Source organism: Petromyzon marinus, chromosome 46, assembly GCF_048934315.1.
Source record: "Petromyzon marinus isolate PM22_M1 ecotype Great Lakes invasive population chromosome 46, UKy_Petmar_22M1.pri1.0, whole genome shotgun sequence".
Classification (NCBI taxonomy): domain Eukaryota; kingdom Metazoa; phylum Chordata; class Hyperoartia; order Petromyzontiformes; family Petromyzontidae; genus Petromyzon; species Petromyzon marinus.
In genome coordinates, this window is record NC_133712.1 from 12,260,550 (window position 1) to 12,332,638 (window position 72,089).

Here is a 72,089-nt window from a genome sequence, read left to right on the forward strand (position 1 = left end):
CAGATAGACAGACAGACAGACACAGAGACAGATAGACACAGAGACAGACAGACACAGAGACAGATAGACACAGAGACAGACGCAGAGACAGACAGACACAGAGACAGATAGACACAGAGACAGATAGACAGACAGATAGACACAGAGACAGATAGACACAGAGACAGATAGACACAGAGACAGATAGACATAGAGACAGACAGACACAGAGACAGACACAGATAGACACAGAAACAGATAGACAGACAGATAGACACAGAGACAGATAGACACAGATAGACACAGAAACAGATAGACACAGAGACAGATAGACAGACAGATAGACACAGAGACAGATAGACACAGAGACAGATAGACATAGAGACAGACACAGAGACAGATAGACACAGAGACAGACAGACAAAGACACAGAGACAGACAGACACAGAGACAGACAGACACAGAGACAGACAGACAAAGACACAGAGACAGATAGACACAGAGACAGACAGACAAAGACACAGATGGTCACAGCCGGGTTCGTAGCGCAGCGTTCTAACCTCTACGCCACCGCTCCCCGTACACACACAAAAGACAAAGATCCCCCGTGTAGCCTTAACAGACTGTAGGAACAAGTGCTGTTAGCGAGCACCTATAAAGGCCGGCACGGCACACGAAGGGGTGGGTAGCCAGCACTACGCCCGACCGCCTTTGTCTCTCCAGTGGCGATGTTTACGCACCGCACCAGGTACTCATTTGAGGCTGAGTCGACCTAGGGGAGGCCCGGGACCAGTTCAGACAATCGTCACTGATGTTGGCCGTGAGCGGGAATCGATCCCGGGTTGCTGGGTTCATAGCGCAGCGCGCTAACCGCTGCACCACCGCTCCCCACACACACGCACGCACAGACACAGATAGACACAGATCCCTTCCCTTTCTCCTGCTCCCATCCTCGACTCTCTTCCGTCTCCTCCTCTCCCCTTCACAAACAAAGGCCGCTCTGTGCAGCCGTGGCTGTCTGGCCAGTGGGCGTGTGGGGTCTGCACGACTGACACACACACAGACAAAGACAAAGGTCCCCCGTGTAGCCTTCACAGACTTTCGTTGCAAGCGCTGTTCGTGAGTAGCAGCGCCTATGAAGGCCGGCACGGCACACCGAGCGGTGGGCGGCCAGCACCACGCCCGGCCGCCTTTGTCTCCCCAGGGCCGATGTTGTTTGCGTATCACACCAGGTACTCATTTGAGGCTGAGCCGACCTAGGGGAGGCGCAGGTCCGGTTCAGATGATCGTCACTGGTGGTCGTGTTGGCCGTGAGTGGGAATCGAGCTCCGTGTCACAGCCGGGTTCGTAGCGCAGCGTAGCGCTAACCGCTGCGCCACCGCTCCCCCACACAGACACTGAGACCGCACGATGCAGGGTGACTGCAGGGGCTCTGTCTGTGCCCCCCCCACCACTCCCCACCCCCACCCCCCCCGTTATCTCCCCGGCCGTGGCCGTGACAGAGAGCAGGTTTCCTCCCTGCCGCTCGCCCTGCCCGGACGCCTCGGGGCAGACAGACAGCGCTTGACTGCATCATCATCACCATCATCACCACACACCTCACGTCGCTGTGTCTCTCTCTCTGTCTGTGCGCGTGGTGGTGGTGGTGGTGCTGCTGGTGGTTTGGGAATGATTGGAGGGCATGGGCCAGATCAGCTCAATAACAACGGCAAGAGGCTGCTAGATTTTTGTGCAGCCCATGGGCTTGTAATTACCAACACGCTGTTCCGGCATCGGCGCATCCACACAACATCATGGATGCATGCTGGGTCAACGCAAGAACATCTGCTGGACTACATAGTGACGGACCAGCGGATACGAGCCCATGTCCTTGACACCAGGACCTACCGTGGAGCTGATCTGCCCACTGACCATCGACTAGTCATCTGTAAGATGCGCCTGCCATTCTTCCACTCCGGTGGTGGGTGTACACCCAGGACCCCATTCCAACCTAAAGTGGCCTGGTCTCAGTTATCTGATGAAAGTTGCAAGCGAGAATTTAATCATCGCTTGCGGCTGGGGTTGGCATCGTTCCCGACTCCTCCTGATGTCAAGGATAAATGGGCGAGGTTTAGGACTGTGACTCATGCAGCTGCAATGGCTGCTTTAGGTACGCGGTCCAGACCTCCCCAGAGACCCTGGCTGACAGAGGAGGTGTTCAGGCTGGCTGGCCCACTGTCATCGGCTACAGCATCCCACGTTGGAGAATGAGGAGGCTTACCGCAGCCTTCGCTCGGAGGTTCGGAGAGCCGTGAGGCACTTGCAAGGATGGGTGGTGAGGAGATGGAGTCTGCCTCAATGGCCCGCGATCACAAATCTCTATTTAACTCTTTCAAAAAAGTAACCTGCAGCGCCACACCTATTACCATCATTAGGGGAAAGAACTGTGATCCAATCTCCGACCCCCAGAAACAAGTTTGCAGATTTGCTGAGCATTTTGTGAAGTCCTGGGGGAGGGGAAATCCCTCAATCTGGAAAACATCGTGGGACAAAGAGGGGATGACCCTGCTGAGGCTGCGGTGCCTCAAATATCAGAAGAAGAAGTCACCCCCTGTGAGTGGCTGGCTGAGGTGCCATTTTTTGAGGAATTACTGAAGGCGATCCGGAGTCTGAGACCAGGAAAGGCACCGGGCAGAGATGATCTCCCAAGCGAAATGCTGAGGGAGGGTGGCGTTTGTGCACAGACTGCCCTACATGACATCATAACAACAATCTGGATCAGTGGACGGGTTCCGCAGGATTGAAAGGATGCCCTGGTGGTTCCCCTCTTTAAGAAAGGGGACCGCACAGACTGTAACAACTACAGGGGCATCTCACTCCTCAGTGTGCCGGGAAAGGTCCTGGCAAGGATTATTCAACATCGCCTTGCCAGGCACGCTGAGGAGAGGCTTGCAGAGTCCCAATGCGGTTTCAGGAAAGAGCGGTCCTGCATAGATGCCATATTTTCTGTCCGTCTGCTACAGCAGGGGTGTAGGGAATTCCAACAAGACCTACATCTCTGCTTTATTGACCTGATCAAGGCCTATGATACCATCAGTAGGCCTGGGATCTGGATTGTTCTTCGTGCTTTCAGTGTCCCTGACCCTCTGCTCACGATCATTAAGGACCTTCATGATGGTGAGCGGGCCCGGGTAAACCTACGTGGCTGGGAGTCGGAGCAATTCCCTGTTCACCTTGGGGTGCGACAGGGATGTCCTCTGGCTCGCACATTATTTAACATCTATTTCGATCACGTAGTTCGTGAAGCCTTCAGCAGCTGTACCGGAGGAATTTCCATCTGGTACCGATATAATCGGAGGCTGATCGATGCCCGGGTGCGGTCAAGGGATTGCTGATGCACCACCTGTGCCCAACCATGTCACAGTGTGTATGCCGATGATCTGGTAATTGCTGATCACTCAGAGGAGGAGTTGGGGGGGCTTTTGCTGAACCTGGAGCTTGCCACTAAGAGATGCGGCCTTACCATCAGCCCCACCAAAACTAAACACCTGCCTGGGTATGCTGTACCATCGGACACTCCACCCCCACAACTCCCAATTGGTGATAGGGCAGTTGTGGAGAGAGTGGAGAGTTTCCCCTACCTGGGCAGTGTGTTCATGACCACCTCCGGTTTGACAGCAGAGGACTCACTCCGAATCAGTCGAGCGGCATTATCTTTTCATCGGTTGCGTAATGCTGTGTGGAAGCTACCTGGTCTGTCGCTCCGCACGAAGCTTCAGATCTTCTCGGCCACAGTCAATCCATCCCTTCTCTGTGCTTGCGAAACGTGGACCCCCTAATGGAACATCTTCACCGGTTAGAAACATTTTCGCTGGCCTGCCTACAATCCATCCTGGGTTTAACTAGGCTGGATTGTGTGAGCTCACAAATCCTTGCAAGATCTGGACTAAGTCCCATCGGTGAGCTCTTTTCGGCAGGCAATGCTGCTTTGGCTGGGTCATGTAGCCTGCATGCCCAGCCACCGCATGCCTAAACAGCTTTTGTTCGGCCGGATCGAGGGGGCGAAACGGGCGCGGCACGGGCTAGAGAAGAGATGGAGTGATGTGGTACAGGAGGACGTGGAGCTGAGTGGACTTGCCGATAACTGGTGCCAGCGCTGTCAAGATCGGCCTGTGTGGATGAGGCTCGTGAAGGACGCTACTGGGCAGTTGGAGGCAGTCGCCCTCCAACAACAACGGAGGGCGGACGAGCGACGCTCACAACAACGACCAGAGCGCCGGGTGGATAAAGCACAGCAGGTTGGCACAGTAATGGGCACAGGTGGTGCATCAGCCAGTCATTTCAGTCAGTCGACCCGTGGCACCTGGGTCTGCCCCGTGACCTCCTGCCGGCGGGCGTTCGACACTTCACGTGGCCTCAACGTGTACCTAGCCTGGCACAAGCGTCGTGGTGACGTCACTGCCACTTCGTGGCGCTACACACACACAGACACGCGCACGCACACACGCACGCACACACGCGCACAAAGACAAAGACAAAGATCCCCCGTATAGCCTTAACAGACTGTAGGGGCAAGTGCTGTTAGCGAGCACCTATGAAGGCCGGAACGGTACACGAGGGGGTGGGTGGCCAGCACCACGCCCGACCGCCTTTGTCTCCCTAGTGACGATGTTTACACACCGCACCAGGTACTCATTTGAGGCTGAGTCGACCTAGGGGAGGCCCGGGACCGGTTCAGATAATCGTCACTGGTGTTGGCCGTGAGCAGGAATCGAACCCGGGTCGCCAGGTTCATAGCGCAGCGCGCTAACCGCTACACTACCGCTCCCGCGCACGCACACACACACACGCGCACACACACACGAACACACACACAGACAGACGCACGCGAGTTTGTGATGTTTATTCCATACATTTATCACCGCCGAACGGACGGGGCGAGTCTGACGCCGTGGATGGGTGGGGGGGAAACAACACAGCGGTCCTCTCGAGAGCCGAATGGTCACTCCAAATTAATCAACAACAACAAACAAACATCAATAAGCCACCTTCTCCTCGACGAGCAAAACCGTAACGTCTCTCGCCCGTCGCGTTTGCTGCGATTCCTTTAATCGTAAGAATATTTATCCTGGAGAAATCCGAGGAGCTGTGAAGCTCTTTGTCACAAATGTCCAGTATCGCAGATCGATTGGGACAGACATCGATCCCTACAGGGGCTGATGTCCAAACACGTGCGAGAAGAACTCACCGCAATCAGAGCAATCCCCTCGCCACGGTGGCTAGATGTTAACTACCTCGCCTGGTATACAGGAGGTCGTGGGTTCGATCCCGACCCTGACGCCTGCTGCTGTATATTTGGAGTTTGTGTCTCTCATTATCATCACGGTGGCTAGGAGATGTTAACTACCTCGCCTGGTATACAGGAGGTCGTGGGTTCGATCCCGACCCTGACGCCTGCTGCTGTATATTTGGAGTTTGCGTGTCTCGCTCTAATCATCATCACGGTGGCTAGGAGATGTTAACTACCTCGCCTGGTATACAGGAGGTCGTGGGTTCGATCCCGACCCTGACGTCTGCTGTTGTATATTTGGAGTTTGCGTGTCTCTCTCTCCCCGTGGTCGCGTGGATTTGTCTCCGGGTCCTTCGGTTTTTTCTCCCTCCACATTTAGAATGAACGTCACGCGTTTAGCGTTTTTCGCTGTTGCTATAAATGTCCACGCGATTAAGCCACTTTCGTTGAGCGATCATTTGTGGTGGCGAGGTCGCTTCTGAAAAACAGCTGCATAGCTCAGTGAGCCTTACCTGGTCAAATAAAACATCGGGTTTCTTTTAGTAATAGTTTAACGTAGTCTCGTAACCGAGAACGTATAACCGGCTGTCAGTAGTTCACATTTCCCAACTTTTTCTCTCCTAACCCTCCCGCGTCCAGTTTTATAGTGTTTTTGTATAACAACAAAAATAACAACAACAACAACAACGATGATGATGACGATGATGAAAAAACTTTGTAAAATAATTTATAAAGCGGAGAGAATGAGAGAGTGCGGCGATCCGATCTCAACCGATCCGCTCGGCTGCGCGATGGTGTCGGGGGCGAAACCCCAACAGCGGCAGCAGCAGCGATGTTTATTGTTGTTGTTGACGATGTTGTTGTTGTTGTTGTTCAGGAGCTCGATGCCAATGTCGAGGTCTGCTGCTGCTGCTGCTGCTCGCCAAGACGAGAGGGCTTCAGCCCAGGGAGAGAGCTCACGTGGTGACGCTCGCTGCTGCTCCTCCTCCTCCTCCTGCTGCTGCGGTGATGGAGCGCAGACAGCGGCGGTGTTTGCCATACGGCCTCTGTGGGTCTCTATGAATCTCTATGGGTCTCTATGTATCTCTATGGGTCTCTATGTATCTCTACGGATCTCTATGGGTCTCTATGAATCTCTATGGGTCTCTATGGGTATCTATGAATCTCTATGGGTCTCTATTGGTCTCTATGTATCTCTATGGGTCTCTATGTATCTCTATGGGTCTCTGGGTCTCTATGTATCTCTATGGGTCTCTATGTATCTGTACGGGTTTCTATGGGTCTCTATGTATCTCTATGGGTCTCTATGTATCTCTATGGGTCTATATGTATCTCTATGGGTCTCTATGTATCTCTACGGGTCTCTATGGGTCTCTATGTATCTCTATGGGTCTCCATGGGTCTCTACGGGTCTCTATGTATCTCTATGGGTCTCTATGTATCTCTATAGGTCTCTATGGGTCTCTATGAATCTCTATGGGTCTCTATGGGTATCTATGAATCTATGTGTATCTCTATGGGTCGCTATCTATCTCTACAGGTCTCTATGCATCTCTATGGGTCTCTATGTATCTCTATGCGTCTCTATGTATCATTATAGGTCTCTATGGGTGTCTATGTATCTCTATGGGTCTGTATGGCTATATTCCTCTATGTGTCTCTATGGGTTTACGATCGGGTGCATATTTTGTTGCATTGCCACCATCACACTCCTGTGGCTGGTCTTTGATTGAAGTGGCGGTGACGCTAGTACAGCGCTTCTTGTGCCAGGCTAGGTGCGCCTTGTGGGAGGCTCGCGGCTGCTGGCAGGAGGCCCAGGGGTTGACTCACTGAGATGGTCGGAAGACGGCAACTCGCCCACACATAGCGCCACCACCACCGCAACCACCACCACCACCACAACCACCACCATAATCACAACCACCACCACCACCGCCACGACCACATCCACCACAACCACCACAACCATCGCCACCACCGTCACCACAACTACCACCACCACCGCCACCACCACCACAACCACCGCAACCACCACCACCGCCACCACAACCACCACCGCCACCACCACCGCCACCACAACCACCGCAACCACCACCACCGCCACCACAACCACCGCAACCACCGCCACCACCCCAAACACACACAACGACAAACACACAAAGACAAACACACAAAGACATACACACAAAGACAAACACACACAACGACACACACACAGACAGACACACACTTGAAGCAAGGCACCGATGGGCAATGGAGCATTCGCTAGGAGTCATTGTCACCATGGAGACAGCCAGATGTCATTGTCACTATGGAGACAGGCAGATGTCCTCATCACTATGGAGACAGCTAGGTGTCATTGTCGCTATAGAGACAGCTAGGTGTCATTGTCGCTATGGAGACAGCTAGGTGTCATTGTCACTATGGAGACAGGCAGATGTCCTCATCACTATGGAGACAGCTAGGTGTCATTGTTACTATGAAGACAGCCAGATGTCCTCATCACTATGGAGACAGCCAGATGTCATTGTCACTATGGAGACAGGCAGATGTCATTGTTACTATGGAGACAGGCAGATGTCCTCGTCTCTATGGAGACAGGCAGATGTCCTCATCACTATGGAGACAGCTAGGTGTCATTGTCGCTATGGAGACAGCTAGGTGTCATTATCACTATGGAGACAGGCAGATGTCATTGTCACTATGGAGACAGGCAGATGTCCTCGTCTCTATGGAGACAGCCAGATGTCATTGTCACCATGGAGACAGCCAGATGTCATTGTCACCATGGAGACAGGCAGATGTCATTGTCACCATGGAGACAGCCAGATGTCATTGTCTCTATGAAGACAGCCAGATGTCATTGTCGCTATGGAGACAGGCAGATGTCATTGTTACTATGGAGACAGGCAGGTGTCATTGTCACCATGGAGACAGCCAGATGTCATTGTCGCTATGGAGACAGCCAGATGTCCTCGTCTCTATGGAGACAGCCAGATGTCATTGTCGCTATGAAGACAGCCAGATGTCATTGTCGCTATGGAGACAGCCAGATGTCCTCGTCACTCGGAGGCAGTGCGATGCCGTCTAGGAGGCCAGGCAGATGCCGCAGCACTCGAAGCAGATCTCGAGGCAGTCGGACGAGTCGCAGCAGCCCTCGAGCAATCCGCAGTCGCAGTCGCACTCCTCCCCACACTCCTCCCCCCCTCCTCCCCCCGCTCCTCCCCCCCCTCCTCCTGCTGCTCCCCCTGCTGCTGCTGCTGCCGTTGCAGCCGTGCAGCAGCAGCAGCAGGCGGCTCCGGCTCCTCTGGCGGCAGCGTCTGTGCGACCGCCACCGCCACCACCACCGCCACCACCACCGCCACCTCCACCACACTCGCAGACGAGTCGGCAGAGAGTGAGGAACTCGCAGAAGAGGCACGCGAGGATGCAGCGAGCGCAGCAGTCTGCGTGCGCGTAGGGGGGAGGGGGAGGGGAGACGGCGGCGTGGTTAGCGGGGTCAGCGGGTCAGTGGGTCAGTGGGTCAGTGGGTCAACAGGCGGGTCGGTGAGTGGGGCAGTGAGTGGTGGGTCGGTGAGTGGGGCAGTGAGTGGTGGGTCGGTGAGTGGGGCAGTGAGTGGTGGGTCGGTGAGTGGGGCAGTGAGTGGTGGGTCGGTGAGTGGGGCAGTGAGTGGTGGGTCGGTGAGTGGGGCAGTGAGTGGTGGGTCGGTGAGTGGGGCAGTGAGTGGTGGGTCGGTGAGTGGGGCAGTGAGTGGTGGGTCGGTGAGTGGGGCAGTGAGTGGTGGGTCGGTGAGTGGGGCAGTGAGTGGTGGGTCGGTGAGTGGGGCAGTGAGTGGTGGGTCGGTGAGTGGGGCAGTGAGTGGTGGGTCGGTGAGTGGGGCAGTGAGTGGTGGGTCGGTGAGTGGGTCAGTGAGTGGTGGGTCGGTGAGTGGGGCAGTGAGTGGTGGGTCGGTGAGTGGGGCAGTGAGTGGTGGGTCGGTGAGTGGGGCAGTGAGTGGTGGGTCGGTGAGTGGGGCAGTGAGTGGTGGGTCGGTGAGTGGGTCAGTGAGTGGTGGGTCGGTGAGTGGAGCAGTGAGTGGTGGGTCGGTGAGTGGGGCAGTGAGTGGTGGGTCAGTGAGCGGGGCAGTGAGTGGTGGGTCGGTGAGCGGGGCCAGCAGTTTAAGTCGGTGGATCAGTCGGTCAGTGAGTGGATGAGTCGATGGACGAGTGAGTCGGCGGATCAGTGAATGGGTGAGGCAGTGGATGGGTGAGCGAGTGAGCCACTGGGACGAATGGATTGTTCCGCGGGTGAGTGGCTGAGTGAGTGAATTGGTGGTGGGTCGATGGGTGGTGAGTGGGTGGGTGGGTCAGTGGGTGGGCTGGGTTTTGGGTCAATTGGTGAGTCAGCGGATCAATTGACACATCACTTTGGCCAGTGGGTTACAGAGAGAGGGAGGGAGGGGGGCGAGGGAGCCGGTGTTTGGTGTCGAGTCAGTGAAGCTCACTTCACGAATGCTGGCCCCAATCCCAGCTCCAACTCCCAGCAAAAACAAACACGGGCGCATGTGGCCACATGCGGTGGCATGGGAACACAGACGCACACAGACACATACAGACACACAGAACCACACACAGACACACACAGACACACACACAGACACACACAGACACACAGACACACACAGACACACACCACCAACACCACCAACACCAACACCACCACCAACACCACCAACACCACCACAAATACCACCACCAACACCACCAACACCACCAACACCAACACCCCCAACACCACCACCAACACCACCACCAACACCACCACCAACACCACACCCACCACCAACACCACCACCAACACCACCATCACCAACACCAACACCACCACCAACACCACTACCACCACCAACAACACCACGACCACCAACACCACCACCAACACCACCACCAACACCACCACCAACACCACACCCACCACCAACACCACCACCAACACCACCACCAACACCACCAACACGAACACCACCACCCCCAACACCACCACCAACACCACCACCACCACCACCAACACCACCACACCCACCACCAACACCACCACCAACACCACCACCAACACCACCACCAATACCACCACCACGACCACCACCACCACCAACACCACCAACACCACCACCACCAACACCACCAACAACAGCACCAACACCACCAACCCCACCAACAACACCAACACCACCAACAACACCAACACCAACACCACCAACACCACGACCACCACCAACACCACCACCAACACCACCACCAACACCACCACACCCACCACCAACACCACCACACCCACCACCAACACCACCACACCCACCACCACCACCACCACCAACACCACCAAAACCACCACCACCACCAACACCACCACCACCAACACCACCACCACCAACACCACCACCAACACCACCAACATCACCACCAACACCACCACCAACACCACTACCACCACCAACACCACCACCAACACGACCACCAACACCACCAACACCACCACCAACACCACCACACCCACCACCAACACCACCACCACCAACACCACCACCACCAACACCACCACCAACACCACCACCACAACACCACCACCAACACCACTACCAACACCACCACACCCACCATCAACACCACTACCACCAACACCATCACCACCAACACCACCACCACCAACACCACCACCACCAACACCACCAACACCACCAACACCACCACCAACACCACCAACACCACCACCAACACCACCACACCCACCACCAACACCACCACCACCAACACCACCAACACCACCACCAACACCACCAACACCACCACACCCACCACCAACACCACCAACACCACCACCACCACCAATACCACCACCAACACCACCACCACCACCAACACCACCACCAACACCACCACCAACACCACCAACACCACCACACCCACCACCAACACCACCACCAACACCACCAACACCACCACCACCAACACCACCAACACCACCACCACCAACACCAACACCACCACCAACCCCACCACATCCACCACCAACCCCACCACCACCAACACCACACCCACCACCAACACCACCACCAACACTACCATCACCAACACCACCACCACCAACACCAACACAACCACCAACACCACTACCACCACCAAAAACACCACGACCACCAACACCACCACCAACACCACCAACACCACCACCAACACCACACCCACCACCAACACCAACACCACCACCAACACCACCAACACGAACACCACCACCCCCAACACCACCACCAACACCACCACCACCACCAACACCACCACACCCACCACCAACACCACCACCACCACCAACACCACCACCAACACCACCACCAACACCACCACCAATACCACCACCACCACCAACACCACCACCAACACCACCAACACCACCACCACCACCAACAGCACCAACACTACCAACACCACCAACACCACCACCAACACCACCGACACCACCACCAACACCACCACACCCACCACCACCACCAACACCACCACCAATACCACCACCACGACCACCACCAACACCACCACCAACACCACCAACACCACCACCACCACCAACAGCACCAACACCACCAACACCACCAACACCACCACCAACAACAGCAACAACACCACCACACCCACCACCAACACCACCACCACCAACACCACCAACACCACCACCAACACCACCACCAATACCACCACCACGACCACCACCAACACCACCACCAACACCACCAACACCACCACCACCACCAACACCACCACCACCAACAGCACCAACACCACCAACACCACCAACAACACCAACACCACCAACAACACCAACACCACCAACACCACGACCACCACCAACACCACCACCAACACCACCACCAACACCACCGACACCACCACCAACACCACCACACCCACCACCAACACCACCACCAACACCACCAACACCACCACCACCAACATCACCACCAACACCACCACCAACACCACTACCACCACCAACACCACCACCAACACCACCACCAACACCACCACACCCACCACCAACACCACCACCAACACCACCACCACCAACACCACCAACACCAACACCACTACCAACACCACCACACCCACCATCAACACCACTACCACCAACACCATCACCACCAACACCACCACCACCAACACCACCAACACCACCAACACCACCACCAACACCACCAACACCACCACCAACACCACCACACCCACCACCAACACCACCAACACCACCAACACCACCACCAACACCACCAACACCACCACACCCACCACCAACACCAACACCACCACACCCACCACCAACACCACCACCAACACCACCAACACCACCACCACCAACACCACCACAACACCACCACCAACCCCACCACATCCACCACCAACCCCACCACCAACCCCACCAACACCACCACCACCAACACCACCACCACCACCACCAACACCATCACCAACACCACCACCAACACCACCACCACCAACACCACGACCAACACCACCAACACTACCACCAACACTAACACGACCACCAACACCACCACCACCAACACCACCACCAACACCACCACCAACACCAACACCACCACCAACACCACCAACACCACCAACACCACCACCAACACCACCACCAACACCACCAACACCACCAACACCACCACCAACACCACCAACACCACCAACACCACCAACACCACCACCAACACCACCACCAACACCACCACCTACACCACCACCAACACCACCACCACCACCAACACCACCACCAACACCACCAAGACCACCACCACCAACACCACCAACACCACCAATACCACCAACACCACCAACACCACCACCAACACCACACCCACCACCAACACCACCACCACCAACCCCACCACCACCACCACCAACCCCACCACCAACACCACCACCAACACCACCACCAACCCCACCACACCCACCAACACCAACACCACCACAAACACCAACACCACCACCAACACCATCACCACCAACACCACCACCAACACCAACACCACCACACCCACCACCAACACCACCACCAACCCCACCATCACCACACCCACCACCAACACCACCACCAACACCAACCCCACCACACCCACCACCAACCCCACCAACACCACCACCAACAGCACCAACACCACCAACACCACCAACAACACCAACACCACCAACAACACCAACACCACCACCACCAACACCACGACCACCACCAACACCACCACCAACACCACCACCAACACCACCGACACCACCACCAACACCACCACACCCACCACCAACACCACCACCAACACCACCAACACCACCACCACCAACATCACCACCAACACCACCACCAACACCACTACCACCACCAACACCACCACCAACACCACCACCAACACCACCACCAACACCACCACACCCACCACCAACACCACCACCAACACCACCACCACCAACACCACCAACACCAACACCACTACCAACACCACCACACCCACCATCAACACCACTACCACCAACACCATCACCACCAACACCACCAACACCACCAACACCACCACCACCAACACCACCAACACCACCACCAACACCACCAACACCACCACCAACACCACCACACCCACCACCAACACCACCAACACCACCAACACCACCACCAACACCACCACACCCACCACCAACACCAACACCACCACACCCACCACCAACACCACCACACCCACCACCAACACCACCACCAACACCACCAACACCACCACCACCAACACCACCACAACACCACCACCAACCCCACCACATCCACCACCAACCCCACCACCAACCCCACCAACACCACCACCACCAACACCACCACCACCAACACCATCACCAACACCACCACCACCAACACCACCACCACCACCAACACCACCACCACCAACACCACCACCAACACCACCAACACCACCACCAACACTAACACGACCACCAACACCACCACCACCAACACCACCACCAACACCACCACCAACACCAACACCACCACCAACACCACCAACACCACCAACACCACCACCAACACCACCACCAACACCACCAACACCACCACCAACACCACCAACACCACCAACACCACCAACACCACCACCAACACCACCACCAACACCACCACCTACACCACCACCAACACCACCACCACCAACACCACCACCAACACCACCAACACCACCACCACCAACACCACCAACACCACCAATACCACCAACACCACCAACACCACCACCAACACCACACCCACCACCAACACCACCACCACCAACCCCACCACCACCACCACCAACCCCACCACCAACACCACCACCAACACCACCACCAACCCCACCACACCCACCAACACCAACACCACCACAAACACCAACACCACCACCAACACCATCACCACCAACACCACCACCAACACCAACACCACCACACCCACCACCAACACCACCACCAACCCCACCATCACCACACCCACCACCAACACCACCACCAACCCCACCACACCCACCACCAACACCACCAACACCACCAACACCACCACCAACACCACCACCAATACCACCACCACCACACCCACCACCAACACCACCACCACCACCACCAACACCACCATCACCACACCCACCACCAACACCACCACCAACACCAACCCCACCACACCCACCACCAACACCACCAACACCAACAACACCACCAATACCACCACTAACACCACCACCAACACCACCACCAACACCAACCCCACCACACCCACCACCAACACCACCACCAACACCACCACCAACACCATCACCAACACCACCAACACCACCAACTACGACCACACCCACCACCACCACAAACACCACCAACACCACCAACCCCACCACCAACCCCACCAACACCACCAACACCACCACTAACACCACCAACACCAACACCACCAACACCACCAACTCCACCAACACCACCACCAACCACTACCACACCCACCACCAACACCACCACCAACACCACCACGAACACCACCACCAACACCACCACCACCACCAAGCCCCACCAACCCCACCACACCCACCAACACCAACACCACCACACTTTCCTCCCACCTTCTCCGTCTTTCTGTTGTTTGTTGGGGAGCGCCCCCCCAACTCGCCCATCGCTCATCGACCTCCGCCCTCTCTGGTGCTGTCCAGCGGTGGTGGTGGCGGTGGTGGCGGTGGTGGCGGTGGTGGCCGTGGTGCTGCTGGTGGTGGTGACCCCGCGTTGACCCGCGCCGATTCGCGTGGCCGCAGGCGGCACCAGCACCACGGCCGTGGCGGTGACCGCCGCTGCACTGGCGGCGACAGCGGCTGTGGTCGACGTTGTGGTTGTTGTGGTGGTTGTGGTGGTTGTGGTGGTTGTTGTCGAGGTGGTGGTGGTTGAGCGGGAGCCTCGTTCGTGGTTGGCCCTGGCCACGTCCCCGTTGCTCAGCAGAGGGTTGCCGTCCGGAACGTCGTACCTCGTGGTGCCCGAGCAGGTTCCCAGAGGCGGAGACGAGACGTGGCCTGCACGGAAGATGGCATACGCATCGTCGTCATTGTTTTCATCATCATTGTGATCATCATTGTGATCATCATTGTGATCAGCATCAGTGTCATTGCCATTGTCAACTTCATCATTAGCATCAGTGTCATTATCAGTGTGATCATCAGTGTCATCAACATCAGTGGCATCATCATCAGTGCCATCATCATCATCAGTTCATCATCATCATCAGTGTCATCATGTTCAGTGTCATCATCAACATCAGTGTCATCATCATCAATGTCATCATCACCATCAGTGTCATCATCATCAGTGTCATCATCATCAGTGTCATCATCATCGTCAGTGTCATCAGTGTCATCATCACCATCACTGTCATCATCAGTGTCATCATCATCAGTGTCATCATCATCATCAGTGTTATCATCACCATCAGTGTCATCATCATCAGTGTAATCACCATCATCATCAGTGTCATCATCACCATCAGGGTAATCATCATCAGTGTCATCATCACCATCAGTGTCCTCATCATCTTCATTATCAGTGTAATCATCATCAGTGTCATCATCACCATCAGTGTCCTCATCATCAGTGTAATCATCATCATCAGTGTCATCATCACCATCAGTGCCATCATCATCAGTGTCATCATCACCATCAGTGTCATCATCATCATCAGTGTCATCATCATCAGTGTCATCATCACCATCAGTGTCATCATCAGTGTAATCATCATTGCCACCAGCATCATTGTGATCATCGTCATCATTGTCATCATCTTCATATTCACCATCAGTGTCATGATCATCATCATTGTCATCATCAGTCATCATCAATACGTGTTTTGTGCAGTCATTCGTGGCCGGGCTGAGACCATCAACTCACCACCCTTGATAAACCGGTTCACTCCCAACTCGAACGCCGTGACTGTGTGGGTCTCTCTGTGCTCCTCTCGTCTCTATGTTAACCTTATTGGTCTCTGTGTGAGTCTATGGATATCTGTGTGAGTGTATTGGTCTCTATATGTAAGTCTATGGGTATCTGTGAATCTATGGGTCTCTGTGTTAGTCATTGGTCTCTGTGTGAATCTATGTGTCTCTGTGTGAGTCTATGGGTCTCTATGTGAGTCTATGAGTCTCTATGTGAGTCTATGTGTCTCTGTGTGAGTCTATGTGTCTCTGTAAGTCTATGGGTCTCTGTGTGAGTCTCTGTGTCTCTGTGTGAGTCTATGGGTTTCTGTGTGAGTCTATGAGTCTCTATGTGAGTCTATGTGTCTCTGTGTGAGTCTATGTGTCTCTGTGTGAGTCTATGGGTCTCTGTGTGAGTCTATGGGTATCTGTGAGTCTATGGGTCTCTGTGTTAGTCATTGGTCTCTGTGTGAGTCTATGGGTCTATGTGTGAGTCTATGGGTCTCTGTGTGAGTCTATGGGTCTCTGTGTGAGTCTATGGATATCTGTGTGAGTCTATGTGTCTTTATGTGAGTCTATGGGTCTCTGCGTGAGTCTATGGGTATCTGTGTTAGTCATTCGTCTCTATGTGAATCTATGGGTCTTTGTGTGAGTATATGGGTATTTGTGTGAGTCTATGGGTCTCTGTGTGTGAATCTATGGGTCTCTGTGTGAGTCTATGTGACTCTGTGTGAGTCTATGGATCTCTGTGTGAGTCTATGTGTCTCTGTGTGAGTCTATGTGTCTCTGTGTGAGTCTATGGGCCTCTGTGTGAGTCTATGGATCTCTGTGTGAGTCTATGTGTCTCTGTGTGAGTCTATGTGTCTCTGTGTGAGTCTATGGGTCTCTGTGTGTGAGTCTATGTGTCTCTGTGTGAGTCTATGGGTCTCTCTGTGTAAGTCTATGGGTCTCTGTGTGTCTATGTGTCTCTGTGTGTGAGTCTATGGGTCTCTCTGTGTGAGTCTATGTGTCTATGTGTGAGTCTATGTGTCTCTGTGCGAGTCTATGGGTCTCTGTGTGTGAGTCTATGTGTCTTGTGTGAATCTATGGGTCTCTGTGTGTGAGTCTATAGGTCTCTGTGTGAGTCTATGGGTCTCTGTGTGTCTATGTGTCTCTGTGTGTGAGTCTATGGGTCTTTGTGTGAGTCTATGTGTCTCTGTGTGAGTCTATGGGTCTCTGTGTGAGTCTATGTGTCTCTGTGTGAGTCTATGGGTCTCTGTGTGTCTATGTTTCTCTGTGTGAGTCTATGTGTCTCTGTATGAGTCTATGGGTCTCTGTGTGAGTCTATGGGTCTCTCTGTATGAGTCTATGGGTCTCTGTGTGAGTCTATGGGTCTCTGTGTGTCTATGTGTCTCTGTGTGTGAGTCTATGGGTCTCTGTGTGAGTCTATGTGTCTCTGTGTGAGTCTATGTGTCTCTGTGTGAGTCTATGGGTCTCTGTGTAAGTCTATGGGTCTCTGTGTGAGTCTATGGGTATCTGTGTGAGTCTATGGGTATCTGTGAGTCTATGGATCTCTGTGTTAGTCATTGGTCTCTGTGTGAATCTATGGGTCTCTGTGTGAGTCTGTGTGTCTCTGTGTGAGTCTATGTGTCTCTGTGTGAATCTATGGGGCTCTGTGTGAGTCTATGGGTCTTTGTGTGAGTCTATGTGTCTCTGTGTGTAAGTCTATGTGTCTCTGTGTGAGTCTATGTGTCTATGTGTGTCTATGTGTCTCTGTGTGAGTCTACGTGTCTCTGTGTGTGTCTATGTGTCTCTGTGTGAGTCTATGTGTCTCTGTGTGTGAGTCTGTGTCTCTGTGTGAGTCTACGTGTCTCTGTGTGAGTCTATGTGTATCTGTGTAAGTCTATGTGTCTCTGTGTGTGTGTCTATGTGTCTCTGTGTGTGTATCTATGTGTCTCTGTGTGAGTCTACGTGTCTCTGTGTGAGTCTGTGTCTCTGTGTGAGTCTATGTGTCTCTGTGTGAGTCTATGGGTCTCTATGTGAGTCTATGTGTCTCTGTGTGAGTCTGTGTCTCTGTGTGAGTCTATGGGTCTCTATGTGAGTCTATGGGTCTCTGTGTAAGTCTATGTGTCTCTGTGTGAGTCTATGGGTCTCTGTGTGAGTCTATGAGTCTCTGGGATTGGAACCCCCGGGCTAGGCAGCCTCTCTGCCCTCCGAGCGAGCCGTCTGGCCTCCCGGCGAGTGCTACCCGATTTCAGGCCTAGTCTACCTAGGTGAAGTCCAGTGCAGAGGGTAGCATAATACACCCACCATGTGGAAATGCCGGTTGTCTTTTTTTTGGTAGTTTGACTGCAGGAGAGAGACAGAGTAAGGGATAGTTGTGGCCGGTGTTGTATGTGACCGCTCGGATGGATTCGGGGTTCCGCTGCTGCTGGGAAAGCCAAGCAAAGATCAGAAAAGCGACGAGGGAATATGTCAATACACACAGAGAGAGAGTGAGTGTGTGTGAGAGAGAGAGCGTCAAGGGAGACACGGGGTTGGGCGCCTCCTCCAGCGGAGGACATCTGGAAGTCATTGCTCCCGCCGTGCTCACAACGACCGCCCACGTGTGAACAAGTGCTTCATAGCTCATCGGATTTCTCCTAGGGGAAATATATAAATTCTGAATGTGACTGCTGCTGCTGCTGCTGTTGAGACCCGCTCTGCCACTCTCTCTTGTTCTCCACCACCACCACCACCAAACACCACCTCAACGTCAACTGTCACACCACAACATCGTTCCACGTCACGCATTGATTGTTGTTCTTGTTTCCATCATGATTCGTGTACCGTAAGTACTCGCTGAACGCGCGGTGCCCGCGCTATAACGGGATCTCGCTTAGAACGCGGCGCTTCCATTCGGGAACACTTTTCACACAACGCGGAAGGCGTGCACCGTTAATAACGCGGTTCCTGAGCGGTCAGTGACGAACTACTTTCTTGAGCTGCGCTGGCTGAGCGGAGTGATTTGGTGACTGCATCGTATCTCGCCGAATTGTGTCGTTATCACATTGTGTACGCACGGGGAAACTGTGTTAGCTCATCGCGTGGTTTCGCTTAGCGCGGCACTCTGTCAGGAACGCATCTACCGCGTTAAACGAGGACCGCCCGTGCACGTGCGAGGAGAGACCGCAACCATCAGAGCAATCACCTCGCCACGTTGGCTAAGAGATGTTAAGAGCCTCGCCTGGTATGCAGGAGGTCGTGGGTCCGATCCCGACCCTGACGCCTGCTGCTGTATATTTGGAGTTTGGGGGTCTCTCTCTCATCATCACGGTGGCTAGGAGATGTTAACTATCTCGCCTGGTGTACAGGAAGTCGTGGTTAGATCCTGACCCTGACGCCTGCTGCTGTATATTTGGAGTTTTCGTGTCTCTCTCTCTCATCATCATCACCACAGTGGATAGGAGATGTTAACTACCTCGCCTGGTATACAGGAGGTCGTGGGTTCGATCCCGACCCTGACGCCTGCTGCTGTATATTTGGAGTTCGCGTGTCTCTCTCTCATCATCATCATCATCACGGTGGCTAGGAGATGTTAACTACCTCGCCTGGTGTACAGGAGGTCGTGGGTTCGATCCCGACCCTGACGCCTGCTGCTGTCTATTTGGAGTCTGCGTCTCTCTCTCTCTCATCATCATCACGGTGGCTAGGAGATGTTCACTACCTCGCCTGGTATACAGGAGGTCGTGGGTTCGATCCCGACCCTGACGCATGCTGCCCTGCACGGCGTAGTGTGTTACCAATTGTTATCTTGGTGACTATGGTCCCAGCTGCCGAGAGATCATTGACCAGATCATCCCGTGTAGTTCTTGGCTGATTCCTCACCGTTCTCATGATCATTGCAACTCCACGAGGTGAGATCTTGCATGGAGGCCCAGGCCGAGGGAGATTTACAGTTCTTTTGTGTTTCTTCCATTTGCGAATAATCGCACTAACTGTTGTCACCTTCTCACCAAACTGCTTGGCAATGGTCTTGTAGCCCATTCCAGCCTTGTGTAGGTCTACAATCTTGTCCCTGACATCCTTGGAGAGCTCTTTGGTCTTGGCCATGGTGGAGAGTTTGGAATCTGATTGATTGATTGCTTCTGTGGACAGGTGTCTTTTATACAGGTAACAAGCTGAGATTAGGAGCACTCCCTTTAAGTGTGCTCCTAATCTCAGCTCGTTACCTGTATAAAAGACACCTGTGAGCCAGAAATCTTTCTGATTGAGCGGGGGTCAAATACTTATTTCCCTCATTAAAATGCAAATCAATTTATAACATTTTTGACATGCGTTTTTCTGGATTTTTTTGTTGTTATTCTGTCTCTCACTGTTCAAATAAACCTACCATTCAAATTATAGGCTGATCATTTATTTGTCAGTGGGCAAATGTACAAAATCAGCAGGGGATCAAATACTTTTTCCCTCACTATACATGGTAGCTCTGTGGGCCTGACCTTACAAAATGAAAATAAAATACTTTACTATTCAGTTTCAAAATATACACAAAGACAAAGATCCCCCGTGTAGACTTAACAGACAGTAGGGGCAAGTGCTGTTAGCGAGCAGCAGCTATGAAGGCCGGCACGGCACACGAGGGGGTGGGTGGCCAGCACCACGCCCGGCCGCCTTTGTCTCCCTAGCATCGATGTTTACACGTCGCACCAGGTACTCATTTGAGGCTGAGTCGACCTAGGGGAGCCCCAGGACTGGTTCAGATGATTGTCACTGGGTGTTGGTCGTGAGCGAGAATCGAACCCTTGAACAGGCTGTTTGGGGGCAAGTGCTGTTAGCAGTAGGCGCAGCGTAGCGCTAACCACGACACCACCACTCCCCACAATATACACACAGTCCACACAACAACAACAACCGCCATTCGCCACTAAGAGGCGGTGACGTCACCACGGCGCTTGTGCCAGGCTATGTGCACCTTGAGGCCACGTGAAGTATCGAACGCCCGCTGGCAGGAGGCAGACCCAGGTGCCACGGGTCGATTGAGACGACTGGCTGATGCATCACCTGTGCCCCATACTATGCCAACTCGCTGTGCTTTAGCCACCCGGCGTTCCGCTCGTTGTTGTGAGCGTCGCTCCTCCACCCTCTGTTGTTGTTGGAGGGTGACTGCCTCCAACTGCCCAGTAGCGTCCTTCACGAGCCTCCTCCACAGAGGCCGATCTTGACACCGCTGGTACCAGTCATCGGCAAGTCCACTCAGCTCCACATCCTCCTGTACCACATCACTCCATATCTTCTCTAGCCCGTGCCGCGTCCGTTTAGCCCCTTCGATCCAGCCGAACAAAAGCTGTTTAGGCATGCGGTGACTGGGCATGTGGGCTATATGGCCCAGCCAACGCAGCTTTGTCTGCCGTAGGAGCTCACCGATGGGACTTTGTCCAGATCTTTCAAAGATTTGTGAGCTCCTCACACAATCCAGCCTGGTTAAATCCAGGATGGATCGTAGGCAGGCCAGCCTAAATGTTTCTAACCGGCGAAAATGTTCCATTAGGGGGTCCACGTTTCGCAAGCGTAGAGAAGGGTGACTGTAGCCGAGAAGACCTGAAGCTTCGTGTGGAGCGACAGACCAGGTAGCTTCCACACAGCGTTACGCAATCGATGAAAAGATAATACCGCTCGACTGATTCGGAGTGAGACCTCTGCTGTTAAACTGGAACCGGTCACAGAGCACACTGCCCAGGTAGGGGAAACTCTCCACTCTCTCCACAACTGCCCCATCACCAATTGGGAGTTGTGGGGGTGGAGTGTTCTAAGGTACAAAATACCCAGGCAGGTGCTTAGTTTTGGTGGGGCTGATGGTAAGGCCCCATCTCTTAGTGGCACGCTCCAGTCTCAGTAGCAGCGTCTCCAACTCCTCTGAGTGAGCAGCAATTACCAGATCATCGGCACATAACGTGGTTGAGCAATAGGGAGCCATGCCTCGACCGCACCCGGGCATCGATCAGCCTCCCATTATATCTGTACCAGATGGAAATTCCTCCGGTACAGCTATTGAAGGCTTCACAGTCCACACACACATATATAATTATGGTGTCTCTTGCGTCATGTTCTCCGACCCGTGTGGTTACTGTCAGCTGGCTCTCGGTTGGCGAAATCCGAAGAATGCGCGGCGAGCTTATTTAATAATATAATCATTGCTTTCTCAATACTCCCGCGGAGGGAGCGAGAGACTTTAATTGGTGTTCGAGATGGGCGAGCGACGTTGTTACCGGGGGAGAAAAGACAGCAAGCTGCCGCCCGGGCGTCACGATTACCGCATTCACCCGATTACAAAGACACAGACAAAGATCCCCCGTGTGGCCTGTAACAGACTGTTGGGGCAAGCGCTGTTAGCGAACAACAGCACCGACGAAGGCAGGCACGGCGCACGAAGAGCGTGGCTGGTCGTGCACCACGCCCGGCCGCCTTTGTCTCACCCAGCGGCGATGTTTGCTACGCCACCGCAACCAGGTACTCATTTGAGGCTGAGTCGACCTAGGGGAGGCCCCATGAACCGGCGAGGATGACTGTCACCGGGTGTTGGTGGTGGCCGTGAGCGGGAATCGAACTCGGCTCTACGCCGGTGTCGCAGCGTAGCGCGCTGACCGCTACAACGACCGCCACCCCAACGCCCTCTGCTCTCTGTATTTAAAAAAAAGTTAAATTTGATGGGTTTTCAGTTTATTATTCGGTTTGTACGTGGCCTTCATAGGTGCTCGCTAAAAGCACTTGCCCCAACAGTCTGTTACAGGCTACACGGGGGATCTTTGTCTTTGTACGTGGGGATCAGTAGTGTAGCGGTTAGCGCTACGAACCCGGCGACCCGAGTTCGATTCCTGCTCGCGGCCAACACCGGTGACGTAAATCCGAACCGGTCCTGGGCCTCCTCTAGGTCGACTCGGCCTCAAATGAGTACCTGGTGCGGTGTGTACACATACAACAATGGGGGAGACAAAGGCGGTTTGGGCGTGGTGCTGGCCACCCACCCCTTCGTGTACCGTTCCGGCCTTCATAGGTGCTCGCTAACAGCACTTGCCCCAAAACAGCCTGTCCATGGGGCCGTCCATAAATGACGTCACGCGATTTTGGACGATTTTTGACCCCCCCCCCCTCATCACACGACGTCACAAAAAGTCAGACCCCCCCTCAATTATGACGTCACAAAGCTCTGCCCCCCCTCCCCCCTCAAATCGCTTTAAACTATTGTCATTGTCGTGCGTATTTAATGTGGCGCTGCACTTTGATGTTGTAGGAGAAAACATTTATTAAAAAGTATTTTTAATTAAGTAGAACGTGTTGTCTATATTTATTTAAAGTTGCGAATTTTTATGTGACGTCACATTTCTCAACCCCCCCCCTCGTCACACATCGTCACAAATGTCTGACCCCCCCCCCCAGGTGCGTGACGTCATTTATGGACAGCCCCCAAGGCTACACGGGGCATCTTTGTCTTTGTGTACGAGCAGATCTGTTTAACTTTATCAACACAAGTTTTCGATGTGCCTCTTATAATAATAATATATTTTGTAAATTGTGTATCGGCCACGAATTCCCTTCTTAGGTGAGGCCCTTTAATTTTCCTTTGCGTCGGAAGAAGAAGCGGAGGACGACCCACAACTCCGCGCGAGGTACAAACAACGCACCACCACCACCCCCCACGCCCTGCACAGACGGCTTCAAGAATCCCCATCGCCGCGTGCACTGAGAACTCGCGTACCGTTGCCATGGCGATGCTCCGTCTCCGTGGCAACGCCGGCGGTCCTCCACTGGGGGGCGGGTCCCAGCAGGGGCCGCCGCTGCGTCACCGCGCACGCGAGCTGCCACGCCCCCACGTGCGGCGCCGTCCCCACCCCATCCTCAGCGGCGCAGAGAGCCGTGGGGCTCCGAGAGTCTACAGCGGGGGGGGGGGGGGGGTAACCGGGGGGGGGAGGGGTATGGGGGACACGTGGGACACGGGGACAGGGGGACACGGGGACACGGGGACAGGGGGACACTGGCACACGGGAGACACGGGGATACGGGGACACGGGGGACACGTGGACACGGGGACACGGGGACAGGGGGACACGGGGGACACGTGGACACGGGGACAGGGGGACACGGGGACAGGGGGACACGGGGACAGGGGGACACGGGGACAGGGGGGACACGGGGACACGTGGGACACGGGCACACGGGGGACACGGGGACACGGGGACACGTGGACAGGGGGGACACGGGGGACACGGGGACAGGGGGACACGGGGACACGGGGACGCGGACGCCAAGCGAGCGAGTCAATGTGAAGTCACGGGGGACACGGAGACATCTGCAGAGCTTCTTAGGCGCATGGGAAAAAATATTTGAAATGTCTGAAATTATCTCGCGGAACTTTGAATTTAATTTACGTCTCTTGGCAAACTCGGGGCTACAAATTCCCTTCTCATCACTCAGCCCGCAACCCTTCCTCGTCAGAGGGTGGGGGCTGTGGCATCGAGACAGCACCGCGCTTCGTAATCAGACTTTGTGTTTGTACTGGAGAAATCCGATGAGCTATAAAGCTCCTCTTCGCAGATGTCCTCTAGTTCGCGTGGGCCCCTGTGGTGTCGCTATCCCCGTGTCCCGCGTCCCTCTGTCGCCTTACCCCCGCTGTGTGCCCCTCTCTACCCGAATTCTCGTAACCCCGTGGGCCCCGCGTGTCTCCCATGTGTCCCCCGTGTCCCCCGTGTGTCTCCGTGTGTCCCCCGTGTGTCTCCGTGTGTCCCCGCGTGTCCCCGTGTGTCCCCGCGTGTCCCCCGTGTGTCTCTGTGTGTCTCCGTGTGTCTCCGTGTATCCCCCGTGTGTCCCCCGCGTGTCTCCCGTGTGTCCCCCGCGTGTCCCCGTGTGTCTCCGTGTGTCCCCGTGTGTCTCCGTGTGTCTCCCGTGTGTCCCCCGTGATGTTTCCGTGTGTCCCCGTGTGTCCCCCGTGTGTCCCCCGTGTGTCCCCCGTGTGTCTCCGCGTGTCTCCCATGTGTCTCCGTGTGTCCCCGCGTGTCCCCCCACCTCGTGAGTGTTCGAGGCTGCCAAGCTGTGCGCTCTCTGCCGGGCTGCTCATGGAGTTGTCGCGGTGGCCGGGGGGGGGCGAGAGGTCGCGGGGGGGGGGGGGGGGGCGAGAGGTCGCGGGGGGGGGGGCGAGAGGTCGTGGGGGGGGGCCCACTCCACCCGGCACCGGTCCCGAGGTCGAACCTCAACCACCCCCCCCCCACCACCCCCAGCGGTGCTGCCGACACCGCACGGTGGCACCGGAAGACGCGGGTGTGGGGTCACGACCTCGCGACCTCGTGACCTCGTGTCCTCGGGGCTGGGGTTGTCGGTGACCGGGCGCACGCAGGACCCTCCGACTCCCTTGAACAAAGACAAAGACCCCCCGTGTAGCCTCAACAGACAGTAGGGGCAAGTGCTGTTAGCGAGCAGCACCTGTGAAGGCCGGCACGGCACACGACCAGGGGTGGGTGGCCAGCACCACTCCCGGCCGCCTTTGTCTCCCCTGTTGCGATGTTTACTACACACCGCACCAGGTACTCATTTGAGGCTGAGTCGACCTAGGGGAGGCACCAGGAACGGTTCAGATAATCGTCACTGGGTGTTGGCCGTGAGCGGGAATCGAACCCGGGTCGCCAGGTGCGTACCGTAGCGTAGCGCTAACCACTGCGCCACCGCTCCCTTGAACACACACGCAGACCCTCCGACTCACACGCGCGCACACAAGCTCAAGGTCAATAGGTCATCACGGCCAAATACTTCTTACACCTCTCCATCGCTCGCTTCCTTCCCTCTGCTCGAATCTCGTCGTCGTTGCCGAACTCGCAGGCGGACAGAGCCGCTGCTTGCGACCCCCGTGACCCCGTGTGCCGTACCCCAATCTGTCCCCTTGCTCCCACGTGTCCTCGTGTTGCCCCTGATCCTGTTCAGCCCGGGCTCTGTTATCCCTTCGCGCCGCACTCTCCGATTAGTACGACTGCTTTGTGCCTGCTAAGGTCGAGGTGTAAAACGCTCACGATCTTAGTCGGCAAAAGCAAAACAACAACGACGACATCATCCTGGGCGGTGATGATGATGGTGGTGGTGGTGGTGGCTACGCTGCTGCTGTTGCTGCACGTGGCTGTTGTGACCCAGCGCTATGGAGGCAGCAGCGAGGGTCGGTGGATCACCGCACGCGCAGATGTCTTCGTCATCGTCTTCGTTGTTGTTGTGGTGGTGGTTGAACTCCCTTCTACACGCGGGTTCGCGTCGAGGAGATGGCCGAACTACCCCAGCTCGCCAGGAGAGGGCGGACTCATCGACGTCTGTTTCCGTCCGTACGGGGGATCGAGCGTTGCTCCCTTGCGCGAGGCGTGGGGTTTCTCCACGTGCTCCGGTTTTCTCCCCACGTGAATGGTAATAATAAACAATAATAAACTACTGGACAGCTGTGAAACTACCGGGTATCCGTGAAAAAAGAGCTTGATAGCTCATCGGATTCCTCCAGCATAAATATTCTCAATGGCGGAGCCAGGATTTACAGGTAGGGAGGGAAACCCCTCCAGCAATGAAAAATGATAACGCTAAGATGCCAGCTAGCAACCTCAGCAAAGATGAGCGTTTTGAATTACATATATTAAAAAAGAGGGATGACATTGTAGTCCTCTCAGCTGACAAGGGCAATGCTACTGTCATCATGGATAAAATAGAATACAACAACAAAATTAAAGAATGACTCGACGATGGTAGTTATAAAAAAATAAAAAGAGATCCCACAAACAGCCTCGTCACACAAACCAACAAAATAATTTCTGATTCAACCGCATTAATTGATCAATCTAAACAGTTTTCGTTGAAACCTTCTGCTGCCAGGCAACCAAGATTATACGGCTTACCAAAAATACATAAAGTAGATACACCCCTTCGTCCCATCGTCTCTACTATCAACTCCCCCACCTACAAACTGGCTCGTTTTTTGTCTGAAATCCTGCGTCCTTTCACTGGAAAAACCACCTCTGCGGTACAAAATTCTACTCACCTGGTATTGACAATCAAGGGTATTTTCCTGTCCCCAGACGACCTGCTTGTCAGTTTTGATGTAGTTTCCTTCACCAAGGTTCCTGTACCTGACACCATCGCAATCATTGAAGACTTGGTTCATCAAGGACTAAACACTGAGGTACCCCTGGTGAGACACTGTTTAACCAATACATACTTCACTTGGAATGGAACTTTCTACAAACAAACTGAGGGCACCCCAATGGGCTCCCCCCTATCTCCGGTTATAGCTAACATTTTCATGGAGAAATTTGAGACTGACGCCATCCAGACTGCCACTCTGCGCCCAACCTTATGGAAGAGGTACGTGGATGACACTTTTGTCATCTGGCCACATGGCCGGCCTGCTCTAGACCAATTCTTCGACCACATCAATTCCATACACCCAGCCATCAGATTTACCATGGAAGTCGAAAAAGATGGCAAGCTACCTTTTTTGGATGTCCTAATAAAAAAGAGACCTGATGGTTCAATGAGCCACTCTGTCTACAGGAAAGCTACCCATACGGATGCTTATCTGAAACCGGATTCCCACCACCATCCATCACAGAAGAATTATCTCATCAAGACTCTGTACCATAGAGCCCAATGCATATCCGACCAGGAACACATAGGCAGTGAACTCAAGCACGTACACCAAGCTCTTAAGGCTAATGGTTACTCCGACTATACAATCCGCAAAGCTATCACTCAAACCATGAAGGACCCTCTTGAGGAGCCTTTCAAAACCATCACTTTACCCTACATTGTGGGGATCACAAAAAAAGATCTCCAAAATCTTGAATAAACACAAGGTCCAGGTCCGATTCAACACATTGCATAAAATCCGTGATCTGGTTCCGTCTGTAAAAGATGTGATTCCGGACATACAGTACCCTGGTGTCTACAAACTAAGTTGCCTCTGTGGTCGTAGTTACATTGGAGAAACCAAACGCTATGTCTCGGACCGCATTCGTGAACACAAAGCAGACCTTAAACACGGTAGGACCAACACCTCGGCCGTGGCAGATCACTGTTATAATTCAGTAGGCTCACATGACATTGACTTTTCCAAGACAGAGGTTCTTTGTAAGCCATCTGGCTACCATGAGAGATTCGTTCATGAGGCTATCCACATATACAAGCACAGAGACAATTTCAACCGAGAAGATGGATTCTGGCTTAGCAATCAATGGAAGGATTTAATAAACCATTTCAGGTCTTAATTGATTGTTCACGCTTACGGTGGCTTTCAGACAGCATACATTAATTTTTCGTCTCCCCCCTCCTCTTTTCAGAACATAGATGGACTCGTCCTTCTAAATAAACTGACAAATCGCTGCGCTGACGTGTTATTAATAAATAAATAAATACACCTTTGCAAATAAATAAATTTATGCAAACCGACACACCTGATGACGACCGTTTGTGTTATGGTCGAAACGTCGTAAGACATTTTTTTGTTTTATATATATTTTATTATTTTATTGTTTCCCTTCAACGTGACTTTCCGAAAAAGCTAAGAATATGAATTACTGCAGTCACGAAAGCTTTAAATCAAAATGATAGAGGAGTTGTTAGTAAGTAAGGAGTTGTTAGTTAGTAAGGACTTGTTAGTAAGGAGTTAGTAAGTAAGGAGTTGTTAACAAGTAAGGAGTTGTTAGTAAGGATTTGTTAGTGAGTAAGGAGTTGTTAGTGAGTAAGGCGTTGTTAGTAAGTAAGGAGTTGTTAGTAAGGAGTTGTTAGTGAGTAAGGAGTTGTTAGTGAGTAAGGAGTTGTTAGTAAGTGAGTTGTTAGTAAGGAGTTGTTAGTGAGTAAGGAGTTGTTAGTGAGTAAGGAGTTGTTATTAAGTAAGGAGTTGTTAGTAAGTAAGGAGTTAGTAAGTAAGGAGTTGTTAGTAATAAGTAAGGACTTGTCCCTTGCTTTTTATTCAACGCGTGTGTGGCGATGGTGCAGACATCGATCGAGGGTCGAATTCGCACCGCGTTGTGTGATCGGCATCGCGCTCGCTGAAGGTGTTGATGCCTTCAGGGAAGTCGTGGACTCTGTAGACGCGACTGCGCACAATTCTGAGTCACTTATAACCGCTTTGCCGTTATTTATTGCCAATTATGGACTCAGACTATTGTCCTATTATCTCAAAAAGTCTCTGGCATGTGGTAGCTACTACACATGTGGTAGGAGCTACACACATGTTGTAGCTACTACACATGTAGTAGCTACACATGTGTGGTAGCTACTACCGCATGTGTAGGAGCTACACACGTGTAGTAGCTACCACATGCCAGAGACTCTATGAGATGATAGGACAATAGTCTGACACATGTAGTAGCTACACATGTGTGGTAGCTACTGCATGTGTAGTAGCTACTACTACATGTGTAGTAGCTACTACACATGTAGTAGTAGTAGCTACTACACATGTAGTAGTAGTAGCTACTACTACACGTGAAGTAGCTACTACTGTAGTAGCTACTACTGTAGTAGCTACTACACGTGTCGTAGTAGCTACTACTAAGGTTAGCGATTTGTCGTATTGTCTGGCTATGTAGCAAATAAAAAAAATACAATAACTTTACTGTGCAAGTTAAAAATGTGCGTGTTTTAATATTTACGTATTTACGTACAACATATCCTAAATACCCCGCACTTTGCTTCACCCGACACTGCTGACACAGCGTTGAGCCTCTCCACTCATCAGCACCACTGTGCAGAATGTGAAGACGGAGTGTTGTTGTTGCTGTTGTTGATGTTGTTGTTGTCTTTGCCGTGAGCGCGTGACGGACTCCACGGTTTGCGTGCACGCTTAGCGCAGAGGTTAGCAACCGGTCCTGCGCCACCCCTAGGTCGACTCAGCCGCAAATGAGTCACCCGGTGCGGTGTGTAAAACGAACGCTACTGGGGGAGACAAAGGCGGCCGGGTGTGGTGCTGGCCACCCATCCCCCTCGGCGTGCCGTGCCACAGCCATCATCGGTGCTCGCTAACACAGCACTTGCCCCGACTGTCCGTTCAGGCTATACGGGGTGATCTTTGTCTTTGTTTGCCCGTGGGGAGCGGTGGCGCAGTGGTTTGCGCACTGGGTTCGGAACCCGCCGAACCGGAGAGAATCGATTTCCGCTCACGACGAATAACAGTGGCGATCATTTTGACGAAGTTTGTGTATCAATTTAATAGGTGTTCGCTAACAGCACTTGCCCCAACAACCAACGGAGCCTACATGGGTGATCTTAGCCTGTGAGGTCTTCACGCGTGTCTAATCCGTGTTCGCTAACAGCACTTGCCCCAAGCATTTTACGGAGGCTACCCGGGCGATCTTTGCCTCTGCAAGTGAGTCACCGTCACACGTGGTGCGAGTTAACTCTTAAGCACAGCTGACGAGGTGGGTGCGTATCCGCCCGGCTAGCTCAGTCGGTAGAGCATGAGACTCTTAATCTCAGGGTCGTGGGTTCGAGCCCCACGTTGGGCGAGATATTTTTTATATTATTTTCTTTTGTTGTTTATATATTTTTGTTTAGATTTGAAGCTTTCGCGACTGCAGGAATCCATACTCTCTGGTTCTTTCGGTAAAGTCAGGTAGGTAGAAAATTAAATATTATTAAAAAATATAACGTTTCGATTGCAACACAAGCAATCATCATCAGGTGGGAAAACCACAGTAAGAATTGTATTATTTATTTTATTTTATGCCTACGTGACTTTACCGAAAGAACCAGAGTACTGTATAAATATATTTTTGTATCAACTCTTAATCTCAGGGTCGTAGGTTCGAGCCCCACGTTGGGCGAGAGATATTTTTTTTTAATTGTTATTTATAATTGCATTTAGTTTTTGTATCAACTCTTAATCTCAGGGTCGTGGGTTCAAGCCCCACGTTGTGGGAGATATATATTTTTTATTGTTATTTATTTTTGGTAATATTTTTTTTTATCAACTTCATCTGAGGGCCGTGATTTCAAGCCCCACGTTGAGCCCCACGTTGGGCGAGGCATTTTTATTTATTTATTTGTTATTATTGCCTTTTATTAACTCTTAATCTCAGGGATCGTTGGTTCGAGCCCCACTTATGGCGAGAGATAATTTATTTAATATTTGTTAATATTTTTTATTTATTATTAATCTTCATCTGGAATGCTCTTCCTTCCGACATTAGGCAGCCCGCAGCAGTTCTGCACTTTTAAATTAACTACATTGAAAACTAATTGATTTAAAACTGTTTTTTTGTGTTTAGTTTGTTGCCCTACCCCGCACCTGCGATTACCACGGTTGGCTTCGTACGGCGCGAAAGAAGTTCAACATACAGCACATACGTCACCCTTTCTGGCAATGAAACAAGTTTCCAATCTAATCAAAACAAGTGTTAAGATGTTCTTGGTTCTTTCGGTAAAGTCACCACGTAGAAGGGAAACAATAAAAGAATAAAAATATAAAACGATAATAATATTTTGTTATTTAAAGCCTTCGTGACTGCAGCGATTCATATTCTTGGTTCTTTCGGTAAAGTCACCACGTAGAAGGGAAATAATAAAATAATAATACAAATTCTTGCTGCGGATTTCACACCTGATGATGATTGCTTGTGTTGCAATCGAAACGTCGTGAGAATTGTATTGCTTTATTTGTATTATTTTATTATTTCCCTTCTACGTGACTTAACCGAAAGAACCAAGAAAACCTAGTCTCGTTGTTTTTTTTTATCATTTTGATACTGCCAACAAAAGTTCCCATAGACTATTCATCTGCAAATCATCTTCATAACAAGCAATGTAGTAGGAGTGAGAGTGATGATACTACGGGTTTGTCAATTCACTGCTGGATGAACGCATCCACCTCAAGTCGATGCCGTCTGTCGCGATCCATCCCTGCCAGGCAATAAATCCACCCAGCACCCGTGCCCACACGGAGCCCATCGAACCATCGCTCCATCTCCCCTCCGTGGACGCTCCTCACGGGCGCGTTCCATCCCCTGACTGCCAACTCCGTGATGAGGCTCGGCCACGGCGATTGGGCCCCTTCTGGCCGTGATGCGTCCCTGCCCAAACCCGACCCCTGACGCCTGCTGCTGCTGTATATTTGGAGTTTGCATATCTCTCTCTCATCATCATCACGGTGGCTAGGAGATGTTAACTACCTCGCCTGGTATACATGAGGTCGTGGGTTCGATCCCGAACCTGACGCCTGCTGCTGTATATTTGGAGTTTGCGTGTCTCTCTCTCATCATCATCACGGTGGCTAGGAGATGTTAACTACCTCGCCTGGTGTACAGGAGGTCGTGGGTTCGATCCCGAACCTGACGCCTGCTGCTGTATATTTGGAGTTTGCGTATCTCTCTCTCTCATCATCTCGGTGGCTAGGAGATGCTAACTACCTCGCCTGGTGTACAGGAGGTCGTGGGTTCGATCCCGAACCTGACGCCTGCTGCTGTATATTTGGAGTTTGCGTCTCCCTCTCCCCGTGGTCGCGTGGATTTTTCTCTTGGTCCTATTTTTCCCTCCATATTTAGAATCAACATGCATTAAGATTATTTAGATGATTTTTGGTGCTAAACATGTCCAAAGAATGGACCGCTTTGATGAGCCATAATTTTTTTCCCAGGCTGCGTCTGAAAAAACAGGTCCCTGCAGGGTGGGCTGGTAGGACAAGTCTCTGCGCTGTCTATTGCTGATTTTACACCCAACAGCACGAGATTTCACTTCGTTAAAGTATTGAAAGGGGACGGACGGACGGACACATTAATATATTGCAGGCTGGTACACTCAGTTTACAATCTTCCTTCCTACCAGTATAAGTTAATAATCTCAGCGAGCTTTGCCTGGTAGGATGGGGATGGTTTCGTTTTATTTGTATGTATTAGTTGTATTTGTATGGCTGCAATGCATTTCCACATTCCACCATGATATGTCGCTTCTTTGAGCTATCATTTGTGACCAGATAGCTTCTGAAAACAGTAGCTACGTAAATTTAGATTTAAAGCTTTCGTGACTGCAGGGATTCATATTCTTGGTTCTTTTCGGTAAAGTCACGTAGAAGGGAAACAATAAAACAATTAAATATATAAAACAATACAATTCTCACGACGTTTCGACTGCAACACAACCAATCATCATCAGGTGTGAAAACCACAGCAAGAAAATTTGAAAAAAGTGGCGGGTTTTTTTTAACGTTAGCATAGTAGCTACATAGTTCAAAAGGCCTTATCTGATACAATACAAATAGTTTAGTTTACAGTTTTATCATCAATGAGTCACGAGCGGGAGTCGAACTCATACTGTCTAATACAGTGGCAAGCACTGTATTAGACAAAGACAAAGATCCCACCCCACCCCATATAGCTTCAACGGACTGTCGGGGCAAGTGCTGTTCGCGAGCACCTATGAAGGCCGGCACGGCACAGGAGGGGTTGCCAGCACCACGCCCGTCCGCCTTTGTCTCCCTAACCGCTACACTACCGCTCCCCCCACTTTATTAGATACACACACACACCGATGTGCATACCTGGCATACCCAAGGTATGTCGCAGCGGTTAAACACGCGCGTATGTGTGCACGTGTGTGTGTGCGCGTGTGTGCGTGCATGTGTGCGTGCGTGTGCGCGCGCGTGTGTGCGCGTGTGCGTGCGTGTGTGCGTGTGTGTGCGTGCGTGTGTGCGTGTGTGTGCGCGTGTGTGTGTGTGCGCGTGTGCGTGCGTGTGTGTACGTGTGTGTATGTGTGTGTACACGTGTGTGTATGTGTGTGCACGTGTGTGTATGTGTGTGCGTGTGTACGTGTGTGCGTGTGTGTGTACGCTTGGCGAACCTTCCAGTTGGGGTTTGCGTTCGCATTGTTGTCAACGGTCGATGTTTCCGACACGTCAAGATGTCACAGCAGAGAGTGTGTCGGTGGTGGTAGTGTCACTCTGAGCACAGAGGAGCGCGCGCGCGTGTGTGTGCGTGCGCGCGTGTCACAGCAGAGAGTGTGTCGGTGGTGGTAGTGTCACTCTGAGCACAGAGGAGCGCGTGGCCTTACAGCAGCGGTCCACAAACTTTTTGGCAACCAGGGACCGGTTTCGTGAAAGATATTTTTTTTCACGGACTGGGGTTGGGGGGGGGTGTTCATCATTGGGACTTTCCCCATTTTCAAAGAAGCTTTCCAGCGACGATTTTTTTTTACTCATTTTGGCTACTAGGGGGTTAGAGCTTGTGGGCTTATCAAAACTGCGACTGAGACCGGTACCGGTCCGCGGCCCGGGGATTGGGGACCGCCTGGGTTAGAGGACACGCGCGCAAGTCTGAGACGTCCGTCCCGATGACGTTCGTGCATCGGCAGCGGATAGAGCGCGATTGGGATTATGCGAGATGCGTGCTTGGAGGAGATTATGCTTTGAGACACGGAGGAGAAGGAGGAGGAGCGGGGGTGGGGGGGACACGTGGACGAGAGAACGAGCGAGAGAATTTAAATCGTTAAGGGGACGTAAGTATCGGCTCGTTACAGGACGCGTGACAGCCAGACGAAGAGAATTGTGGACGTGGTCGAGGCGATTCGAGGAGCGAGCGGCAGCCGAGGGGATGGAACGCGCGCGAAGTTCGTACATCCACGGTGGAGATGGAGCGATGGGACCGGCTGGCGTTGCGTACGGTGGGCGCGTTGCTGTGCCGCAGGATCGCGCGCGAATTTGCCGGTGGATTTCTGATGTTTTCATCCAGCAGTGGATCAACCATGGCGGATGATGCTGCTGATGATGATGTTGTTGTTGTTGTGTGCGCTTTGTCCGCTATCTGTTGGATTCATCGTCACACTCAGCGGGAGGCGAATTACTCGGTCCGCCGGTTTTTGCCTGACCGATCAGTGAAAGCGGTCATGCATCACACACGCATCACACACGCATGATACACGCATCATACACGCATCATACACGCATCACACACGCACCAGACACGCATCATACACGCATCACACACGCATCACACACGCATAATACACGCATGATGCACGCATGAAACACGCATCATACACGCATAACACACGCATCACACACGCATCATACACGCATCACACACACATCACACACGCACAATACACGCATGATGCCGCATGATACACGCATCATACACGCATCACACACGCATCATACACGCATCACACACGCATCATACACGCATCACACACGCATAATACACGCATGATGCACGCATGATGCCGCATGATACACGCATCATACACGCATCACACACGCACCAGACACGCATCATACACGCATCACACACGCATCACACATGCACAATACACGCATGATGCCGCATGATACACGCATCACACACGCATCACTTACGCATCATACACGCACCATACACGCATCACACACGCATTACATGCATCACACACGCATGATACACGCTTCATACACGCATCACACACGCATGATGCACGCATGATGCACGCTTCATACACGCATCACTTACGCATCATACACGCACCATACACGCATCACACACGCATCACACACGCATCACACACGCATGATGCACGCATGATGCACGCATCACACACGCATCACTTACGCATCATACACGCACCATACACGCATCACACACGCATCATACATGCATTACACACGCATGATACACGCATGATATACGCATCACACACGCATCATACATGCATCATACATGCATCACACACGTATCACACACGCATCATACATGCATGATACACGCATCACACACGCATCACACTTATAATACACGCATCACACACGCATCATACACGCATCACACACGCATGATACACGCATCATACACGCATCACACACGCATGATGCACGCATCACACACGCACGGAGTCTTCAGCAACCCGCATTGACCAGCGTGGTGAAGTATGGACAATTAACTCTCAGCGTATCTCTCTCCCTGCCCAAACCCGACCCCTGACGCCTGCTGCTGTATATTTGGAGTTTGCGTGTCTCTCTCTCATCATCATCACGGTGGCTAGGCGATGTTAACTACCTCGCCTGGTATACAGGAGGTCGTGGGTTCAATCCCAACCCTGACGCCTGCTGCTGTATATTGGAGTCTGCGTGTCTCTCTCGTGTGTGTGTGTGTGCCATAGCTAATGTCACGACGGCGCTTGTGCCAGGCTAGGTTCACGCAAAGACAAATATCGCCCGTGTCGAACTTTGACGGACTGCTGTGGAAACTGCTGTGGCACAGGAGCAAGCTAGCGACCACGCCCGGACGCCTTTGTCTCTCCCCCCCCTCCCCCCAGACCCGGTGTCGATATTAACACACCACACCAGGTATTGATTTCAGGCCGAGTCGACCTTGGAGAGGACCGGCAGGGCCGGCTACGTACGGCCTGGGCCGGCTTAAGGCACGGGGGGCTCTGGAGCCCTGCAGCCCAGGGGGCCTCCGTCAGCTGGAGGGCCTCCAGAGATGCAGTGAGACGTTATTTCGGTTGTGAATGCTGAATTTTTATTTGTTGTTAGCCTTGTAAAAGTACATTTACATTTTCTATAACTTTGTTTTCCTTTTGAAAATATTACTGGGGGAGGGGGGGGGGGTGCTCACAGAACCTGTAGCCCCCAGGGGCCTACAAAATCTTAATCCGGCCCTGCGTACGGTGCGAAAGAAATTCAACATCGCCGTACGCTCAGCGCTGCCCCCCGCTACACACACACACACACAAAGACAAAGGTCTCCCGTATAGCCTTCAACAGACAGTTGGGGCAAGTGCATTAAGCACGGTGATTGCCACAATCACGGCACGTGCGCACACTCGCCGACCTGCAGCAGACCCAAACACTCACACGCGGATACCTACACCCATAAATACAACAACACATATAAACTACAAAGATCCCCCGTATAGCCTTACCGGACTGTTGGGGGCAAGTGCTGTTAGCGAGTAGCACCTATAAAAGCCGGCACGGCACACGAGGGGGTGGGTGGCCAGCACCACGCCCGGCCGCCTTTGTCTCCCTAGTAGCGAGGCTTACACACCGCACCGGGTACTCATTTGAGGCCGAGTCGACCTAGGTGAGGCCCAAGGACCGGTCCCGATAATCGTCACCGCGGTGTTGGCCGTGAGCGGGAATCGAACTCGGGCCGCCGGGTTCGTAGCGCAGCGTTGCGCTAACCGCTGCGCCACCGCTCTCCCACACGCACACACCCACACACTCACTCACACACTCACCCACAGACTTGCACACTCACCCAAACACTCACAACAACCGTGTCACAGCCGGGTTCGTAACGCAGCGTAGCGCTAACCGCTGCGCCACCGCTCCCCACACAGACACTGAGACCGCACGATGCAGGGTGACTGCAGGGGCTCTGTCTGTGCCCCCCCCCCACCACTCCCCACCCCCCCGTTATCTCCCCGGCCGTGGCCGTGACAGAGAGCAGGTTTCCTCCCTGCCGCTCGCCCTGCCCGGACGCCTCGGGGCAGACAGACAGCGCTTGACTGCATCATCATCACCATCACCACCACACCTCACGTCGCTGTGTGTCTCTCTCTATGTCTGTGCGCGTGGTGGTGGGCAATCACAGACACACAGACACACACACACACAGACACAGACACACACAGTCACACAGACACAGACACGCACACACAGGCACACACACACACAGACACACACACACAGACACACACACACAGACACACACACACAGACAGACACACACACAGACACACACACAGACACACACACATACCTTCACTCTTCTCGTCACCGCTGCCGTCGCGGTTTCATCTCCTCTTCACCTCCTTGCCCTCCTCTCCCTGCCCTCCTCGCTCTCCTCCCTGCCCTCCTCTCCCTGCCCTTCTCTCTCTACCCTCTCCCTAACAGTCTCCTCTCTACACCCAACTCTCAGGATTTTTTTCTAGTTTGACTCCTTTACCCAGACTTTGAAACCTTCGGCGCGCGCCCGCGACGAGGTTTGTTGGAGGTGTCGACTGAAGTTCAGCGTCGAGGGCTTGAAGCTCGCAGCAGCAGCAGCAGGAGGAGCAGCAGGAGGAGGGGGGGGAAGAGCCACTGCTGGGCGGAGTCGTGGCTGACATCACCCCTCGCCAGTCAACCTCCTCAAACTCGGTTTTTTTTTACGATCAGAGGAAACAAGAAGTGTAGTCGGAACTTTGCTTCGTTCATCATTTCGGGGTTTTTTGTTGTTCACTGCTTTGCTTTATGTGACCCCCCTCCCTGTTTAAATGAAAGATGTCACGAAATATTTCACGCTCTGTTCTACTCCTTCTTACACCCCCACCCTCTTCCTTCGGACTTGTTCCTGAGCCGTGGGGTCGGCGATTGTCTTCGTCGTTCGTTCGTTTATTGTCGCGGTGGACAGACTCACGAGACACGAGCTACAGGGCACGAAACGTCAAGTCGGGGGCAGCGAGAAACCGCACTCGGATCCGAGTTATTAAAAGGACAGAGAGAGAGAGAGAGATGGGGGGGAGGGAGAGATGAACCGCGGATACTCCCGGCCGAACGAGGTGATTTGATGTGGCCGCTTGCGGGATGAGAAACGGCGATGATGACGATCGGAGTTCCGTTTCGTTACCGAAGGGTTTATGTCAATGTGATGTGTACGCCCGTGTTGACGGTGACGGGGTCCTGATTTTGTGATTGCCGTCCATGGCCTTGCGCACGAGGTGGTTTTGGTTATTGGTTTTTGGCGACTCTCGCCATGGAACACCGAAACCGTCCCAGAGCATTTGCTGCTGGGCAATAAAGGTTATTTAAAAAAGAAGAGGGAGGGACAGGAGGGAGGGAGTGAGGAGAGGGAGTGAGGGAGGGAGGGCATTCCAAAGGGGAGCAGTTGCGAGGGATGCAGCAGAAAAGTGTCGTGACTTGCGGTTGTGGTGAGTGTGTGGGTGAGTGTGTGGGTGAGTCTGTGGGTGAGTGTGTGAGTGTGTGGGTGCGTGTGTGAGTGTGTGGGTGAGTGTGTGGGTGAGTGTGTGAGTGTGTGGGTGAGTGTGTGGGTGAGTGTGTGGGTGAGTGTGTGGGTGAGTGTGTGAGTGTGTGGGTGTGTGTGAGTGTGTGAGAGTGTGGGTGAGTGTGTGTGTGGGTGAGTGTGTGAGTGTGTGGGTGAGTGTGTGAGTGAGTGTGTGAGTGTGTGGGTGTGTAAGTGTGTGGGTGTGTGTGTGAGTGTGTGTGAGTGTGTGAGAGTGTGGGTGAGTGTGTGGGTGAGTGAGTGTGTGTGAGTGTGTGGGTGAGTGTGTGAGTGTGTGACTACCGTATTATGATTAGGATGACAGTATTTAATTTGCAACAAGACACAGCTTGAAAAGAGGGGTGGGGTGGGGGGTGGGGACGCATGGATTCGAGAAAAACGACCGCAGATTACGATGAGATTCATTCAAACTGTTCAGCTTCAAAGTGAAGTTGGGCGCTGGGAGGGGGTTGATGCGCATCACGGGCAGTGCCGGGTTAAGCGAAGTGCGTGGCCTGTAGCATTGTTGTTACGTAGGGGCCTTAAATAAAAACATTGAATAAACGTCAATGTTAAAACACATTTTTTTTACTTGCATAGATAGTAAAGTCATTGCATTTTTTTTGTATTTGCTACGCAGCCAGGCAATACGACAAATCGCTAACCTGAAACGCCCAGTCGTTCATAAACGTTGAAGGCGGTATAGTACTATAGTAATATAGCACGTGCAGAATCACTGAACCGGAATTTATAGCTTGAAAGCGTTTAGCGTGAGGCCCTTGAAAGTGTGGGGCCCGTAGCTACTACTACACGTGTCGTAGTAGCTACTACTACACGTGTAGTAGCTACTACACCTCTACACGTGTAGTAGCTACTACACTACTACACGTGTAGTAGCTACTACACTCGCTTTAGCGAGACATTGCCGGGGCTGCACAGCATCGTGATAATTTATTCGTGACGTGTTTTAAATATTCATTACCCAGCTGAGGGGGGGGTGGGCGGAGTCAATGGCGTCACAGGTATAGGAAGTGACACGTGCTCACACACGTGGAACTTTGATAATTTGTTAAATGTTATACTCGAGTGAATTTAACCTGAATGTAAAATACGACGATTTTAAATGTTTAATTTGGTGACGCGCAACAATGGTTACCGTTTCGAAACAACATCCGGCAATTGGTTTACATAGTTTTATTCTATTTGCATGAAGAATTATGTTGTAAAAACTGTATAACTTTAGACTTATAAGCGAATGTTCAATGTGAAGAGTTATACAATCTATATTAATATAACCCCGTCTTTATATTAAGTGGGATTTTCAGAATATTAACATATATAATATCCAGGACGTTATGTTTTGTTCTCAGCTGTTCATAAATTCCCGCCAAAATGATGGCTCGCCTCAGGTAAATAAATACAGGTAAAAATGTATATTCGAGAACATTTATATCTATTTTTATCTTTGTATTATTGACGAACGTGTTGCGTTTTTAAGATTGCTTATGCACGACTGTCAACTCCGAATGAATGAGTTTGTCATTGCTGTGATGATGGTGATAATGGCGATGTTCACGATGCATTTGCTGGTGATGATTGCGGATACGTTGTGGTGGTGATAGCAGCGATGGTGGTGCCTGTGATGTTCATAATGTCGATAACTGTTGATGATGGTAGTGATATTGGTGATGTGATGGTAGCAGTGATGATGATGATGACGATGATCATGATAATGGCGCTAATTCATTATCGACAAAAGCGTTGATAATGGTTGTGATATTGGCGATGCTTTTTAGTGGTTGTTTACATGGTGATGGTTACTGATTGTCGTCGTCATACAAGCATCCTTGTTTGCAAGCTTTAAAGTAATTTACAACAAACAATTTGAATGCATAATGTCGAGCTATGGTGTTGCTGCTGTGTTGTCGTTAATATTCACTAGATACCAATATCACGCCATTATCTTTTCAAGTACCCCTTGGGAGCAAGCCCAGAAGCGAACCTTCTACTGGTAGGAACCTCCTGGTCGTTACACCACCAGCCCACAGGGGATTAGTGTGTCCGTCCGTCCGTCGTGCATCCAAAAATGGGAGGGGTGGGGCTGGGTGCAGAGGGGAGGGTGGGGAGGGGCTGGGTGGGGAGGGTGGGGAGGGTGGGGCTGGGTGGGGGGTGGGAGGGGTGGGGCTGGGTGGGGAGGGGAGGGTGGGGAGGGGCTGGGTGAGGAGGGGCTGGTCACCCCGTGGTGCCCTTATAAAACTCAACGTTTAACCTACTCACGCCGGCTTGTGCCCGCTCTCACAGTCGGGCATATTTTGCGGAATACACCACGTGGTGCCGCCGTTGACCCTGGCCATTGACCGAGCAACCCAAAGTTCCTACCAGCTCCATCCGCAGGAGAATGTGTTCACTCTCCGCGAATCCTCGTGATTGGTTCGCCCCCTGCTGGTTAAAGGATTCCGTGCAGTCAACCAACTTCTGGGATAATTTTGATCATTGGGGGTGAGCAGTAAAGTTCGTCTTTGTTGAGCGAGGCGAGGACTATTGAAGGACCAGGCGTAAGTCTTTATTTCCTTGGGTGGGCCCTGCGCCTACCACGAGGAATAACTTTATATCCACATTGTCCATCCTCCAGTCTGACAGGGACAGTTCATTATTATTATTAGGTATAGTTCAATTTTGATTTAAAGCTTTCGTGACTGCAAGGGATTCATATTCTTGGTTCTTTCGGTAAAATCACGTAGAAGGGAAACAATAAAATAATATTTTCATTATTTTAGAATATGAATCACTGCAGTCACGAAAGCTTTAAATCAAAATTTAAGGCATAGATCAGTTCATTTATTAGGTACGAGGAGGTGGGTGACCAGCACCACGCCCGGCCGCCTTTGTCTCCCCTGTGGCGATGTTCACACACCACAGCAGTTACTCGTTCGAGGCTGAGTCGACCTAGGGGAGGCCCAGGAGCGGTTGAAATAATCGTCAACTCGGGTCGCCGGGTTCGTAGCGCGGAGCGCTATCCACTACACTACAATGCGTTACGCTTCCACATGCGCGTGTCACGTGACAGATTTGACGTCACAGCTCACTTGCCGTGCAAAAAATAAATGCATTATTGAGCTCCCCCCCCCAAAAGTGTATTTTTTTATATAATTTTTGCATGGTGTACAGTCTGGAAAGTACCCACATGGCACATTTCCAGTTTTGTTGCATGTCGGGAAGTACGTTAAACATTTTGAACACACACACACAATCACAACTTTGCCTTTTATATATATGGAGATGGGTGTGTGAGTCATGCGGCTCTTGACAGGAATACATTGTACCCCGAGCCAACAACAATGAAGTCCCATCTCTGAAATCAGCGAAACAAAACTCGGATAACCTTTCCACAATGAGACTACAACTCCAAAATGTCCTTTCTTCCTGGTTTTTTTTGCCGGTGTTGCCGAGTACGTCGAAAAAACACGGCGCACAGTCTCGGAAGAGGTCTGTCTGGATGGATGTTGGACTTCTTTTGCACCGTACGTGGCCAACCGTGCGAATCGGAAGGTGCGCGGGATTGACAAAATGAACTAAACACCAAAGCTCTCTTCGTTTTCCAAGTCCTGTTGCAAATCGTTGAGGGATTTTCTTGCAGTGTAGAAGCTTAATAGCTGTCCAAACGTTGTGGGTTTTTCTGATGAGTAGCGGAGAAAAAGCTCAGTATTCGTCATGGTATGGGATAGTGTTATTTGTGTCACCTGTGCTACGATACACAATATACATTTCGTTAGCCTTTATGCTTCTTGAACTGTGTATGTGTTTTATTATTGGCTCTTTCCGTAAATTCACGTAGAAGGGAAACAATACAATAATAAAAATATAAAACAATAAAATTTTCTTGCTGTGGTTTTCACACCTGATGATGATTGCTTGTGTAGCAGTCGAAACGTCGTGAGAATTGTATTGTTTTATATTTTTATTATTGTATTACTTCCCTTCTACGTGGCTTTACCGAAAGAACCAGGAATATGAATATCTGCAGTCACAAAAACTTTAAATGTGTATGTGTTTTTAACACGTTTCGCGTATTGAACGTTGAATATCCACATTGGGACGCTACACCTGGAATGTATACAAGGTAGCGCATGTAATTATACAACCCAAAAGAAGCACTAGCATCATTGTGGAGAGTAAAACTAAATAATCCGATCATGCCCCACACACACAGAGCATACAACAAACCGCATTCGGGATGTCTCACTCTTGCAAGAATACCTAGGAAAAGTCCAGTTTTTATTTTATTTTCAATACCAGTACAATAATGTAACTTGCGTTCAAGCAGCAGCAAATTACATTGCCATTGCAAAGCATACAGTGTCTGCAAATGTAATCACAAAGTCCAACACGAAATCAAAAGACGCATTTTTGTAAAAAAAAAACATCTTCAAGTGCAATTTGTCACATTCTTTCAACATCACTGTCATCGGGTAAATGTGAAGGCAAGGATGGTTTGTAAAACGTGTAAACCCCGCCGGGTTCCGAGGTGATCGGTCATAGCAAGTGGGCTCGTGAACCTGTCCGTGTGAACGCTGTTGGGAGCGCTCTCCAAAACACTTTTTTACGTGTGGCGACTTTTCTCTGGGTGCTGCAGGTTTGCTCCCCGCGTGCTAAAGGATTTTGGGCCAGACAACACGCATCACACGGGGCGCGCCCCCGTTAGACGCCGGGCATGTCGGCCTCGGCGAGAATTTCTCATCGATAAGTAAATGGGCATTGAAAGAGGTCGCGTAGTAAAAAAAAACCAAGGGCCCGTGTTGGCGGTGCTGCACACACACGAAGTATTCACAAGAGATGTGTTTTTTTTTGGGAGTTTAGATCGCGTTAATATAAATGCGATATCAACCCCCCGCGGGTTTAACGACGCCTTTTACATTGACGCCACTTAACCCAAATAAAACCCTCCACGGTAGATAATGCATTGGTCGCAAAAGCCTACGCGTTAAACAAAAGTACCTTTGCCATGAGCACCGCTCGATCGTAGAAATATATGGAGGTGGAAAAGTGGCTCAGAGGTCAGAGCGCTGAAGCTGGCACCGCTGTGAACCTGGGTTTCAGCCGCCCGTAATTAAACCGGGGTATCTCGAGTGCACAGGAGTCGAATGGTCCCAGTCGAGTCACCAATGACTGCACGAAAAGTTTGTACCTAAAATTTGGTATGTCGCTGAATTTGGCAAAAAAAATAATTTTTTGATCGATCGCTCGCTGCCCGAACGCCGAGCCCCGCCTGTCCAGCTCAAGGCTGAGCGACGGAATCGGTGATCGAACTTTTACGCCGCGGTGGTTGGAGGAAATTGAGAAATATATAGTCTTGGTTCTTTCGGTAAAGTCACGTAGGTTGAATTGTAAAAATGAAAAATAAATACAAAATAAAAGTTAAGAAACCCCCAACGTTTCGATCGCAACGTTTTTGCTTTTATTTTAAATTTATTTACAATTTTATTTTTTATTTTCTATCTACGTGGTGACTTTACCGAAAGAACCAAGAATATGAATTCCTGCAGTCACGAAAGTTTTAAGTCAAAATCGAGAAATGTTAAGGTCATCATTAGACCTCCTTTGCCAGTACCAAAATGTAATAATAGGGTTTTCCCCCTTTTTTCTGGCAACAAAACTGAAACCTTTTTACAAGGATTCATGTCTGCATTAACCACAATACCTGCAGTCAAAATGCAAACAAAAAACATACTATGATAATATATGCATTGTCCTTGAAACTGATTGGTCCACACCAATGGACGGCTTTCTTTTGAGCCTCGACCCAATTGGTGCTCGACCAGATCTGGTCCATTGGTGTGGACCAATCAGTTTCAAGGACAATGCATATATTATCATAGTATGTTTTTTGTTTGCATTTTGACTGCAGGTATTGTGGTTAATGCAGACATGAATCCTTGTAAAAAAAGGTTTCAGTTTTGTTGTCAGAAAAAAGGGGGTAAACCCTATTATTAAAATGTTAAGGTCATTGACGCAGGAAGGATTTTTTTTTCTGGGTTTCACAAAGGGTGGCGATTGTTTTAACGCGTGCTGTGTGACAGAGGATTTACACAATGTAATCTCTTATTATTTTTTTAAGCGTCGACAGTTAACTCCCGATTATCTGTCGGATGATTGTACACGGATTTGGGGAGAAAAAATATATATATTTGCACCCACGCTCGTTTACTAACTATTGTGTGTTCCTCTCTCGAAGTAAACCGACTAACAAACAATAAAAACACGCCACATTCTACGTGCTATGCCTCGTCTATTTTTGTTTTTATCCAGGCCACCCCTCGCCTCGTTAACACCCAAGATAATCGACAGCCGACCGCACTTGTTCGTCCGATGTTCCTTGATGTGCACAGATTCCGAAAGGAAATGAATCACACCTCGGTCTTCTTACCCGCTGGAGTTCATTGGCATCTCACCACGACGAGCGAGTGTCCACGTTTGTGTAATACGTACATTCAAACACTTCCAAGAAAATTCGTGCAAAGGGAGCAATGTCTTTTCTTCGACAAATATTGAACAAAACATCGGTCGAGTTCACCTGAAATGATTTTTGCATAGCAGAGTTACAAGCGTGAAAAAAATTAAGGCACTCGTGCGACAAGGTAGCAGCGCATGGATGGAAACGTCGGACATCGTGCCGAACAACCCAAAACAGACGCGGAAAAGCCACAGATGGGTTTTGCGTTTTGTAAAATCACAACATCGTGTTGCGTGGCAGTGTTCTTCACTAATTTTCAGAGCGGGGGGCCACTTCCACCGATGAGACATCATCAGTGTGAGAGAGCCGCCACGCGTTTCACGCCATTGGGGGATTGACAGCAGCGCGATGATGACGATGCGGGGCGTTGTCACGTGTTGTGTGTTGTTGGGGGCCCACACCTCGAGGGTCGTGCTAAAGGCCCACAGGGGGCCGCCAGTAGCCCCTGTGGGCCTTGCAATGAACAACACTGGATTAACTGGTGTACTCATTTACACAGTGGTGGGAGGAGGGGGGTTAATAAACTTGCCTTTTAACTGTGGGAGATTGAACCAGAAACATCTGGATTGCAAGACGTGTGCTAACCATTACGCCATGGCTACGTCCTCCAGATATTTAATGAACCGATACAAATTTTACATTTCGATTGAAAGCTTTCGTGACTGCAACGATTCATCTCCTTTGGTTCCTTCGGTAAAGTCACCACGTAGAATGAGAATAAAGCTTCATTGAAGCTCTGTCGTCCCGACAGGTCTGTTCCTTTTGCCTGAAGAAGGCCACTTGTGTTGTGGCCGAAACGTCGTGAGAATTTTATTGCGCTATTTTATTTCATTAATTTATTATTTAATTCTCATTCTACGTGGTGACTTTACCGAAAGAACCAAAGAAGATGAACCGATACATACTTGTAAATATTAATTCGTGGGAACGTCACGATATCTTTGACCGATTTTAAAAAGTCTCCATCTCCGTCTGTACACAATGTAGAAACAGAGCCAATATATCCCGGCAAAAGTATTCGTCACCATCATTTAATCATTTGCGAACAATATTCTGTGCAGCAGACTTGGGTTCAAATGCAATTGCATTACGATTCATTAACAAATTCTTTAACTGCACTTGATGCCAGGTTTGATGTACAGTAACGAACGTTACAAGCCACGACTCCCGTTTGTTTGGAGCAATCGAAAAAACAAAGACATCATTGGAAAGCTTTCCATCAACCATTTACAAAGCTGGAACCATGTAGAATATTCATGAACTTTTTATGGAAATATTTTCTGTGTTTTTTTTGTTTTACACGGTTGGAAAAGGGCTTTCCATGAGAAAGCGATGCCTTGTAACATTGAACTTGACCCCTCGGACACTCGAAAAAGGTCAAACCGTCAAGGATCCAATTTGGATTTTACCACGTCTCTTTTCGTACCTACAACTCTCATATTTCCTCAAGATTGGAAGTTTTTCGAACAGATTCAGATTTTAGTTTTTACTGATCTGAAATTGACCCGTTTAAAATCGGTGTTGATGCAGCGTTCACATCCATACAAAAATATAAAGGCATCAAATATAACAGTGTCATTACTAACATATAAGGCATGTTGTATTATCGTGTGTTGTGCAGCTTATTTGTGCTATTCATCTCACAGTTAAGCGAGTAATTCATTACATAAACCTGGAAAAGTAATATCAATACATTACAACGGTCTGGGTAATTATAGTCCGTTATAAACACTATGTGTAGATTATTACACGTAGTTCCTAAGTTTGATTCTGATCACAATTTCTCGTGAGAAAATGAATTAGACAAACCCATAAGAGTAAGCTCAACATCGTAATCCATCATAACCGTGCCTTATAATCAGTTAAGTGCTTGACAATTTTTTCCAGGTCATAACTCAACTTCCTTGCGAGTACTGAATGACATGTAAGTTAATCAAATTAATGTACAGAGAAAGAAATTAGAATCCGTTACATTCACAATCTGTTTAAGCTCGCATACTAATTTACCGTAAAAAAAACTTTTTTTCACTCTTTGAGAAATATCTTTCTTGGTTATTTTTCAAGTATCTCATTTAAGTTACAAAAAATATTCATGTAATAAGGCAACACAAACATGTATGAACAATTAACATTTCGAAATGGTTGTTGAGTGTTGAGTTGTTGCAATAAATTCCAGTCGTAAATTCATAACCAAACGACTAATCGTAACGTGATAATAATTTCCAGCCCCTTGTCAACCCCTTTGCTGGATGACGGCCTGCCCGCCCCTTGTCGGTCAATGGAGTTGTTTGACCATATTACCCCATGCCGAGCCAGTGTGGGTTAGTGAGAGTGGAGGATCCCAGGACTGGTTCAGATATCGCTCACCCACTAACGTTAGTTGTGGCTGGCAATGGAACTCAGGGGAGGCCTAAGCACGTAAAAGTACGTAACATCCCACAGGCAGCAACTGAAGCAATTGGCGGGACCCTGGGGTTACCATCACTGCCCCCCGGGGTGGGAAAAACCGCGTAGCGACACGAGTCTTGCCTTACCGACAACAAAACTAGTGGTCAATCGATTGGCCTCGTCGAGAGCTACTCGGGGCACTATGTTTCATAAAAAGTTGAAAAATTACACAAACACGTTAAATTCACTGCGGGGGCAGGCGGGCTCGCCTTGGCAAAGAAGCTGAGGATCGACGGCTGACCGGAGGGCGTCGTCGCCGCTCGCGACTGCGGCGGACGCCCCCCGGGGCTTGCGTTTGGCCGGTGGTGGTGGCGCCCATCGTGTCGATCGCCGCCTGCTGCCGGCGCTTGTTGGCGCGGCGAGTCTGGGCGGGCGGCGCGTTGCTGTCGGGGTCACGAGCGGGGCGGACTGAAGAAAAATAATAATTGTTGACCCGATTGTTGCGGGACCCCGGGGTCCCGCCAAATGATTCAATTGTCGTAGCATCCCAAACGGCGTATGTCAAAACGTCAAGTGTTCTCTGCACGTCCCGGCGGGATCGCACCACTGCACGTACGGCAGTGGTTGAGAGGGATTTCGTCATCCCAACAGCATCAGCCAACCGGCTGCGAGCGTGACTGCAGCTTGCCGTGTTGGCGCCCGTGGTTCCAAGGAAGAGAGAGCGAAGCTTTGCGCGGGTGAGGAGGTGGGACAGCCCTGTTTGTCACGCAACTTGTAAAATTGCATTAGTCCGTCATGTGCCCAGATTGCAGGTCGCCAAATTCATAGTGCAGTGCGGTGACCACGCTAACCGCAACTCGAGTTCTCTTCATTTCTCAACAGAAATCCGGCAAAAAGCTTCCGTAAGCTCTACGACTTCCTGACGAAGTACGCCACCTCGTCCAGCGCCACCTCGAAATTCCGGAGCCACTTTTGTCCGGGATGGCACCTCCCACCGCCGCTCGCGACGCCGCCCGCGCCGCCGCCCCCGCCCATGCGGGCACACCAGGTCCCGGCGGGGAGATAGACGTCCCTGGCCCGGGCGCCGGCCTCCAGCACGGGCGCCACCAGCATCGCGTCGCCCAGCAGGAACTCGGAGTCGAGACGGAGAGCCGTGCGGTCGCGCGGCGCCGCCCACCACACGGGGCGCGCTATCATCGGCGTCGGCGGAGAGAACGACGTCGGCGACGATTTGGACGACGAGGTGGTGCCTCTGCCGCCGATGTCGTTGCTGTTGTTGGAGGAAGAGGTGGCGGCGCCCCCGGCTTGCGCGGCCGCCCGTGCCACCGCCATCACGATGGGCGCCACCACCTCCTCACGCAGCGCCGTGAACTTGCGCGCGATTGCGACCACCTCCTCGTCGTAGAGCCACGGAGGCACCGAGAACTGCATGGCCGGCATGAAGGCGCTGAGCTCCAACCAGCGGATGTACAGCTCCCGTTCCGGTATCGCGATGCCGTCAGAATCTCCGTCCGCCTCCCCCCCTGGCTCCGCCGCTCGCACGCCGGCGCGGGAAGCGGGAGCCGCGCCGGCGGCCCCGTAGGCGTTCCCGCCGATCGTGTCCGGCAGCACGTACGGATAGCCCAGCAGCCCGAAAGCGAGCGCCGTCGGGATGAGCGAGCGGAGCCCCAGCTCGTGACCCCACACCGAGGCCCGGTCGGCCATACGCACGAACGCGGCGAGGCCGTGCGTGCGGAACGCCACCCGCACCTCGGCCAGCGGGCCGAAGTGGCGCGCCAGCGTGGCGTAGCGTGCCGAGAACCACGCCGGGTTGGCGAGCCCGGCGTGCGTGCGGGCGCAGTCGCGCGGGAGGTAACTCACCTCGCCGCCGTCGAACTTGAACGAGTCGAAGCCCAGGGCGACGGCCAGGCGCCCGCGCAGCGTGCGGTTCACGAACGCGTCGACCGCCGCCGGGTTGGTGACGTCGAGGACCGTCGCGACGCCCCGCCACCACCGCACCAGCGCCGGCGTCGAGCCGCCGCCGGCGCCGCCGCCGGCGTTGGACGCCGCCGTCCGAACGAACAGCCCCTTCGCAACGCCGGCGCGGAAGGCTTCGGCGTCGTAGTTGACGAACGGGTGCACCCAGAGCACGAGGCGGAAGCCGAGGCGCGAGCGCAGGTCCCGCACCATCGCCGCGGGGTCCGGGAACTTGCGGCCGTCGAAGGCGTAGTCGCCGTACCGCCCCGCCGCCTCGTAGCCGTCGTCCACCTGCAGGTGGCTGTGGTTGAATCCGTGTTGGACCACCGCCTCGGCGAGCGCCACCACCTTGGCCTGGCTGAGCCGCCGCTTGTGCAGCGCCCACGTGGACCACACGGGGCAGCGCACCATCCGCTCGTCCGGCGGCGCCGACGGCGCCCCCAGGTGGCGCGACGACGCCAGGGCGTGGGCCGCCCGCGCGTCGCCGGCAACGCACAGCTCGTAGGAAAGGAAAGCGCGCGAGGCGTTGCTCGGGGCGCAGTACGGCCCGTCGGGGCCGTACTGCGCCCGCAGGCACAGCACCTTCTCTTCGCCGGCGCCGGCGCCAACCGTGGACCAGCTCACGTAGAGGGGGACGTCGTCCGCCACGAAGATGTAGGCGCCGCGAGACGAGAGCCAGTAGCGCTCCATGACCGCCCCGAAGCGGTCGCGGAAGGAGTAGATGTCCTCGGGGACGTAGGCCACCGGCTCGCGCCCGGTGCTGCCGAACTCCAGCGGCCAGCGCTGCACCCTCATCTGGGCGCCGCCGTACCAGAGCGCGTCGCCCAACACCACGCAGTCCTCCAGAGCTACGCCGGGCCGCGAGGCCGTCCACGTTACGCCGTAGCACTCCGCCGGCGGCCTCGAGGCGTCGCCGGCGTTGCCGGGGGCGGCGGCGGCGGCCGAAGCGGCGGCGGCGGCGGCACCGATGTCGATCTTCTTGACCGAGACCTTTGCATCGGCGCTCTCGCCGTGAACGCACTCGCCGTCGTCCACCGGCCAGCTGTTGTCGTAGCTGTAACTGCCGTCGTCGCCTTTGTCCCCGCCGTCGTCGTCGGCGTCGTCGTCGGGGGTGCGGCGATTGCTGCCGCGCACGCACCCCGAACCCAGCGTGCCCAGAGTCACCCGCGCCTGCTGCTTCCCAAAGGCGACTCTCAACGCCGGTTTCGAGTCGCCGGCGCCGGCGCCGCGCAACGTCAGACCCCCCGTGGACAGCACGAGCCGCCCCACGGCGCGCTCCCCGGCGGCACGCACCGACGCCGCGTACGTCGCCCACGTCGCCACCGCCGCCGCCACCAGCGCCACCGCCCCCAGCGCTAGCGCCACGCGCACGCGAGGCTGCCGGGACGGCGGGCGTCGCCGGCAGAGGCCGGAAACCGTTGGTGGTCCGGCGACGCCGGGAACAACGTGATACATTGCTCCGCCGGAGCTCAAGGCGGCGCTGCCACCGCCGCCGCCGCCGCCGCCGCCCTGGGACATGGCTTCAGCTGCTGGATTGTCAGATCGTGGTGCCAGGCTAGCGCCGTGCGTGTGGAGGCGACGGGGATTGGGCAGCGAGGGGCAGGTCACGGGCGCCGACAAGGGGTGGGCATGACTGGAGTGGGCGAGGAGCCAGGGAGCCTAGGAGGAGGAGAGCGAGGTTTGGTCAGGTGTTGGTGGGTGCACGTGATAAAATAAAAAAAATACCTACTTGGATATTGAATTGCGACCCTCAAATCGCTAAAAAATGTATCGAATCGCAAGACGTGCACTGTGGGTTATGTGGACGTGTCAGGTGCGGTAACAGGAGCACAAGGGCCTGATCTATAAGTCGGTGGAGAGGCATATTTCACTGGATTTGGTGGACGCATGGCCAAATTAACAATTTTCCATCCAATTGGAAGCAGCGTGTTATTCCACAAACTCAAAGTGTCTCCATACTCAGACGAGCAGGATGGGGTGGGGGGTAAAAATTAAACATTCCCATAGACAAAAAACTATTTTTTATTGAGATAACAAAAGAGCAACATTTTGGAAATCTCAATTTAATGTCGTTTTTTTCTATATATATAAACCACAAGCTCTATGAATTGATGTCACATCGGAGGTTTGTGAAGGATGCCACCAAGGCCTGGGGTAGGCTTCGTCCAACAGTGGATTGAACATGGCCGATGATGGTAAGAGAAGCCATACAAATAAAGTGCCGGCGATTGTGAATTGTAAAAATAAGGCCTAGCTTACCTGTGCTGCGTCTGCGCGTGATGGGGCGCACGTTCAGGTGTATGGCTGGCCAGGAGAGGTGGGTGGTAGTTAAGCGGTGGTTAAGTCTTGAGACCGGACGAGAGTGGCGTTGTGCTCAGAAGTCTCTTTTTTTCCGAAGGAAAGATCTGAAACGCAAGGCGGGGGGAGGGGGGGGGGTCACAACACGTGCGTGAGAACAGGTCACACACGGTTAAAACATTGAGCCCATCGGACCACGAATTATCCACTGCTCGATCAATTCTGTCCACCTGTTAAGAGCACAGACACTCCCATCATCAAGGCAACTGCTGGAGAACACGAAAACAAAGGTCAGCGCCCGGCACCAGTACACATGTAGTCGCTACTACACAATGTCTATTACACGTGTAGTAGTAGCTACTACATGTGTAGCTACTACACAACTACTACACGTGTAGTAGTAGCTACCACATGTAGTAGTAGTAGTAGCTACTACTACTACACGTGTAGTAGTTGCTACTACACGAGTAGTAGTTGCTACTAGTACTACACGTGTAGTAGTTGCTACTAGTACTACACGTGTAGTAGTTGCTACTAGTACTACACGTGTAGTAGTTGCTACTGCTACTAGTACTACACGTGTAGTAGTTGCTACTGCTACTACTACACGTGTAGTAGTTGCTACTGCTACTACTACACGTGTAGTAGTTGCTACTGCTACTACTACTACACGTGTAGTAGTTGCTACTGCTACTACTACTACACGTGTAGTAGTTGCTACTGCTACTACTACTACACGTGTAGTAGTTGCTACTAGTACTACTACTACACGTGTAGTAGTTGCTACTAGTACTACTACACGTGTAGTAGTTGTTACTAGTACTACACGTGTAGTAGTTGCTACTAGTACTACTACACGTGTAGTAGTTGCTACTACTACTACACGTGTAGTAGTAGTTGCTACTACTACACGTGTAGTAGTTGCTACTAGTACTACTACACGTGTAGTAGTTGCTACTAGTACTACTACACGTGTAGTAGTTGCTACTAGTACTACTACACGTGTAGTAGTTGCTACTAGTACTACTACACGTGTAGTAGTTGCTACTACTACTACTACACGTGTAGTAGTTGCTACTACTACTACACGTGTAGTAGTTGCTACTACTACTACACGTGTAGTAGTTGCTACTACTACTACACGTGTAGTAGTTGCTACTACTACTACACGTGTAGTAGTTGCTACTACTACTACACGTGTAGTAGTTGCTACTACTACTACACGTGTAGTAGTTGCTACTACTACTACACGTGTAGTAGTTGCTACTACTACTACACGTGTAGTAGTTGCTACTACTACTACACGTGTAGTAGTTGCTACTACTACTACACGTGTAGTAGTTGCTACTACTACTACACGTGTAGTAGTTGCTACTACTACTACACGTGTAGTAGTTGCTACTACTACTACACGTGTAGTAGTTGCTACTACTACTACACGTGTAGTAGTTGCTACTACTACTACACGTGTAGTAGTTGCTACTACTACTACACGTGTAGTAGTTGCTACTACTACTACACGTGTAGTAGTTGCTACTACTACTACACGTGTAGTAGTTGCTACTACTACTACACGTGTAGTAGTTGCTACTACTACTACACGTGTAGTAGTTGCTACTAGTACTACACGTGTAGTAGTTGCTACTAGTACTACACGTGTAGTAGTTGCTACTACTACTACACGTGTAGTAGTTGCTACTACTACTACACGTGTAGTAGTTGCTACTAGTACTACTACACGTATAGTAGTTGCTACTACTACTACACGTGTAGTAGTTGCTACTAGTACTACTACACGTGTAGTAGTTGCTACTAGTACTACACGTGTAGTAGTTGCTACTAGTACTACTACACGTGTAGTAGTTGCTACTACTACTACTACACGTGTAGTAGTTGCTACTAGTACTAGTACTACACGTGGTTTAATTTGTGGCCAGGTGGCTTCTGAAGGAGCTGGTAGAACATCACGGCGGGAGGAAGTGGCCGCAGGGACGAGGCCTGTACCCAGCAGGGACGAGGCCTGTACCCAGCAGGGACGAGGCCTGTACCCAGCAGGGTAGGTGGGGGCCCTGGCTGACGCTGGGGAGACCGCATGGACATTCTGTGCCCGGTGGTCGCTCGCGAAGCTGCTACTACACGTGTAGTGGTAGCTTCTGGTTGTGGTGGTGGTTGTGGTGGTGGTGGTTGTTGTGGTGGTTGTTGTGGTGGTGGTTGTGGTGGTGGTTGTGGTGGTTGTTGTGGTGGTTGTGTTGATTGTTGTTGTTGTGGTGGTTGTGGTTGTAGTGGTTGTAGTGGTGGTTGTGGTGGTTGTAGTGGTGGTTGTGGTGGTGGTTGTAGTGGTTGTGGTTGTAGTGGTGGTGGTTGTAGTAGTGGTTGTGGTTGTAGTGGTGGTGGTTGTAGTGGTGGTGGTTGTAGTGGTTGTTGTAGTCGTGGTTGTAGTAGTGGTTGTGGTTGTAGTGCTTGTGGTGGTTGTAGTAGTGGTTGTGGTGGTTGTAGTGATGGTAGTTGTGGTGGTTGTGGTGGTTGTAGTAGTGGTTGTAGTGGTTGTGGTGGTTGTAATGGTGGTGGTTGTAGTGGTAGTGGTTGTGGTAGTGGTTGTGGTAGTGGTTGTAGTGGTGGTGGTTGTAGTGGTGGTTGTAGTGGTGGTGGTTGTAGTAGTGGTTGTGGTGGTTGTAGTGGTGGTAGTTGTGGTGGTTGTAGTGGTTGTAGTAGTGGTTGTGGTGGTTGTAGTGGTGGTTCTAGTGGTTGTGGTAGTGGTGGTTGTAGTGGTGGTGGTTGTAGTGGTTGTAGTAGTCGTTGTAGTAGTGGTTGTAGTGGTGGTGGTAGTGGTTGTAGTAGTGGTTGTGGTAGTGGTTGTAGTGGTAGTGGTTGTAGTGGTGGTGGTTGTAGTGGTTGTAGTGGTGGTGGTTGTAGTGGTTGTGGTAGTGGTTGTGGTGGTTGTAGTGGTGGTTCTAGTGGTTGTGGTAGTGGTGGTTGTAGTGGTGGTGGTTGTAGTGGTTGTAGTAGTCGTTGTAGTAGTGGTTGTAGTGGTGGTGGTAGTGGTTGTAGTAGTGGTTGTGGTAGTGGTTGTAGTGGTAGTGGTTGTAGTGGTGGTGGTTGTAGTGGTTGTAGTGGTGGTGGTTGTAGTGGTTGTGGTAGTGGTTGTTGTGGTTGTAGTAGTGGTTGTAGTGGTTGTGGTAGTTGTGGTTGTAGTGGTGGTGGTTGTAGTTGTGGTTGTAGTGGTTGTAGTGGTTGTTGTGGTTGTAGTGATTGTAGTGGTGGTGGTTGTAGTGGTTGTTTGTAGTGGTAGTGCTTGTGGCTTTGCTCGAGAAGTCGGCCATGGGATGACGGTCAAGGTCGTGGTTGCGTGCGAGGTCACTGGAGGTCACACGACCACACGACCGGTCCCGAGTGCCCCGCGCGAGTTTCATCTCAGACTATTTGAAGGCATCCGAAGCGGTCGATTGTCTTCGATCGCGTTGCCATTTACCCTTTCATTGATCTCGCCCAAGATAAGCCGCGGAGACTAAACGTCACTAATCAGCCTTGATCAATCAATCTACTGCCGAACGAAGGCCTCCGTCACCATTCTGCGATGGTCAACTCAACGCCCACAAACACAAAGATCGCCCGCGCGTGTAGCCTCGAACACGTCCGGCCAAGTGCTGTTTGCGAGCACCTATTAAGGCCGGGGGTTGTGGGGTGGAGGAGGAGGGGGGGGGTAGCCAACACAACGCCCGACCGCCTTTGTCTCTCCAGCGGCGATGTTTTACTACTACACCGCTCTACACCCGAGTACTCATTTGAGGCCGAGTCGACCTAGGGGAGGTGGTCCAGGACCGGTTCAGATAATCGTCATCCAGGGTTCACAGCGCAAAGAACACAAAGTATAACCTTCTTCACGGAAGAAATGCGACGGGCGATGTTTACAACTTAAAAACAAAACCCACCACAATTAAACTAGAGACTGCACCGTGCGTCCGGGAACTCACCTCTTCAGCGCCGACTCACTGCTGCCCCCCACCAAGCGCCTGTTGCGTTTCTCGCTGTGTGTTGACGCACGGTGATGGTGGTGGGGGGGTAGGGGTTGACGCTACTCACAGGAAGAGCCACACCCACCCCCTTACGTCATAATGTATGCTAATGAGTAAACTACCACGCACGTGTCCAAACTTACCCACCGATATTTTGTAATGGACTCGCCCGCGATGATGTATGTTAATGAGTAAAGCACCCACTAACGTGTCCCAACGAACCCACCCCTATTTTGGAATGAAATCGTCCGCCATAATGTATGTTAATGAGTAAACACCCACTCACGTGCCAACTTACCTACCGCTATTTTGGAATGGATTTGTCCCCCATAATGTATGTTAATGTTAATGAGTAACCACTCACTCACGTCCCAACGTACCTACCGCTATTTTGGAATGGACTCGTCCGCCATAATGTATGTTAATGTACAACTTACTCACCGCAATGGACTCGTCCGCGATTATGCATGTTACTGAGTAAACAACCACTGACGCGTCCCAACTTACCCGCCGCGATGTTTGCTGGAACGAAATCGCCCCCGTCCCTTACGTAATATCTGCTATCAAAACCCCCCTACGATTGTAACCGGAGTGGACTCGCCCGGCACGTATTGGTTGGTTGCCGAAGAGTGAACCACGCAAGGGAAAAAAACTACCGCAAAACACCCCCGCGACTCTAAGCAGAATGGACTCGCTCGTGGCGGGCTACGCAACGTGTGTTGTGAATGGGCGATTGTTAAGAAACGTCGCCTATGATATAGTTTTTTTTAAAGCCACAGCGTTACTGACGCGGAACGTGTCGAGTTTTTGTTGTTGTTGTCAGCAATTAGAAGAGAGCACAGGACCTGCGGTGGGCGGGGCTTTAGACCGGAAGTGCTCGTGACGCGCCCAGTGTGCAATGCGAGCGGCCATCTTACCTGGGGGAAGTTTCTGCAGGTTGCGTAGCAACTGGGCCTGCAACAAGTTTAAAGATTTAATTTTAAAATAAATTGGTTCACAAAGCCCACCCCAAATGATATGATTTTTTTTGACAATTTGTATCTACGATCAGACGCGAACAATTACTACAAAATGTTGTATTTTCCCTCCCACAAAAATTGACGACTTTATTCAATTTTGTTATTTAAAGCTTTCGTGACTGCAGGGATTCATATTCTTGGTTCTTTCGGTAAAGTCACCACGTAGAAGGGAAACAATAAAATAATAAAAATATAAAACAATAAAATTCTCACGACGTTTCGACTGCAACACACGCAATCATCTTCTTTGGTTCTTTCGGTAAAGTCACGCAATCATCATCAGGTGTGAAAACCACAGCAAGAACATTTGAAAAAAGTGGCGTTTTTTTAATTTAAAACCGCAACTTTTTCAAATTTTCTTGCTGTGGTTTTCACACCTGATGACGATTGCTTGTGTTGCAGTCGAAACATCGTTATTTTATTTATTATATTTTATACCTATCACGTGACTTCACCGAAAGAACCAAACAGTATCAACTTCTTATTTTTAAAAGACGCACCCTATTGGAAGCCGCTCAATTTAAAGATTCCATTCTCTTTTTCGTATTAAAAAGGACACACATTTATGAACTTAATAGTCTACGACGGGAAGCTTCTATTTTTTCCGTTTTTGTTTATTCAGATTTGAACATAGAATGCGTATTTTTTTTCGTTCAAACCCACTTGAATCCGAAATATCTCAAAAACAAAAAATATAAACCACCAAATGGTTCTCGCTTTAAATTTATTTTCTGTGTAACGCTCTATCAAAGGAAAAAAACCCCGCAATGTTATATTTCGAACGGTTTCTGAATGACACCACGCACAAACATGTTTATGGGACACTTAAAATCGAGATTTTGATGCCTTAGAATGAAAAATTTACTGATTTTTCCTGTGGTTTGTGTCCTAAAAGCTACCCCATGTACCAAATATCAGCTTGCTACCTTGTCCGGAAGTTCCCTAGAGGGCTCTGAGACACAGATTAAGAGGGTATTTATTTATATAGATGTTAGGATATAGATGCATTCTAAGTTCATACATGAAATATATAAACTTAGAATGCATAAAGGTTTTTTTTTTTTGGAACAACCTTGTTTCCTGCCTTAGGGGCCGTCCATAAATGACGTCACGCGATTTTGACGATTTTTGACCCCCCCCCCACCTCGTCACACGGCGTCACAAAAAGTCAGACCCCCCCCCCCCCTCAAATGTGACGTCACAAAGCTCTGCCCCCCCCCCCAAAAAATATAAAACCTGCTTCAAATCGCTTAAAACTATTGTCATTGTAGTGCGTATTTAATGTGGCGCTGCACTCTGATGTTGTAGGAGAAAACATTTATTAAACAGTCTATTTAATTAAGTGGAACGTGTTGTCTATATTTATTTAAAGTTGCGACTTTTGATATGACGTCACATTTCTCACCCCCCCCCCCCTCGTCACACATCGTCACAAATGTCTGACCCCCCCCTCTCCCCTAGGTGCGTGACGTCATTTATGGACAGCCCCTTAAAATCATACATCTTCCTTCAAAAATATTTGGAAGCAGAAGATTAGTGCTGGATGCAGTCACATTTGCCAATGTGATTTGTAAATTGAATCCTGAAAAATGGATTGAGAATTACATTTTAATGTACAATTCTTATTGAGGGACTGTGTGTTGTCTCGCTGTGGGCTGGGACTGTGCTGTTTTACTACCTTTCACGGTGGCTAGGAGATGTTAACTACCTCGCCTGGTATACAGGAGGTCGTGGGTTCGATCCCGACCGTGACGCCTGCTGCTGCTATATATTTGGAGTTTGCGTGTCTCTCTCTCATCATCATCACGGTGGCTAGGAGATGTTAACTACCTCGCCTGGTATACAGGAGGTCGTGGGTTCGATCCCGACCCTGACGCCTGCTGCTGCTGTATATTTGGAGTTTGCGTGTCTCTCTCTCATCATCATCACGGTGGCTAGGAGATGTTAACTACCTCGCCTGGTATACAGGAGGTCGTGGGTTCGATCCCGACCCTGACGCCTGCTGCTGCTGTATATTTGGAGTTTGCGTGTCTCTCTCTCATCATCATCACGGTGGCTAGGAGATATTAACTACCTCGCTTGGTATACAGGAGGTCGTGGGTTCGATCCTGACCCTGACCGCCTGCTGCTGTATATTTGGAGTTTGCGTGTGTCTCTCTCATCATCATCACGGTGACTAGGCGATGTTAACTACCTCGCCTGGTATACAGGAGGTCGTGGGTTCGATCCCGACCCTGACGCCTGCTGCTGTATATTTGGAGTTGGTGGCGTCTCTCTCCCTTTGGTCGTGTGGATTTTTTTTTCTCCAGGTCCTCCGGTTTTTCCCTCCACATTTAGAAACTTGCATTAAGATTATTTTAGTGCCTATAAATGTCCAAATGATGGGCCACTTTGTTGAGCTATCATTTGTGGCCAGGTCGCTTCTGAAAAATCAGTCAATACATGAGTGGGCTTTGCCTGGTAAAAATGAGGATGGTTTAGTTTTATTTGTATGTGTTTGGGTGATTTGGTTACCTTTCTTATACTTTGCACTACGATCATGTTTTTTTTTGTATTCTTGTTGTAACGTTCCTACCCGGTGCCCCTACTGGACATGTGTGAAAAAGAGCTTTATAGGTCATCGGATTCCTCCAGTATAAATGTTCTTGATTTTTATTTTTAAATGTTAGTAAAGTGGCATGTGGCCGTACATCTGCGGCATTAAATATCTGCTACCTGCTGCTATCACTTCTACGATTTAAATTGCGTAAACCAACAGGCAAGTTGACGGATGAAGCACAGCATACATCAATATTTATTTTACAATGCCCCTGTCGATGTTTTGAAGTCGTGGCTTTGTTTTATTTATTTTTGTTTAAGCCCTTGTTTTTAAATCGAGGTCGCTTATTTGGGACTTCCTTACTCTGTGGTTCTTTCGGTAAAGACTTTACCGAAAGAACCAAAGATTATGGATTCCTGCAGTCACGAAAGCTTCAAATCGAGATTGGGACTTCCTTTTTAGACCCCGCTCCTTTTCATACCTAGACCACGCCCCTCTGCTAGCCACGCCCTCTTCGTTAGATCCCCCGCCCCCTTTGTGGTAAGCCCCTCCTCCCCCTTTGTTGACGTTCTTTAAGGGCAAGTTTTTATTTTAATTTTGTAAAGCCGCTGCCGCTGTGTGCTGCTGCCCGCGAGACTCTGGCAGGGCAGCGCGAGTTGACATGAGCGAGAGACGGGCGCGACGGGGTTTGCCGGCGATGTGTGCGTGCCCAGCGGTATATGTGTGGTCAATGCAGGCATGATTCCTTGCAAAAGGCTTCAGTTTGGTAGTTTTAAACATCTTAACACAGTTGGTTTTATTGCCAGAAAGGGTAAACGCTATTATTATAATGGGAACAACATGACTTTTTTTATGCGCATACATTTAATTACCGTGTATATGTTGGTACAGGGATTCTTGAGTGGATTAACATCGCTTCTGCTGTAGTAGAGCTATAGCTGAGTGGGGTGTCCGTTGGCTCCGAACCTCAATCACCCGGGTCCGAATCCGAGCTGTAATAATGTAATTAAACGATAACTAGTTTTACCACTGCAGTGATTAATTGGCTCAATAATTTGCTGCCCGCGTTTTGTTGTTGTTTATTTTAAGGACCGCGAGAGGCGGCGACGGCTTTCACGTATATATATAAAAACAAAAAAAATACATCCAGCAGTGGATTGACCTTGGCCGGTGATAATTGTGACCTTGACGAGGAATTCGGAGGCTCGCGGACGTGCAGTCGTTAAATGAGCAGTGCGACAAAATTCCGGTACAGAGGACACGGGGATTCAACATCAACTTTATTTCTTAAACATTAAATTTTGATTTAAAGCTTTCGTGACTGCAGTAATTCATATTCTTAGCTCTTTCGGTAAAGTCACGTTGAAGGGAAACAATAAAATAATAAAAAATATATAAAACAATAAAACATTGTTAAACAGGTAAATTTCGATTTAAAGCTTTCGCATGGGGGTTCAACATCAACTTATTTCTTAAACATTGTTAAACAGGTAAATTTCGATTTAAAGTTTTCGTGACTGCAGGGATTCATAAACGTCGTGAAAATTTAATTGTTTTATTTTTATTATTTTATTATTTCACTTCTACGTGACTTTACCGAAAGAACCAAGAATATTGTTAAACAGGTGCAACCATATTAGCATGTTTTTTTTAATTCGTAAATACGTACGTTAATAACCTCAAAGTTCGATTGCAGTGACCTACTCACCCACCCACTCACCCACTCACCCACCCACTCACCCACCCACCCACTCACCCACCCACTCACCCACCCACCCACTCACCCACCCACCCACCCACTCACCCACCCACTCACCCAGCCACTCACCCACCCACCCACTCAATCACCTACTCACCCACTCACCTGTTCAACTACTCACAGAGTCACCCACTCCACCACTCACTCAGCCACTCGCTCAGGCACTCACCCACCTACTCACTCAACCACTCACCCACTCACTCACCTACTCACTTGTTCATCTACACATAGACCCACCCACTCCACCACTCACCCACCTACTCACCCAACCACTCACCCACTCACCTGTTCATCTACGCACAGAGCCACCCACTCCACCACTCACCCAGCCACTCACCCAACCACTCACCCAAACACTCACCCAGCCACTCACCCAACCACTCATCCACTCACCCAACCACTCACCCAGCCACTCACCCAGCCACTCACCCAGCCACTCACCCAGCTACTCACCCTACCACTCACCCAACCACTCACCCAACCACTCGCTCAGAACCAGTGCAGTGACGTGAACAGCTACGGCGCTGGCTCAGCGAGCTGAGACTGCGGCCTCGGAGTCCGGACCACCTGGGTTCAATCCGACAAGGAGCGCGACCAACCGAACCCAAAAAAGATAACGACAAAGATCCCTCCCCGATAGCTTGAACAGACTGTTGGGGCAAGTGCTGTTCGCGAGGAACTATGAAGGCCGGCACGGCACACGACGAGGTGGGGTGACCAGCACCACGCCCGGCCGCCTTTGTCTCTCCAGTGCCGATGTTTTTTTTTACACACCTCATCAGGTACTCATTTGAGGCTGAGTCGACCTAGGGGAGGCCAAGGACCGGTGTCAGATAATCGCCACTGTGTGTTGGTGGCCGTGAGCGGGAATCGAACTCGGGTCGCCGGGTTCAGTAGCGCAGCGTAGCGCTAACCGCTACACCACCGCTCCCCAACCCAATATACACTACGCACAGGCGAGTGCCAATATACGAATGAGCTGTCGTAAGCAAATGTGTGGATGTTGCCGCGTGTTCCAACGTGGGTCACTTTACAGGTGGAGGGGTTGGAGGCGGGCGAGGAGAGACGGGAGGAGCCTACGAAACAAACGCGGTGGCATTTTAAAAAAAAAAGTGAAATCTAGAATGCGTTGCTACTGTACTCTCGGTTCTTTCGGTAAAGTCACGTAGGTAAAGAAAATAAAAAATAAAATAAAAATATATTAAATCACGACGTTTCGGGCTCAACACAAGCGTCCGAATCTAAAATGCGTTGCTACTGTACGGCCGCCAGACGGCGCTGTTTGCATTTCTAACCCACCGAAACCCAACGCCTAAACCCGGGTTTAGTCACTAAACACGATTTAGTTGCTTTAGTATTCTAATTTTTAATAACTAAACCGGGTTTAGTTGCTTTAGTAACCGGTTTTAAGTAACTAAACCCGGTTTTAGTTGCTTTAGCAACCGGTTTTAAGTAACTTAACCCGGTTTTAGTTGCTTTAGTAACCGGTGTTAAGTAACTAAACCCGTATTCTTAGCTCTTTCGGTAAAGTCACGTTGAAGGGAAACAATAAAATAATAAAATATATAAAACAATAAAAATTCTCACGACGTTTCGAACATAACACAAACGGTCGTCATCAGGTGTGCCGGTCAGCATTAATTTATTTATTTTTGAGCGGTGTAAAAATAAAATTAATAAATTAATGCGGACCGACACACCTGATGATGACCGTTTGCGTTTTGGTCGAAACGTCGTGAGAATTTTTATTGTTTTATGTATATTTTATTATTTTGTTGTTTCCCTTCAACGTGACTTTACCGAAAGAGCTAAGAATATGAATTACTGCAGTCACGAAAGCTTTAAATCAAAATTTAACTAAACCCGGTTTTAGTTGCTTTAGTAATCGGTTTTAAGTAACTAAACCCGGTTTTAGTTGGTTTAGTAACCGGTTTTAAGTAACTAAACCCGGTTTTAGTTGCTTTAGCAACCGGTTTTAAGTCACTCAACATGGGTATTCGTTGCAAAACTCGGGTTTAGTTGCTTTTAGTAACCGGGTTGAGCACCACAGCCCAGGTTTAGTGACGAATAAGCGCGGCTTTAGTACACATGTTGTGTGAAGTAAGACAAAGCGGCTGGAAGGCCGAGGGCGAGCGAGGAGACTTGTTCACACGACGTCGCGAGGGTCACGGCGCCAACAACAACAACAAACAACAACAACACACAACAACAAACAACAACCAACAACAACAACAAACAACAACCAACAACAACAACATACAACAACAACCAACACACAACAACAAACAACAACAAACAAACAACAACAAACAACAAATAACAAACAACAACAACCAACAAACAACAACGAACAACGAACAACACACAACAACAAATAACAAACAACACCAACAAACAAACAACAAACAGCAACACAACAACAAACAACAACAACAAACAACAACAGCAACAACAGCAGCGTCAACCCGGTTTAAAGAAGATACCTGTCAACCCCTTATCAGTGCCCTACCTTATAACAGACCAATTCAGACCTTATTGCTCACCCGGTGCCCCTGATACATCTCAACGTTCATCCTACAAAGTCCCATCATCACAAGAGAGAAACACAAACAAATAGACAAGTATATTAAAAAAATTTGTTGCCCGTATTTAAACGGCTGTACGCCGTATGGACCTGAAAACTCAATGTCCCTGCACAAGCATACGGGCTAAACCGTCTGGGTTAACGCGGCATGAAATTACGACAACCACGAACAACACGCGAACGCAATTAGAACATCCAGATCAAGATTTATTTTTTTATAAATATAGAGACCGATAATGATAATCGTCATCATCATTATTATTACTCAGCAGCTCAACTGAAGTGCGTCACCAAAGGTGGAGGCATTAGTTCTAAATCGTGTGCGCGTGTCCACTACACACCGCGCACAGCCCGAAGTTGTCGATCCACTGCTGGATGACGGCCCCCGACCCCCGGGTGCTGGGTGGGTGGCAGGGGGTGGTGGTGGTCATTGGGGGCTTGCGTATCGCACTGCGCTCACGAACCCAGGCCCCTCCACCCCAGCGTCAGCGGCGAGTGATGTCCGAGCCGGTCCCACGAGCCTCCTCGTCCCAACAGCCACAAGCCGCAGGACCACAGTGACGTGCGGTGAAGTCACTGGCTGGTGTCAGCCAGATTCACACACGGAGGGGGGCGTGGCCTCACGGAGGAGGGGCGTGGCCTCACGGAGGGAGATGTGATGGCTGCCTCCCCTGGTGCTTTTTCATTGCAGTTTCATGACGAGACCAGCGAGCCTAAATATCTTTATACACATACGTGAAATGTTTCCTGGAGTATGGAAGGCGAGGACATGAAATGAAGGGGTCTACAAACATGACATTGGTGACATACTGAGATAGTAACAGGCACGCGCTTATTGCCCGCGCTCCATCCAGTTACTGAGGGGTTGCGCAATCAGAGGGGAGGCTGAGCGCGTCGCTGCCTCACCTCTCGTCTCTTCCTGTATCTGCAGCGGAGCTCCGCAAATTTGGCGATTTTGACGATAAAAATTATTGGAATCGTACAGAAATGACATTTATAACACAGATATAAAAAAAATATCTAAATTATTGCTTTTATTTTATTATTCTTTTTTCCTTCACTTTTCGTAACAGCTATTTCCATTGGGAGTACGACAGGTGAGGCTCTGCCTCCCCTGCCTCCCCTGACCGCACGTCCCTGCCGGAGCGGGCGTGGTGAGGTGCGGTCGGGCGCCCTCCGAGACCGACGAGGCTCTGGGAGGCCTTCGCCCAGCGGTGGATCGAGAAAGCGGCCGCACGCGGTGCTGGAGAACGGGACGGAAACCCCCGCGGCCGTGCGGAGCTTCAATTTGGAATGCGCTGAGCTCACTCAACGTTCAGCCTGATGCAGGTGACTGCTGCAGGTGTGGAGAGGCTCCTGCTGCAGGTGCGGAGAGATCTCTGATGCAGGTGTGGAGAGATCTCTGATGCAGGTGTGGAGAGATCTCTGATGCAGGTGTGGAGAGATCTCTGATGCAGGTGCGGAGAGATCTCTGATGCAGGTGTGGAGAGATCTCTGATGCAGGTGGAGAGGTCTCTGATGCTGGTGAAGAGGTATCTGATGCAGGTGTGGAGAGATCTCTGATGCAGGTGCGGAGAGATCTCTGATGCAGGTGCGGAGAGATTTCTGATGCAGGTGCGGAGAGATCTCTGATGCAGGTGCGGAGAGATCTCTGATGCAGGTGCGGAGAGATCTCTGATGCAGGTGCGGAGAGATCTCTGATGCAGGTGCGGAGAGATCCCTGATGCAGGTGCGGAGAGATCCCTGATGCAGGTGCGGAGAGATCTCTGATGCAGGTGCGGAGAGATCTCTGATGCAGGTGCGGAGAGATCTCTGATGCAGGTGCGGAGAGATCTCTGATGCAGGTGCGGAGAGATCTCTGATGCAGGTGCGGAGAGATCTCTGATGCAGGTGCGGAGAGATCTCTGATGCAGGTGCGGAGAGATCTCTGATGCAGGTGCGGAGAGATCTCTGATGCAGGTGCGGAGAGATCTCTGATGCAGGTGTGGAGAGGTCTCTGATGCAGGTGTGGAGAGATCTCTGATGCAGGTGTGGAGAGGCTCCTGCTGCAGGTGTGGAGAGATCTCTGATGCAGGTGTGGAGAGATCTCTGATGCAGGTGTGGAGAGATCCCTGATGCAGGTGTGGAGAGATCTCTGATGCAGGTGTGGAGAGATCTCTGATGCAGGTGTGGAGAGATCTCTGATGCAGGTGTGGAGAGATCTCTGATGCAGGTGCGGAGAGATCTCTGATGCAGGTGTGGAGAGATCTCTGATGCAGGTGGAGAGGTCTCTGATGCTGGTGAAGAGGTATCTGATGCAGGTGTGGAGAGATCTCTGATGCAGGTGTGGAGAGATCTCTGATGCAGGTGTGGAGAGATCTCTGATGCAGGTGTGGAGAGATCTCTGATGCAGGTGTGGAGAGGCTCCTGCTGCAGGTGTGGAGAGATCTCTGATGCAGGTGTGGAGAGATCTCTGATGCAGGTGTGGAGAGATCTCTGATGCAGGTGTGGAGAGATCTCTGATGCAGGTGTGGAGAGATCTCTGATGCAGGTGCGGAGAGGTCTCTGATGCAGGTGCGGAGAGGTCTCTGATGCAGGTGCGGAGAGATCTCTGATGCAGGTGCGGAGAGATCTCTGATGCAGGTGCGGAGAGATCTCTGATGCAGGTGCGGAGAGATCTCTGATGCAGGTGCGGAGAGATCTCTGATGCAGGTGCGGAGAGGTCTCTGATGCAGGTGCGGAGAGATCTCTGATGCAGGTGCGGAGAGATCTCTGATGCAGGTGCGGAGAGATCTCTGATGCAGGTGCGGAGAAATCTCTGATGCAGGTGCGGAGAGATCTCTGATGCAGGTGCGGAGAGATCTCTGATGCAGGTGCGGAGAGGTCTCTGATGCAGGTGCGGAGAGGTCTCTGATGCAGGTGCGGAGAGATCTCTGATGCAGGTGTGGAGAGATCTCTGATGCAGGTGCGGAGAGATCTCTGATGCAGGTGCGGAGAGATCTCTGATGCAGGTGCGGAGAGGTCTCTGATGCAGGTGCGGAGAGGTCTCTGATGCAGGTGCGGAGAGATCTCTGATGCAGGTGCGGAGAGATCTCTGATGCAGGTGCGGAGAGATCTCTGATGCAGGTGCGGAGAGATCTCTGATGCAGGTGCGGAGAGGTCTCTGATGCAGGTGCGGAGAGGTCTCTGATGCAGGTGCGGAGAGATCTCTGATGCAGGTGCGGAGAGATCTCTGATGCAGGTGCGGAGAGATCTCTGATGCAGGTGCGGAGAGATCTCTGATGCAGGTGCGGAGAGGTCTCTGATGCAGGTGCGGAGAGGTCTCTGATGCAGGTGCGGAGAGGTCTCTGATGCAGGTGTGGAGAGATCTCTGATGCAGGTGCGGAGAGATCTCTGATGCAGGTGCGGAGAGATCTCTGATGCAGGTGCGGAGAGATCTCTGATGCAGGTGCGGAGAGATCTCTGATGCAGGTGCGGAGAGATCTCTGATGCAGGTGCGGAGAGATCTCTGATGCAGGTGTGGAGAGATCTCTGATGCAGGTGTGGAGAGATCTCTGATGCAGGTGTGGAGAGATCTCTGATGCAGGTGTGGAGAGATCTCTGATGCAGGTGTGGAGAGATCTCTGATGCAGGTGTGGAGAGATTTCTGATGCAGGTGTGGAGAGATCTCTGATGCAGGTGTGGAGAGATCTCTGATGCAGGTGTGGAGAGGTCTCTGATGCAGGTGTGGAGAGGTCTCTGCTGCAGGTGTGGAGAGGTCTCTGATGCAGGTGGAGAGGTACCTGCTTCTGGCACAGATCTATCTACACTCACCTGTACACTCGCCTGTACACTCGCCTGTACACTCGCCTGTACACTCGCCTGTACACTCGCCTGTACACTCGCCTGTACACTCGCCTGTACACTCGCCTGTACACTCGCCTGTACACTCGCCTGTACACTCAGGGGTACGAACACAACCAAGAGTCGTGACAGCTATTTCAGTGTGTCTTGAAAACTCGCCTCTTTAAGAATAGGTTTTTCCCCTTTTTCCTGGCAAGAAAACTGAAACCTTTTTTACAAGGAATCATGTCTGCATTAACCACAATACTTGTGGTCAGAATGCAAACAAATGGTTCTGGCCGTTTACCCTGGTTCTGAGCGAGTGGTTAGGTGAGTGAGTGGTTGGGTGAGTGAGTGGTTGGGTGAGTGAGTGGGTGAGTGAGTGAGTGGGTGAGTGGATGAACAGGGGAGTGGGTGAGTAGGTGAGTGGGTGGGTGAGTGAGTCGGTGAGTGAGTGGGTGGGAAGGTGAGGGCGTAGTTACGTGAGTGGGTGGGTGAGTAGTTGAGTTGGTGGGTGGGTGAGTAGGTGAGTGGTTACGTGAATTAGTGGGTAGGTGATTGGTGAGTGGGTGGATGAGTGAGTGCATGAGTAGGTCAGAGAGTGGTTACGTGAGTGGGTAAGTAGGTGGGTACGTAGGTGAGTGGCGGTGACGCCACCACTGTGCTTGTGCCAGGCTAGGTGCACGTTAAGGCCACGTGAAGTGTCGAACGCCCGCTGTCGGGAGGTCACGGGGCAGATCCAGGTGCCATGGGTCGACTGACTGAGATGACTGGCCGATGTATCATCTGCGCCAACTTGCTGTGTTTTAGCCGCCCATAGCTCTGCTCGTTGTTGTGAGCGTCGCTCTTCTGCCCTCCATTGTTGCTGGAGGGCGACTACCTCCAACTGCCCAGTAGCGTCTTTAACGAGCCTCCTCCACAGAGGCCGATCTTGACACCGCTGGTACCAGTCATCGGCAAGTCCACTCAGCTCCACGTCCTCCTGTACCACATCACTCCATCTCTTCTCTAGCCCGTGCCGCGCCCGTTTAGCCCCCTCGAACCGGCCGAACAAAAGCTGTTTAGGCATGCGGTGGCTGGGCATGCGGGCTACATGGCCCAGCCAACGCAGCTTTGCCTGCCGGAGGAGCTCACCGATGGGAATTTGTCCAGATCTTTCAAGGATTTGTGAGCTCACACAATCCAGCCTGGTTAAATCCAGGATGTATCGTAGGCAGGCCAGCCTAAATGTTTCGAACCGGCGAAGATGTTACATTAGGGGGGTCCACGTTTCGCAAGCGTAGAGAAGGGCGGGCATGACCGAGTGGGAGTTGTGGGGCATCGATCAGCCTTCCATTGTATCTGTGTAGAGGTGTTATTCCACACTCCCCATGTTGTCAGCGGGAACGTCACTTTTGGGTCAACAGGGGGCGGAAGAGTGGTTACGCCTATGTTAAGGGGCTCTGGGCAACGGTGATCTCTGGGATAACGGATCCTGGGACACAATCCACAAATCCCGGCTGGGAGGATTGGGGGATGACGTCACCATTCCACCACCTGGTGGAAGGTTCTGGAAGGAAGGCGGGGCCGGGGCGGAGCAAGCCCCGGACCTGTATATAAGTCGGACCTCTGAACGATAGAGGGTCAGTCTCCTCCACTCCGACGACCTGAACAGAAGCTAGGACCCTGGATCCCGGACCCCAAGCTCCGTTGTCCTTCTAAGGGCCGTAGCTCAGTGAGGCCAGTGGTCAGGACCCGACGACCCGGGCACGGTCGGGTCAGCGTAGCCTCCCCTAGGGCCCCAGCCGGGGAATTAGCAGGGTCCCAGTGTTAGGGCGGTGTAGCCTGGAGGCCGTAACTCCCCAGGTATCGGGTGAAGGGGCCGCTACCCCTTTGTGTTAGGCACCCTGTAGAAAAGTCATAAATATCGTGTTGCCTCAACTCGTGTCTCCCCCTGGTTTCTGACCCACTACAGCTGTACCTGAAGGAGATTCCTCTGGTACAGCCATCGTAGGCTTCACGAACACAGACACACACACCTGGACACACACACACCTGGACACACACACCTGGACACACACACACACCTGGACACACACACCTGGACATACACACCTGGACACACACACACACACCTGTGCACCCATTACAACTACAAAATAAAAGCCGGACAAGCCAGGTTCAATTCCCGGCCACGATTGGTAGAGCAATCGTTAACTTGGCGTGGGCATCCTTTAGGTCGACTCAGCCTTAAAACATACGAGTGTCACCTGCTGTCGCGGTTTGTGCCCCGCCGCTGAGCCACGTAATGGGTATCAGAGGACAGTGCCGGGGCTGCGGTGTGTGTGTAGTGTGTGGTGTGTGTGTGTAGCGTGTGTGTGGGGTGTGTGTGGTGTGTGTGTGTGGTGACGTGGTTGGGCTGTGGTGTGTGGTTACGCGTTACTCTCGTCCCGGGTGAGACGCGTCTGCGCCTGAGAATAGACAAAGCTAAATGTGGCAGTGGTGTGTGCTTGACAGAGTGGGTGGCTGACGGATACACATGGACATAGATACACAGAGGAGACGACACGGATACACAACGTGGATACACACCGACGACATGGATACACACGTAGATACACAGAGACATGTACACACGGTAGACAATGATACGCAAAGACACGTGTGTGTGTGTACATACACACACTGTACAGAGACACGTGCTCCTGCTAACTTTACCCTGGGCACCAAACATCAGAGGCTCGCTTCTATAAAGAGGAGGAAGAAGAAGTCTCCTGAGGGGGAGGGGAGGTTAGGGGGAGGGGCTGAAGTGGGGCGGGGGCTGTGACTTTATCATCCCTCGTCATGGTGACACCCCCCTATCCTCCTCTCGTTTTTAGGTAAGGGCCATGATGAGGTTTCTTAAAATACCGCTCACGTAGTGGGGGGAGCAGACGGGGGCCGCCGGTGACTCGGTGGTTTCATGACCGTGTCACGAGACACCGGGCCCTGCGGACAGATTCGTACCCACGGAAACCGACGGATTCTCACGGAAACCCACGGATTATCACGGAAACCCACGGAAACTCACGGATTCTCACGGAAACTCACGGATTCTCACGGAAACCCACGGATTATCACGGAAACCCACGGATTATCACGGAAACCCACGGAAACTCACGGATTCTCACGGAAACCCACGGATTATCACAGACACCCACGGAAACCCACAGATTATCACGGAATCCCACGGAAACCCACGGAAACTGACGGAAACCCACGGATTCTCACAGAAACCCACGGACTCCCGCAGACGCTCACGGAAATCCACGCACCACACGGAACCAAAACACCCACTTCACGTCGACAGGGCCCAGAACCGGTTCCGGATGTCACTTCGCCACTGATGTTCGCCGTGGCCAGGATTCCCAACCCGGGTGGCACAATGCGCTAACCGCTGCGTCACCGCTCCCCCACAGACAATCGGTGATGATTCACTGATCGCAAACCCGAAACCAAATCTAATCAGAGTACTACCCTGACCCTAACATTGTCAATTATTATAAACTAAACGATGTTTTTTTTAATCTTACGAGGTCAGGACCGCTGAGCTGTCGAG

The 72,089-nt window shown here is 51.4% G+C and overlaps 2 protein-coding genes, 1 long non-coding RNA gene and 1 other non-coding gene across 4 annotated transcripts; 2 read left to right on the forward strand and 2 right to left on the reverse strand.

Moving 5' to 3' along the window:
- Positions 1–4,846: 4,846 nt before the first annotated feature.
- On the reverse strand, positions 4,847–25,408 carry LOC116952360 (myoD family inhibitor domain-containing protein-like). Its single transcript, XM_076074123.1, has 5 exons — positions 25,369–25,408; positions 24,440–24,613; positions 8,614–8,694; positions 8,519–8,553; positions 4,847–8,446 (listed from the first exon to the last, which is right to left on the reverse strand). Exons 1-5 carry the CDS (start codon positions 25,406–25,408, stop codon positions 8,336–8,338), a joined length of 441 nt encoding a protein of 146 aa, XP_075930238.1. The 3' UTR covers positions 4,847–8,335.
- A 5,724-nt stretch (positions 25,409–31,132) lies between these two features.
- On the forward strand, positions 31,133–31,205 carry TRNAK-CUU (transfer RNA lysine (anticodon CUU)). Its single transcript has one exon. It is a non-coding gene; the product is annotated as a tRNA-Lys (tRNA).
- A 3,417-nt stretch (positions 31,206–34,622) lies between these two features.
- Positions 34,623–40,226, forward strand: LOC142930992 (uncharacterized). The gene is made up of 2 exons (XR_012946991.1): positions 34,623–37,147; positions 38,108–40,226. It is a non-coding gene; the product is annotated as an uncharacterized LOC142930992 (long non-coding RNA).
- Positions 40,227–43,889: 3,663 nt separating this feature from the next.
- Positions 43,890–57,655, reverse strand: LOC116952365 (myogenesis-regulating glycosidase-like). The gene is made up of 3 exons (XM_032971651.2): positions 56,769–57,655; positions 52,759–52,904; positions 43,890–52,158 (listed from the first exon to the last, which is right to left on the reverse strand). The coding sequence occupies exon 3, from the start codon at positions 52,015–52,017 to the stop codon at positions 49,453–49,455; it is 2,565 nt and encodes an 854-aa protein (XP_032827542.2). The 5' UTR covers positions 52,018–52,158; positions 52,759–52,904; positions 56,769–57,655; the 3' UTR covers positions 43,890–49,452.
- Between the last annotated feature and the right edge of the window lie 14,434 nt (positions 57,656–72,089).

Bases quoted from the DNA above. Each gene is read 5' to 3' on its own strand.
- LOC116952365 (XM_032971651.2), bottom strand. From the start codon at position 52,017: ATGTCCCAGGGCGGCGGCGGCGGCGGCGGCGGTGGCAGCGCCGCCTTG.
- LOC116952360 (XM_076074123.1), bottom strand. From the start codon at position 25,408: ATGGGAGACACGCGGGGCCCACGGGGTTACGAGAATTCGG. The intron at 8,695-24,439 runs GTACGCGAGTTC...ACGCGCACGCAG, and splicing joins GGAGCATCGCCATGGCAACG to ACTGCTGCGCTCGCTGCATC. The intron at 8,554-8,613 runs GTGGCGGTGGTG...CTGCCGCCAGAG, and splicing joins CGTCTGCGAGTGTGGTGGAG to GAGCCGGAGCCGCCTGCTGC.